This window comes from Astatotilapia calliptera, chromosome 22, assembly GCF_964374335.1.
Source record: "Astatotilapia calliptera chromosome 22, fAstCal68.1, whole genome shotgun sequence".
Taxonomy (NCBI): domain Eukaryota; kingdom Metazoa; phylum Chordata; class Actinopteri; order Cichliformes; family Cichlidae; genus Astatotilapia; species Astatotilapia calliptera.
This window is the reverse complement of record NC_137442.1, coordinates 37,497,467-37,569,555: the sequence shown is the minus strand read 5'-3', so window position 1 is coordinate 37,569,555 and position 72,089 is coordinate 37,497,467. Positions and strand designations below refer to the sequence as shown.

The 72,089-nt window shown below is 43.4% G+C and overlaps 1 protein-coding gene and 1 pseudogene across 6 annotated transcripts; one reads left to right on the top strand and one right to left on the bottom strand.

Moving 5' to 3' along the window:
* The first annotated feature begins 20,427 nt into the window (after positions 1–20,427).
* On the top strand, positions 20,428–49,312 carry LOC113008509 (rab3 GTPase-activating protein catalytic subunit-like; annotated as a pseudogene). Its single transcript, XR_013904471.1, has 16 exons — positions 20,428–20,467; positions 22,508–22,578; positions 23,407–23,474; positions 24,233–24,306; positions 25,146–25,234; positions 25,412–25,584; positions 31,491–31,545; positions 31,846–32,174; positions 33,371–33,401; positions 33,704–33,931; positions 34,676–34,766; positions 37,869–37,972; positions 38,802–38,917; positions 39,209–39,311; positions 44,131–44,154; positions 48,758–49,312. The product of XR_013904471.1 is annotated as a rab3 GTPase-activating protein catalytic subunit-like (transcript).
* A 707-nt stretch (positions 49,313–50,019) lies between these two features.
* Positions 50,020–65,437, bottom strand: LOC113014660 (uncharacterized). 5 transcript variants are annotated; one of them, XM_080296288.1, is made up of 7 exons: positions 64,970–65,435; positions 64,148–64,218; positions 62,801–63,145; positions 62,267–62,380; positions 61,391–61,732; positions 59,235–59,295; positions 50,020–52,498 (listed from the first exon to the last, which is right to left on the bottom strand). In XM_080296288.1, exons 3-7 carry the CDS (start codon positions 62,940–62,942, stop codon positions 52,435–52,437), a joined length of 723 nt encoding a protein of 240 aa, XP_080152414.1. In that variant the 5' UTR covers positions 62,943–63,145; positions 64,148–64,218; positions 64,970–65,435; the 3' UTR covers positions 50,020–52,434. The 5 variants fall into 5 exon arrangements, with proteins under 5 accessions (XP_080152414.1, XP_026012115.2, XP_080152415.1 ...); XM_026156330.2 differs by having other exon boundaries at positions 64,148–64,175; XM_080296289.1 differs by lacking the exon at positions 64,148–64,218 and having other exon boundaries at positions 50,020–52,174; positions 64,970–65,437.
* Positions 65,438–72,089: the final 6,652 nt, after the last annotated feature.

Below are 72,089 nucleotides of genomic sequence, written 5' to 3'. Positions count from 1 at the left end.
TCCAGCAAAGTAACAATATCAAATTTCACATTACATATTACTGATCAACAGTAGTCTAGCTACACCAACAGCAGAAATACTGAAGTCAATACTGTAAAGTTTAACAGCAGCACAAACTATAAACTCCAAAATAACCATACAGTTGATTCACCTCCGGTACTTTAACTGGGCTGACTCTTTGTTAGGTGTGTTTAATGGGCAGAATAATTCCCAATTATGTACAATTATAATATGTTAAAATGGACTTATGTACATAAGGCCATTAATAATTAACTGTACGTAGGTATTTGCTTTATGACTATCTAGACAGTGTGAAGAAGTGAAGTATTGAAATTATTTTATGTTGCATAATGACAACATGTTGCCCCTATACATTTAAGGACAAAGTTCAATGACCGCCACCTGCTGGATGGTGAGTGCAGAGGGGCGTGTAATTGTTGAGCTGGACAAAGAGAACACCTGTGCTGATGCAATGTCAGTCTTCTTTGGTTCATTCTATGTATTGAACCTGGAATACCAGGAGTCAGCGTGTGCAAGGTTTTTTGTAAGGATAAACCCTGAAGAGGGAACAAAATGTACCTCCAAGGTTGGGACAAGCAGGAAGACTGGGACCACTGTGAAGCGAAAGGTTGTTCACATTAACCCTCATGTCACAACTTTCCTCCAGTGGCTTACTGAATTTGAGTGGAGAACTTCAAATTAGGGAAATTAGTAAATTTCTTGTATAATTTAAGTGACCAATGTGTTGTTACCCATGTCTCCACAGATGATCCATGGCCCATGTGTTACACCCCGGCCTAGGCAAAGGCGGATGAAGGCTGGAGCGGCCCTCGGACCCTCCAGCGAAGACAGACGGCTGAAGCGGTCCCTCCCTCGGACCCTCCAGCGACGGCGGACGGCTGAAGCGGTCCCCGGGCCCTCCAGCGAAGACAGACGGAGGCTGAAGCGGCCCTCGGACCCTCCCCTCAGCGAAGGCAATCCCGGACGAGCCCCCATGAAAAAATGTTACGTTTCGGTGTTGTCAGTGTTTTGTTTTTGCGTGACTGTCATGTGTTTCCTGTTTTACTTTGAAGGTCTGTTGTTATCTTAGTGTGTTTAGTTTACATTTTCCCTGTCTCGTCAGTTCTAATTTGCCCCAGCTGTGTTTCCCTCTTGTTGTCCATTTTCCTGATTGCCCCTTCTATGTATTTAAGCCTTGTGTTTCAGTGTGTCATGGTCGCGATCTCCCCCGTGTTGTAAATAGTTGGGTGTTTTGTTGTCAAGAAATAGTTTGTTGTAAATAGCTGTAAATAGATTTGTCGATACTTTCGTTTTGGGATTTTGGTGGTGAGCTTTAGTGGGGGTTTTTTTGTGTGTTTTTCTTTCTTTATTTTTACTTTTTTCGTGTTGCACTCCGGTTGCCTAGGCCGGGGTGTAACACCATGCTTTCTGGACATTTACACAAGACGAGCAACAATGAAGACAAGCTCTCTCGCCATCTTGCAAGACGCTGTCTCTGTCCAATAGGTTTTTTTGAGTGCAACAGTTTTGATTTTTTTCCCTTCTTTTACCCATCCATCCATCCATTCACTTCCGCTTATCCTTTTTCAGGGTCGCGGGGGGCGCTGGAGCCTATCCCAGCTGTCATAGGGCGAGAGGCGGGGTACACCCTGGACAGGTCGCCAGTCTGTCGCAGGGCCAACACACAGGGACAGACAACCATTCACACTCACATTCACTCGCACATTCACACCTAGTGGCAATTTGTATTATCCAATTAACCTATCCCCACAAGCTGCATGTCTTTGGACGGTGGGAGGAAGCCGGAGTACCCGGAGAGAACCCACGCAAACACGGGGAGAACATGCAAACTCCACACAGAAAGACCTGATGGTGGAATTGAACTCAGGACCTTCTTGCTGTGTGGCAACAGTGCTAACCTTCTTTTACCCGTTTGTTAAAAATTATTTCAGCTACTTACACTTTAATTGTCACATGTATTGGCTCACCCTACAAATCAATGAACTCAGTCCACAAAGCAAGATCAGGGTTCAGTGCAGGTCAGTCAAGTTCCTTCACACCACACACGCTCATCCATGTCCTTGTGGACCCTGTTTTGTGCAATGATTTGGTCGTGTGAGCCAGTATTTTGGACAAAGTGTATATAAAGGCAGACGTGTGGGGCTTGATATTATATCCATTACAATTCAGTTTGTTTGTATGGTGCCAACAAAATGAATGCCAAGGCACTTCACATTGTAGGTTTGAGACCCTACAAAATATAAGTAAGGAAACCCAACACTTGAGCATGTGTTGTCTGCCATGATATGGATATGACATAATATTGTTATTGTTTGTACAACCATCTGAGAAAATAATGGATTACATGGTTTAGTAAAAACAAGTGCTTCCTCAATGAAAATATGTTTTCAGTTCTTTTCAGTTTTTGATTTTGGAAATGTGTATTTCAGCAGGGAAGAATCAGAATTGAAATAAAGTGGTGTAAAGCACATGAATTATATTTTGTGTGTGTGTGTGTGTGTGTGTGTGTGTGTGTGTGTGTGTGTGTGTGTGTGTGTGTGTCTATCCATCCAATTTTTTTGGAACCCTCCAGTCTCTTACAGTATGTTACTGTTAACTGAAATTACGGTAAATTACGACCTGTTAAAAGAGTAAATGACCGCCTGTTAGGACACGGTGTCCTCTAGCAGAGATGAATATTTTTGGTACTGATGATGCGTGATAACGGTAAGTTACTGGTTAATATATTGCAGTTCATTACCTTGCAGCGGGCTTACAGTGACATACCGTGAATAAACGGTAGTATACCAATTTATTAATCACAGTATGATGTTACTTTGTTGACGTAATTTACGACATAACGACATAACGGTATCTCACTGACATAACTGTCGCCAGTGAGATACCGTAAAAAAGGCTACGGTGCGTTACCATAATTTGTCCAAGAGTATTATACCACACCAGCAAAAAACGGTATCATCCTGCAGAAAGGTAAGCTACCGTAACACGGCGTCACGATATGACGCTGGCAGCAGTGACGCCAGTATGTTACCGTAAAGTGGCGATGAAAAGTCTAACGGTGCAGATACACGGAGTAATCAGAAAAGTTTAGCATGAATCTGGACATTAGATTTAAGATTTAAGTTTTAAGCTTATCAGATATCACTTGTTAGAAGCTCCTTACCGTTTGAATAAATCTCTTCTCAATCTGCTGTCCTCTTCTGCTTGCATCTTTTTTTTTTCATCTAACACTGACGTTATTTTTTCTCCGTGAAAAACACAGCAACTCATCTTATCCCGGGGTGCCAGGAAGTCGAGCTGCGGATCTCAGCAGAAAACTTTTCAAACTGATTGCAGGTTGATCCAGGTATACATTTGAAACAGGTTCTCCTCGGTGACGTGACAGTCGGAATGCATCTGCGTAACCATGGTTACAGGGGGACGCTTTGGAGCTCTGCTGCTCAGCAGCAAAATATTTCAGATCAATATGTAAATACTCCAACTCTAAAACCAAGTAAAATAAATATGCTGCATATGTGTATAGTGCGTTCATGTGTGTGTGCGCTGCGTGGTGACGTAGGCGCGTGCATGTGTGCCCCGGTCACAGCTCCTTTCAGCATGGCCGGAGGTAAGTCACTGCCACGTTGCTCTCAGCTAATTAAAGTTTGTTCAGATCCCAAGCTGCAATGTGAATACAGCCAAACCGCCGCGTTTTTGTTTGTCATTAAGAGACTCATTCGGGATAAGTTTTGTGGAGGGCGGAGTTCACTAATATACGCTTATGAGTTTTAGCCGAGAACGCAGCTAAAATGCTAGCATGCTAAGTTAGCCTGATTGCTAGCGGCTACTCGCGGCAGTCTTTTTTTAACAGCATGCACTCTTTTTTCCTTCGTCAGGAGAGGTGTACTGGCAGTCGCGTGACACACACAGATCAGACACATATTTCTGTGTTGCAGGTATGGAGATGTCCTTATGTTTTGGAGATGCTGTCTTTCAGTCATTGTTTTTATAAGTACAGTGTTGTACTGCCTGTTAGATGGCGGTTATTAATATAATTGTACTGAAGTATAATGTTTGAACTATAAGTACCAGAATATTGGGTCCTGGTTATTGAATTGTATTTATCTGACTGTTTATTTGTTTTTGAATTATTTTGTTTATTGTTCTTATAAGTTGTTTTTGATGTTTTTTCAGTGACATATTATTTATTTTGTGCTTTTTGTTTTTGAGAGCTTAAGTTAATGTTTTAAAACAATTTGTTGTATTTGATTCATTATATTATTGTAGTGTTAATGAAGCTGCAGACACAGCTGCTTTCAGCATGGCCGGAGGAGAGGTGTACTGGCAGTCGCGTGACACACACAGATCAGACACATGTTTCTGTGTTGCAGATGTGCAGTAAAGAGCCAAAGACCCAGTACTGTCTCCTGCCTCTTACTTTCACGCCAGAACACAACGCAAGAACAACAGGCGTAACACATGAACGGGTTACACATACTGAGGTGAGTTGTTGAGGATATGTCGAGCTGTCGATAAGCACGGCTGTTTCTGTGCTCTTATATACTGTTAGCCTGTTTTGCTGGCGTTAGTGAAGCTGTTTTCAACTGGATGTAACATTGTTGAACTCTGATGATTAATGAATAAACTCTCGATGTGACGACGTGAGCATGTAATTGTAACCCTGTGTTCATTTAGTCGTTTGATACCGTTTAATATCCAGTACATCTATTGGGTGTTTTATAACATGCCCTGGAATCATTTTAAGTTTTACAATGCCGGTGATTTACGACTCTTTCGCGACAGTCAACTGTGGCGTAAACTCTGGCGGGTCTCAGAGCTAGCTTATGTGAGCCAGCAGTGACATCTATACATGCAGTAGCCTTAAAATACTGATTATTTATTCTCCTGCTAGGTAAGAATTTGTGTTTTATACGTTTATTGTCACATTGTGCGCCATGTTATTGTTTCGGTGAAATGAATTTCTACAATGGCGGACTTAGACAAAATAGTGTTACTGTTAATTTGACTCTCTGCAGTGTTTAAATGCTTACATATACACACACAGTTACTGTCCCGCCACACGTAGGACTCAGTTCTGCTTCTATGCCCCATCTTTGTTTACTCTTTCCCACCCAACAAGTGCATAAATAAGATGTTAAAAACGTCATCATCATATCAAACATGATCGATTTGGGGGGAGTTTGTTTGGCACATGCTGACTGCATCTAATTATAATCAGAAGAGGAGGCGAGAGCAGAGAACGAGAGTGCAGCAGTTTGGTGAAAGGAACAGGTGAAGAAGAGGTGAGCATCCAAGAGACGAGCAAGAGGACAGTTTCAAAGCAGACATTATGGCACAATAAAAGCTGTAAGAGCAGAGATTCATTCATATCTTTACTATTTTTCTTTAGCTTCTACTCCCGCTGCTTACAATAAATCTGAGATAAAGAACAAACAAGAACAACTCACATGGCATTGATTGTTTAGTTCAGTGTCACTCTGTGATTGTTTGACATTTCATATAAATGTGACTCTAAAATATAGTCAATAATATTAAAAAGCTGCTGTTACTGAGTGAAACTTGAAGGATTATGATAAACTTCAGTTCTTACTGAATCTGTAACATTGCTTTTTTTAAAATTGTTAAATGACTTTTGTGTCACTGTGCACAGTGAAAAGCTCACCTGATGTAGTGGTGAGGCCATGTTCACCACTAGATGGAGACAACCTGGCACAGGTATTTTCTATACACTAAATTTCACACTGAAAAGCCTTGGTGGGAATTGTTGTTTCATAGAAAGTAAAGGAAAATGCTCATACTCTCTCCCGCACTCGATATATGATCCATTGTTGATCTGCACGCAGCTGTTGTCACAAATGTGGCACTCGCTTACGTCACTGTCATGAGACATTCTCGCAAAAAAAAAAATCATGGTTTCAGTAACGCAGTAACGCAGCGTTCCTACGGGAAAGTAACAGTAATCTAATTACCGTTTTTGCAATAGTAATCCCTTACTTTACTCGTTATTTGAAAAAAAGTAATCGGATTACAGTAACGCGTTACTGCCCATCTCTGGACGTCATCATCCCGTAAGCCAATTAGGTTGTCACTAGGGATGGGTATCGTTTAGGTTAGGTTAGCAGTGCTTAAACAATGGAAAAAACACAAACTTTGTCCAAAATCCTCTCATGTTTAGCTGTTTTCCACTTTTTCTTTTGTCATTTTAGCTTTTTTAGCCAGGATGAAGGGAGCATCTGCCATCAAACAAGAAGACAGCTGCATGTAACTACGACGGTGTTTGCTACTTCACCTTACATGCATTAATGTAATAACGTGGTTAGCCTACTCAACGTAAATTACACACGAACAACATTAAGCTCCTCGCCCAGAGAAGAACGGCTGCTGCTGCATCATCATCCTCATCATTTCCGCTACACTGGCAGGGCTAGGGGCCAGGACTCTCGTCTTCGGGTTCTTGGGGGATGTTGCTAACTCCGGGTCTGATAACAGGCACCACAGCCGCAGTAGATGTGCTTGGTGTGAGGTCTTGCAGCAAGCTATCAAATATGGTGCATTTCTCGGCTTTTAAAAAAACGCTATGCGTCGCCAGGTTCGTCGTCAGATTCGAGATGTTACCTCCTTTGCACAGTATCACCTTAAAGCACTTGTTGCTGCTGAGTTTGCATCTTTTGCTGTGAAATACAGCCAGACTTTGACCGCTTCGCCTTGGGCATTTTTAATCTGTAGCTCTGCTCTAAAAGAACGTACGTACCTGGGCCCGCCTACTATCCTCGGAAAGGTAAAATGATTGGCTAGAATCCAAAGTGTATGATATCTCAGGGGAAAAAAAGCACCGAAATAAAGCACCGAAATGTGCGCTGCTTTTCGGTCTGTTTACTACAGTTTATGTCAGAACCGGTACCCATCCCTAGTTGTCACATGACATTTGTGGACCCCGGTATTTTTTTAGTTGGACAATTTATCAGTAAAGTTTCAATCTCTGACATTACCCCTAGACTAGACCGGCTGCACCACACAGACACTGCAAACCTCATCTCTGAAAAAACCACAAGAACAACATCCAAAAGAAAGAAAACATACCTTAGAAACATGCCGGGTTAGAGGAGACGGCAGCACTGCAGAGGTGAGGACAGGCATCTGTTTGAAATAGACAAAACAGTAAACATAGTCATACAGACTCAGAGACGCTTTCCATCCAATCTGTCTGAGTTTGAGCTGTTTTACAGTGAAGAATGGGCAAATAATTCAGTCTCTAGATGTGCAAAGCTGGTAGAGACGTACTCCAAAAGACCTGCAGGTGTAACTGGAGCAAAATGTGGCTCTATGAAGAGCAGGGGGTGAATAGAAAAGAATGACACACTTTTCCAAATTTCATTTGCTTAGAATTTTGACAACCATGTATTATTTTCATGCCACTTCACAATTATGTGCTACTTTGTGTTAATCTACCATTGAAACTGTCAATAAAAACATTTTGTTTGTGGTTGTAAGGTGACAAAATGTGCACAAGTTCAAGGACTATGAATGCTTTTTCAAGGGACTGTAATGTTAAATCACCCCCCATGCACACATCAGTGCACATGCATGTACACATATGCAGAGTTACATTATCAAAGAAGCTAAAAAAACAAGCTCTGCTTTAACTTTTAACTAAAAAAAAAAAGACTGCAAACTTTAGGAACAATATGGAATGAGTGATAATGTCATCATTCCATGAATTGAAAAAATTTGTTTCACCTTAAATCTATTTTTCTTTTCTTAATTGCAAAAACTGTAAATTTGGCTCAAGGGGACCTGAAAGCCAGGAGACAATTTATTGACTTTGCCCACAATCTTATGGAGGAAAAGATTTCCATTAAATATTAATAGAGCAAAATCTCTCTCTCTTAAGTATTTGCACCTAACCACGTCCTAACCTAGCAGTCATATACAGCTATTAATTAATCCTGCATTTTTTTTGTCAAAGACATTTCTCACCATGAAATTACCCGATTCAAAACATGAACACTGTTAGCCTTTGCAGTAATTTCCATAGCTTAGTACTGCAAAATCAACAGTAAAAAACTCTAAAGGATGTTAGCAGTTTAGTACTGTAATTTGCATGTAATTGTGGGAAAATTCCATGAGATTACACTATTTTTACGGTAACTCACCGTACTCATGGAAACAGCTGTAAAATACAGCAAATGTAACAATTGGTGATGTTACTGAGATTATACTATTACACCATCTGGATTTCTGTTGTTTTCTACTGTAGATCTAAGAGTAATTACTTAAATCCTCATTCAGTTGTTTTTATTTGTTTGCTTCTTTTTTCTTGCTTTGTTTGTTGGGTTTTTTCCTTCCTGGTCTGAGGGATAGGGGTTCTAAGTGTTGTGGGTAGGGGATAAACTGCTGGAAGCAACTATAAGACATGTGAGTGTGTCATTAATCTGTATTCTGATATTTCAGTTTTAACAGTCACTGTGAAACTTGCTTGTTTGGCGTTTGACAATTCTGCGTGTATTTGCTTTTCTTTGTTGCTTCAACTCAATAAAAATATCTTTGAGAAAAAAAAATCCTCATTCAGAGTGTATTACTATAAAATGTGATTCACTGTGAAAGCAGTATAACATATAAACTACAATATACAGCATAATTTTTAACTTAAGGAGTAAGTTGCAGCCACACTAAAATTTAATTCCTTGAACTGAATGGAACCTCATATATTAATAAATGCATTTGTTTAGTCAAACAATGTGAAACATTAGTAATACTATTAATTAATAGTATACTTGTAAGGTTAGTATTGTGATAGAGTCGAGTATATTTTAATTATACTCTTGTAGACATTATGACATTATGCTAGTACAATTATGGTGAACAAAAAGTACATCTAAAAGTTAATTTCAAGAATACTGTTATGTACTAAAACGGGGGCCAATATAGTCCCAAGAAGCATTATTAGTATACGTACTAGGTAAGATATACTTGGGAAATATAATTGAAGTATACTTATTTTTGTATGGCCAGCAACAAAAACTAATGGCTACATTTAGAGTAATGTTTAAAAATGACTTCATTTAGCAGGATGTTGCTTTTTTCTCTTCTTATTCTTTCTTATACTGGACCTTCATTTGTTTTGTATAAGGTGGTACTTTTTAAGACACCTCTGCCTAACTACAGTGAACTGATTTAATAATATGCTCTGGTCGTCATTTTACACAAGGTGTCACATCCATGAAACCTACACCACTAACCAGCATCAGTCCTACAACTTCACTCTCAAAATTAATAAATTCTGGGACAAGCAGAAACTGTATTTTTAGCGGTGCATTTTGTTGCAGGCCAGACTGCTATTAAATGCTCTCCTAAAGAAATAATTCCTTTGTAGCACCACTTCGTCTTGGTTCAGAAGAGATGTCCTGATATACGTGATTGTTAGGTATTTTAGTACCATGGGAGCATTTACTGGATATTGTTTTATAGTGACATTATGCAGGAAAACTCTGTCATTCAATAAGGCCCCTTTGTTTTAGTTATTGTTCTCTTTGACCCAAGAATTGATGTGTGAGAATCACAGGCTGGTACAAGGTTGAAATACCACAGAGATCACTCCCTCAGCTACATTAGTTTCTTAATCTTTTAGGAGACGCCTGTTGAAGGCCAGATGGTTTGTTTCAGATTTCACTAATGAAAGAACTCTTTATTTCGTGCCTTGAAAATATGTCGCTGAGATAATCACAATTGTAGCTGAACTGATACACTATACAAAGGATGCTTCTTCACCCAAGGGCAGAAAGACGCTCCCTTATCTTGGTCTGTACTGGTTTAAACTGAGAATCTGCTGACTCATGAATTTGTCCCTCTATATAAACTGTTGTACTTGTGAATAAAGTTGAGTCAATTTGGGAAGACAACCTGAAGCAGTCTCTGTTTTCTTGTTCTCCCAAGCTGCTCCCGAGCTCGTACTAACACGCTGAATGGTATGCTTGAATATTACTTGAGAATATATTTGACTGTGTTACAGACTAAGGTACATTCTCTGCTGATAGACGTCCACGCCTCGGAGGAAGCCGATCCATGGATTAGGCCCTGGAAGCCGTTTCCTTCAATTTTGGTGTCAGAAGTGGGATCCTGACGAAGGTAGGCACTCGTCTTTTATTTTATAAGACTGTGTTATGCCTTTCTCAGTGATCCACATAGAAACGGGATACGCTGACGAGGCCTTCTTTAGTGGCCCACATAGAAACACAGGAAGTTGCCTGTTGTTTTGTAAATTAAAGCAGAAAGGACACAGGAAGTTGCCTGTTGTCATAAACTAAGAAGTTGCTCACCAGCAGAAAGGACACAGGAAGTTGCCTGGGGTCATAAAACGAGAAGTTGCTCGTTAAAAAGTGAGAAGTTGCTCACTAAAAAGATAAAATTGCTAGCAAAAAATCAAGTAACCTCAGGTGTGCCACAGCAAAATAAAAACTAACTTAAATCCTTCAAGCGTCTAAACCCCTCTGGAAATCACTGACCATGGGTCAGAATAATTCAAAGACCTTAGACGGGTCCGATAAAAAATCAAAATTAACTGTAAAACCAGATACCACCACTTGGGTGGGCCTGATTATAGATATATATTATGTCAACGAATTCCAGGTGTGACTGAATCTCAGCTTATTGAAGAAGTAGAGGAACTAGACCCTAAAGATGACCAAGCAGCCAACACCACCTCGTTTTTGTGGATAAACGATGACAAAATCACAGCCTTTTTTCAAAATCTAAAGAAATTTCTGCTCACAATGTCTAGAGATAAAATCAAACGTTTCACACACTGCTGGACTAATGAGGCATGCACGCCTGAAGGAGGAAATGATCAGATTTTCATAACAACATTCTTAAACAATATTCATCCAGAATGTTCACAACTATTGAAGCTGACTGCCACTGATAATCTCTATGACATGAAGATAAAGAACTTTATCACACTTGTCAAAACAAAAGCTGGTGCAGATCTTTTCCCCAACAGCACGAAGGCTAAAAGTGTTAAGATGATGTTGAATTTTGATGTTGAAGGCTCAGAGGAAAGTGAAAAAATGATGTATGCAGGGGCCCCGCCCCCTCAACAAGCGCAGCAGGGAGATTTCAGAAGGAGAGATAGGAGTGGAGACGCATGTTTTTATTGTGGAAAAATAGGACACTGGAGGAGGGAATGCAAATCAGCAGCACGTAGGTCTCAACCACAAAACACAGGACCAGCTCCTGCCACTAGGCGTCAGCAGAGCTCTTCCAGACAAGGTAACTGGCAACGCAGACAGGAATCACATCAAAATAATGGCCCTTTTGCACTTAGGCAGCAACCTTATAATCCACATTTTAATCCCCACCCATATGATAACGAAAGACTGGACCGACAATAGGGAGGCCCAGGTGAAGACGAGGGACAGTGTGAAGCACTACACACGATGCTGCATTTGCAATTGTCCCGTAACACAGAAAGCTTGCCCACGTTAGATATAGAAATAGGTGAAAAGATTTATTCCTTTTTAGTTGACAGTGGAGCCACTAAAAGTTCACTGTCTGGAAAATTCTATAGTGGGCCTGTTTCCTCTGTGTGCATCAACACCATGGGAATAAACGGAACTCTAGTGCAATGCCCCAAAACTCATTCTCTAAAAACACGCTGGGGCCCAAAACCAGACGAAATTACATATCATCCATTCATAATTATTCCAAACTCGCCTGTGAATCTATTAGGCAGAGATTTAATGGCAAAAATGAACTTGTGTATTTCATTTAACACAAAGGGTGAAATGTTTGCAGACACTGATAACAGCTATGTTTTCTCTGCCCTATGCACCGACACCATGGAGAAGGAACAGCCTCTGTGTCAGCTGGACGCCTCAGCAGAGAATGAACTCAATATCCATCTGACTGGTACCCCACGTCACACACTGTGCCAAACACGTGTACAGACACCACTACCAGGTAACCCCATGCCTGGAAGCCACATATTTGTTTCTCTCACACTGTTCAACAACATGATAACTGCTCACACCAGTGAAGGCCAAACAGTGGTTTTGTCGCATAACTCAGACATAGGCTATGACGTTACTGCACCATGTCGACACATAGATCTAACCTACCCCATACACTGTACTATCTTTGCTGTCACATTGCCAGCTGAATATCAAAACATGACATTATGGTCAAGAGGTGAGAATGATGTAGGATTTATCGACTGTACACCTTATCATGCTCAGCTGAAAAACAACAAGCCGGTATATGTCAAGCAATATCCCATTTCCGCTGAAAAAGCCGCAGCCTTAGACATCATCATAGGAGATTTATTGACAGCTGGAGTAATAAAGCCCACAGTATCTCCATATAACACTCCTGTCAATCCTGTGCCAAAGCCTAACAAACCTGGCGTATGGCGTTTCACACAAGACTTAAGGCAAATTAATGCAGTCATTATGCCTCTGCCACCTCTGGTTCCAGATGTTCCCAGCATACTGACATCTATTCCAGCAACAGCTACACATTTTACTGTGGTGGATTTGTGCTCCGCCTTTTTCTCAGTACCTGTGCATGAAGACACACAGCCGATATTTGCTTTTACACATAGAGATAAGCAGTACACATGGACTCGCTTACCCCAAGGCATGGTAGACAGCCCTGCGGCTTTCTCAATGGTAGTACGTGCTACCCTGGACGGCTTCACTCCTCCAGAGGGCTGTACCTTGATCCAGTACGTGGATGATCTCCTCCTCTGTGCTGAAAGTGAAAAACTATGTCAAACTGCCACACATATGCTTCTCCAGCACCTCCAACAGACTGGCCACAAAGCATCAGCAAAGAAAATGCAGTACTGTCAGACTTCTGTTCAATATTTGGGATTTACACTGTCTCACGGACAACGTTCCATGACTACAGACAGGGTCAAAGCTGTGACCTCTGTCCCTAAGCCCACTACACAGAAGGAAATGCTGTCTTTCCTAGGCATGGTGAACTATTGCAGACAGTGGATACCAGACTGTTCTTTTCATGACCACATTCTGCGTGAATGCTGCAAAAAAGACAAGCCTCCTCGAATACTGTGGTCAACAGAAATGACTGCCTCTTTCAATGCATTACAGGGAGCGCTGACCTCCGCCCCTTGTTTGGGTCTGCCTGACTACCACTTACCGTTCCACCTGTACGTCACAGAGAACGGCACAACCTGTGCAGGCGTATTGGCCCAAGAGCATGGCTGTGGCTACCGTCCAGTAGCCTTCTACTCAAAGGTGCTGCCAGCAGTAGTTCAGGGGATGCCGGCCTGCCTGAGAGCAGTAGCAGCTTGCTCTATCATGATAAGGGACTGCGAGAAGCTCACACTCTCACATGACACTATTCTACACACCAATCACCAGGTCACGACCATTCTAGCAAACATAACTACACAACATATGACCGCACAACGTCGCTCAGGTTATGAAGCTACACTGACTTCAACAGCAAATCTCACTATAAAAGCAAACAGCACACCCAATTCGCCAGCACACTTACTCATTCGTATGCTGTGTTCCTCTGACCGACAGGATGGTTCAGACGACCCTGACGATCATGATTGTATGACACGTATACAGGAATCCACAGCACCACGCCCAGACTTAGAGCAGACACCAATACCAGACTCAGTCATTGTTTATGTGGACGGGTCCTGTTCAAAACCAAATGACAACTCATTTCTTTGTGGCTATTCGGTGGTGACATTGCCTGACATCATACTAGAGGCTCACTCATTACCATTTCACTCAGCACAAAAAGCAGAGCTCATGGCTTTAATACGCGCCTGTGAGTTACATGTGGATAAGCGGGTAACAATTTACACTGATAGCCGTTATGCATTCGGTGTGGTGCATGACTTTGGCACATTGTGGAGACAGAGAGGCTTCACATCTGCTGATGGAAAATCGATCGCTAATTCTGATCTTGTTCAAAGACTTTTGCAGGCTATACAGCTGCCATCGGCAATTGCAGTTGTTAAAACAAAGGGGCACAGCACGGCTGACACAGACGAAGCAGTGGGAAATGCTCTTGCAGACGTAACCGCGAAAGCAGCTGCTGCCTCACAGCAACCACCCAGAAAGGAAGTATTATCTTTGCCTTTACAGCTGCCACTTGTCGCACTCCCAGACTATTTAGAAACAAATGTTGACCTAAAATTCATACAAGAGCAAGCCTCTGCCTTAGATTACACTTACTGGGAAAGTAATGATTGTACCTTAGATAACAGAGACGGCTTATACAAAAACCTTGAGGGTTTGATTGCCCTCCCATCTTCACTACTGCCAATCCTTGTCCGCCATTTTCACGGTGTGAGTCATGTCGGACAAAGAGGGGTAATAGGAGCAATAAAATCAAGATTTGTAATCAAGAAAACATCACACGCAGTAAAACGCATATTAGCAACCTGTCTAACATGTGCACGAACTAATGTAGGTAGCTCAAAAGCAAAACATCAGCATTTACCACAACCAGATTTCCCATTTCATACATTACAAATTGATTTTACACACATGCCAGCACAAGGAAGCATCAAGTACTTACTGGTAATAGTGGACCAATTTAGTAAATGGGTAGAAGCTTATCCAACATCAAAAGAAACTGCAGAAGTAGTCTGTCAAAAGTTGTGCAATGAAATAATACCCAGATTTGGAATACCTCACCAAATTAACAGTGATAGAGGACCTTCATTCACATCAGAAGTAATTCAAAAGTGTACTAAAACTCTAGCAATAGACTGGAAATATCATGTGCCATACCATCCTCAGAGTTCAGGAGTTGTAGAAAGAATGAATAGGACCATAAAAAATCGCCTGACTAAAGCAATGATAGAAACAGGAATGACCTGGATCAAACTACTTCCTCAAATCCTCTGCGAGATTAGAATGACTCCATCCGCAGCAACCAAATTATCTCCATTTGAAATAATCATGGGAAGACCGTTTCCAACACCATGGTCAGCCTCCAGAGGGGCACCGCTATTGGAAGGGGACATAGACACTGCATTGTCTGACTATGTTCATAACCTGGTAGAAACACTGAATAATAACTATCAGAAAGTTTGTCTCTCTCAGCCTCTCCCTTCCACAGATCCAACCCATCCGTGGAAACCAGGAGATGCGGTGTTGGTGAAGTCGCTAAAACCAAGGGCACTCAGGGAGGCCGCGTGTTCCAGCCCCCAGACTGTACTTGCAGTGACGAGAACCAGCATCCTAACAGACGGACAACCTCAGTGGATTCATGCCAGCAGGGTTAAGACCAGCCCCACCAAACCACCTAAGGCGTCGGATCAAGTAGATGACGACTCAGGCGAGCCAGCGCCCGGATTCAATACACCTACACACGCACAATCACTGATTAACACACAACACCTGAAAGAGCCAAGACTCAGAAAGCCCTTTGATCCCCCACCTGAACAACAACAAGGTACTCGAACATCCAGCAGGAACAGAAAGCCTAGAGTACCACACAATGTCTAACCTGATAAAGCTAGACTCGTTTCATCCTGATAATGGAAAAAATGAAATGCCCATTGTCATCACACGACGCTTAGGTCTCTCGAACCTGGGACCAGGCCAGGAGACGACTGAAGAACTGTGTTTTTTTATATATTTAGATTATTAATCATATCTACTGCATTAACCTTAGGATTTTTATTTACTATTTTGTATTGTAAACTGCAACCCTGTTCACATTTCTACAAGCCACATTTTTGCTGACAATACCTCATGCTCCACTTGGCAAGACACCCACCTAGTATAGCTACTTCAATGTATTTGCAATTAGCACAAATTGATCCTGAGGATGTGCCAGATGTTACCAATGATGATCCTGGTGTGTATATTGAACATTAGGCTGTGAACTATTACATTTTATGATTTGCTTTTTATATTATGTTATTACATTTGTGATTTTTCCTTTCTATTTGAGTTATTATTTTAAAAAAATAATAAAAGAGGGGAACTGTTAGGTATTTTAGTACCATGGGAGCATTTACTGGATATTGTTTTATAGTGACATTATGCAGGAAAACTCTGTCATTCAATAAGGCCCCTTTGTTTTAGTTATTTTTCTCTTTGACCCAAGAATTGATGTGTGAGAATCACAGGCTGGTACAAGGTTGAAATACCACAGAGATCACTCCCTCAGCTACATTAGTTTCTTAATCTTTTAGGAGACGCCTGTTGAAGGCCAGATGGTTTGTTTCAGAATTCACTAATGAAAGAACTCTTTATTTCGTGCCTTGAAAATATGTCGCTGAGATAATCACAATTGTAGCTGAACTGATACACTATACAAAGGATGCTTCTTCACCCAAGGGCAGGAAGACGCTCCCTTATCTTGGTCTGTACTGGTTTAAACTGAGAATCTGCTGACTCATGAATTTGTCCCTCTATATAAACTGTTGTACTTGTGAATAAAGTTGAGTCAATTTGGGAAGACAACCTGAAGCAGTCTCTGTTTTCTTGTTCTCCCAAGCTGCTCCCGAGCTCGTACTAACACGCTGAATGGCATGCTTGAATATTACTTGAGAATATATTTGACTGTGTTACAGACTAAGGTACATTCTCTGCTGATAGACGTCCACGCCTCGGAGGAAGCCGATCCACGGATTAGGCCCTGGAAGCCGTTTCCTTCAGTGATAATGTAACACATTATCACAGTTTAGCGCGTTGGGTTGTGTTGGATTGTTACGTTTTTAAAGCTTTGTAATGCGACAGGTGCGATAGCCGACACCACACCTTCACCTGACGTACAACGTGACGTATGACGCACACGTCGGGTATTCACTTTCAAAACAACACTGGGGATAGAAAATAGTGCTCGAGGTGGTTAATGCTCCTTTCGCTGGTTGCCAACCACCATTAAATAACAACAAGAAGAAAATATTGGTCTGCTTCTCTTAGTTTTGCACGTTTAAGCCGCAATTCAGACTCAAAAAAAGCTGCAAAGCAGGAGAACAACATGGCCATCAAATATTCTGTGCCACAGATACAGTTCGCTGCAGCACAGAGTGATGATGAGACCGTTAACATGTGCAACTTAGAAGTAGTCAGAGGTAACTGGATGTTCAATCGGGTTAAATGCAAGGTTGATTGGATTATATCTGAAGATCGTGCTATTCGTGGTAACTCTGCTAGACTCCAAATTGCTGCTCGTCCATGCGGGAGTATCTCAAAATTAAATGAAACCACTTAACACTTTTTCCCTAAAACGGACTGACATGGGACACATTAAAGTTGGATCGGAACCTGCTAATCAGTCTGAAGGTAAGTGTTTTTTTCACTTATTCGAGAGAAGTCCGAAATGCGTTCTTAGTACTGTTTGTTTTGACTTTTAAGCTACCCTACCAGGATATTTTCATTTAAAGACAAATTGTCAATATCTCTGAATGTGGAGACTCAAAAGACTAGTTAGGTAATTTGCCGATGGATTTATGAGACTTGATAGAAACTTGGACGTTTGCAACAGGTGAATCGGTGAACTACCGAGGTTGCGCCCAAATGCTTAAAGCTGTTAGCTGGTCAGTGTTTTCAGGTGTGCTTGTACTACCTGTACGGTGCGGAGTGCTGACTAAGTCATGTTAAACCCATTAAAGCGTCGAGCTCAAATATCTTTTCATTTTTGTGCACTGTTCTCTTGTTGGCACACATTTTCTGTTTATTGAAGCCTTTTGTGAATAATTTTGATCATGTAAAAACTGGGAATTGGTCCCTATTGACAATACTCTTATTTTTTGCATTGAATATGTCATTCAGGAAAGGTAATTGGTCACTGACGTTTTTGCAACTGTGTATTTCTAAATTTTGTGGCTTCAGTGCACACAAATTTATATTGTTCAGTTTGCATGTTAAAAGCCTGCCAAGCATCCCAAGGCTGATTATGCTTGGTAAGAAGTCATTTATGACATAGAGCTGATTAGACCATATTAAAATTTCTGTTTGGCACAGGAGCTTTTTGTGGACACAGGTATCCAGTCTCTGTTTTGTTAGCTCAAATTTCTGTAATTTCCTTTATAAACCAAGGTTGTTGGACATGTGTCTCAGTGAATCCAGCAAAGTAACAATATCAAATTTCACATTAACCCTCATGTCACAACTTTCCTCCAGTGGCTTACTGAATTTGAGTGGAGAACTTCAAATTAGGGAAATTAGTAAATTTCTTGTATAATTTAAGTGACCAATGTGTTGTTACCCATGTCTCCACAGATGATCCATGGCCCATGCTTTCTGGACATTTACACAAGACGAGCAACAATGAAGACAAGCTCTCTCGCCATCTTGCAAGACGCTGTCTCTGTCCAATAGGTTTTTTTGAGTGCAACAGTTTTGATTTTTTTTCCTTCTTTTACCCATCCATCCATCCATCCATTCGCTTCCGCTTATCCTTTTTCAGGGTCGCGGGGGGCGCTGGAGCCTATCCCAGCTGTCATAGGGCGAAAGGCGGGGTACACCCTGGACAGGTCGCCAGTCTGTCGCAGGGCCAACACACAGGGACAGACAACCATTCACACTCACATTCACTCGCACATTCACACCTAGTGGCAATTTGTATTATCCAATTAACCTATCCCCACAAGCTGCATGTCTTTGGACGGTGGGAGGAAGCCGGAGTACCCGGAGAGAACCCACGCAAACACGGGGAGAACATGCAAACTCCACACAGAAAGACCTGATGGTGGAATTGAACTCAGGACCTTCTTGCTGTGTGGCAACAGTGCTAACCTTCTTTTACCCGTTTGTTAAAAATTATTTCAGCTACTTACACTTTAATTGTCACATGTATTGGCTCACCCTACAAATCAATGAACTCAGTCCACAAAGCAAGATCAGGGTTCAGTGCAGGTCAGTCAAGTTCCTTCACACCACACACGCTCATCCATGTCCTTGTGGACCCTGTTTTGTGCAATGATTTGGTGGTGTGAGCCAGTATTTTGGACAAAGTGTATATAAAGGCAGACGTGTGGGGCTTGATATTATATCCATTACAATTCAGTTTGTTTGTATGGTGCCAACAAAATGAATGCCAAGGCACTTCACATTGTAGGTTTGAGACCCTACAAAATATAAGTAAGGAAACCCAACACTTGAGCATGTGTTGTCTGCCATGATATGGATATGACATAATATTGTTATTGTTTGTACAACCATCTGAGAAAATAATGGATTACATGGTTTAGTAAAAACAAGTGCTTCCTCAATGAAAATATGTTTTCAGTTCTTTTCAGTTTTTGATTTTTGAAATGTGTATTTCAGCAGGGAAGAATCAGAATTGAAATAAAGTGGTGTAAAGCACATGAATTATATTTTGTGTGTGTGTGTGTGTGTGTGTGTGTGTGTGTGTGTGTGTGTGTGTGTGTCTATCCATCCATCCAACTTTTTTGGAACCCTCCAGTCTCTTACAGTATGTTACTGTTAACTGAAATTACGGTAAATTACGACCTTTTAAAAGAGTAAATGACCGCCTGTTAGGACACGGTGTCCTCTAGCAGAGATGAATATTTTTGGTACTGATGATGCGTACCAACGGTAAGTTACTGGTTAATATATTGCAGTTCATTACCTTGCAGCGGGCTTACAGTGACATACCGTGAATAAACGGTAGTATACCAATTTATTAATCACAGTATGATGTTACTTTGTTGACGTAATTTACGACATAACGACATAACGGTATCTCACTGACATAACTGTCGCCAGTGAGATACCGTAAAAAAGGCTACGGTGCGTTACCATAATTTGTCCAAGAGTATTATACCACACCAGCAAAAAACGGTATCATCCTGCAGAAAGGTAAGCTACCGTAACACGGCGTCACGATATGACGCTGGCAGCAGTGACGCCAGTATGTTACCGTAAAGTGGCGATGAAAAGTCTAACGGTGCAGATACACGGAGTAATCAGAAAAGTTTAGCATGAATCTGGACATTAGATTTAAGATTTAAGTTTTAAGCTTATCAGATATCACTTGTTAGAAGCTCCTTACCGTTTGAATAAATCTCTTCTCAATCTGCTGTCCTCTTCTGCTTGCATCTTTTTTTTTTTCATCTAACACTGACGTTATTTTTTCTCCGTGAAAAACACAGCAACTCATCTTATCCCGGGGTGCCAGGAAGTCGAGCTGCGGATCTCAGCAGAAAACTTTTCAAACTGATTGCAGGTTGATCCAGGTATACATTTGAAACAGGTTCTCCTCGGTGACGTGACAGTCGGAAAGCATCTGCGTAACCATGGTTACAGGGGGACGCTTTGGAGCTCTGCTGTTCAGCAGCAAAATATTTCATATCAATATGTAAATACTCCAATTCTAAAACCAAGTAAAATAAATATGCTGCATATGTGTATAGTGCGTTCATGTGTGTGTGCGCTGCGTGGTGACGTAGGCGCGTGCATGTGTGCCCCGGTCACAGCTCCTTTCAGCATGGCCGGAGGTAAGTCACTGCCACGTCGCTCTCAGCTAATTAAAGTTTGTTCAGATCCCAAGCTGCAATGTGAATACAGCCAAACCGCCGCGTTTTTGTTTGTCATTAAGAGACTCATTCGGGATAAGTTTTGTGGAGGGCGGAGTTCACTAATATACGCTTATGAGTTTTAGCCGAGAACGCAGCTAAAATGCTAGCATGCTAAGTTAGCCTGATTGCTAGCGGCTACTCGCGGCAGTCTTTTTTTAACAGCATGCACTCTTTTTTCCTTCGTCAGGAGAGGTGTACTGGCAGTCGCGTGACACACACAGATCAGACACATATTTCTGTGTTGCAGGTATGGAGATGTTCTTATGTTTTGGAGATGCTGTCTTTCAGTCATTGTTTTTATAAGTACAGTGTTGTACTGCCTGTTAGATGGCGGTTATTAATATAATTGTACTGAAGTATAATGTTTGAACTATAAGTACCAGAATATTGGGTCCTGGTTATTGAATTGTATTTATCTGACTGTTTATTTGTTTTTGAATTATTTTGTTTATTGTTCTTATAAGTTGTTTTTGATGTTTTTTCAGTGACATATTATTTATTTTGTGCTTTTTGTTTTTGAGAGCTTAAGTTAATGTTTTAAAACAATTTGTTGTATTTGATTCATTATATTATTGTAGTGTTAATGAAGCTGCAGACACAGCTGCTTTCAGCATGGCCGGAGGAGAGGTGTACTGGCAGTCGCGTGACACACACAGATCAGACACATGTTTCTGTGTTGCAGATGTGCAGTAAAGAGCCAAAGACCCAGTACTGTCTCCTGCCTCTTACTTTCACGCCAGAACACAACGCAAGAACAACAGGCGTAACACATGAACGGGTTACACATACTGAGGTGAGTTGTTGAGGATATGTCGAGCTGTCGATAAGCACGGCTGTTTCTGTGCTCTTATATACTGTTAGCCTGTTTTGCTGGCGTTAGTGAAGCTGTTTTCAACTGGATGTAACATTGTTGAACTCTGATGATTAATGAATAAACTCTCGATGTGACGACGTGAGCATGTAATTGTAACCCTGTGTTCATTTAGTCGTTTGATACCGTTTAATATCCAGTACATCTATTGGGTGTTTTATAACATGCCCTGGAATCATTTTAAGTTTTACAATGCCGGTGATTTACGACTCTTTCGCGACAGTCAACTGTGGCGTAAACTCTGGCGGGTCTCAGAGCTAGCTTATGTGAGCAAGCAGTGACATCTATACATGCAGTAGCCTTAAAATACTGATTATTTATTCTCCTGCTAGGTAAGAATTTGTGTTTTATACGTTTATTGTCACATTGTGCGCCATGTTATTGTTTCGGTGAAATGAATTTCTACAATGGCGGACTTAGACAAAATAGTGTTACTGTTAATTTGACTCTCTGCAGTGTTTAAATGCTTACATATACACACACAGTTACTGTCCCGCCACACGTAGGACTCAGTTCTGCTTCTATGCCCCATCTTTGTTTACTCTTTCCCACCCAACAAGTGCATAAATAAGATGTTAAAAACGTCATCATCATATCAAACATGATCGATTTGGGGGGAGTTTGTTTGGCACATGCTGACTGCATCTAATTATAATCAGAAGAGGAGGCGAGAGCAGAGAACGAGAGTGCAGCAGTTTGGTGAAAGGAACAGGTGAAGAAGAGGTGAGCATCCAAGAGACGAGCAAGAGGACAGTTTCAAAGCAGACATTATGGCACAATAAAAGCTGTAAGAGCAGAGATTCATTCATATCTTTACTATTTTTCTTTAGCTTCTACTCCCGCTGCTTACAATAAATCTGAGATAAAGAACAAACAAGAACAACTCACATGGCATTGATTGTTTAGTTCAGTGTCACTCTGTGATTGTTTGACATTTCATATAAATGTGACTCTAAAATATAGCCAATAATAAAAAGCTGCTGTTACTGAATGAAACTTGAAGGATTATGATAAACTTCAGTTCTTACTGAATCTGTAACATTGCTTTTTTTAAAATTGTTAAATGACTTTTGTGTCACTGTGCACAGTGAAAAGCTCACCTGATGGTGGTGTAGTGGTGAGGCCATGTTCACCACTAGATGGAGACAACCTGGCACAGGTATTTTCTATACACTAAATTTCACACTGAAAAGCCTTGGTGGGAATTGTTGTTTCATAGAAAGTAAAGGAAAACATGTCTTGAGGTCTTTTTCCAGTGTTTTCAAAATTGTGTTTTTCACACACACATCAAAACTTCACACAGACAAACACACACACAAAACAACAAAATATGTCAAATTAGGGAGGGCAGAGAGCGCAGCCTTTACATTGTTTTATTGTAGAGTGACAGGAACTGCCTATGAGCTTCTAATCAAGCAGAAGTGTTGACGGAAAATCTATCAAAGGAAATACATTGATGAAAATCAAAGAAGAGCAAATGTATGTGATGTTCCATTTTCCTGAGAGCTGATTGGCTGTGATGACTCCTTCAAGTACTACATGCTACTTTGTCCTGCTAGTTAAGCCTGCTGTCTGTTCTCAGGCCTCCTCCTGTTTCACTGCCGTATATCCACCACCAGAGGGCTCCACTGACCTGCCTGCTGACATCAGAGCACACCCCTGTGTCATGTGACCTGGCAGGAGTAGCAAAGCTGGACTCAGACCTGGCCAGGCAAGTTCAAAGGCAGCTGTGGTAGAGAGAGTATATGGGCTCAAATTGTGGTCATAAATATTTTGTACTTGTAAATCAGGATTTGTGTGTGTATGGGATCAGAACGATGCCACCTTGAAATGAAACCGAAAAAAATATTGAAACTGAAAAAAATATTGAAACTGAAATAAATGTACAGCGCGGCTGCAGTCACGGACAAACTTGCATGTGTCTGTTCGGGAATGGCAGATGCTGAGAGGTCCAGCGTTTACATTACCGGCTATTTCAAAGTGACAGCCTGAGGTGTTCTTCAGTAAATTGGACTACCAGACAGGAGGACCTGAGGCCCCACCGTATTCTTTTCGGTAAGTTAAATGTGTGTGTAAGCTAATCCGTAACTTAGGTCCTTAGGTGAGCACTCGGCTGTCGGGGAAACTTGTTTTGTAAAGTTCGTTTAGCTAACCCGTGCAGGTGAATGAATTTACCCTGACTAAAGAAATCAAGAGAAACGCACCGGGCTGCTCAGTGACTAACCACGGTTACTGTACTTTTATTATGAGTATTATACTGTAAGAGCAACAGGCTGGACTCTGCTTCTGCTCCTGTGCAGAGCTGATTATTAATAAGAAGCTCTGTATACAGACAAGGATAACACAGTACCCGGGCTAGAAAGACAACTCCAGTTTGAGGCGCATGTCCTCCTGACATTTGGTGTTTGTGTTAACGATCCAATGGAAAAGCTTTGATGGGAGTGAGCTGTTCACTTGCACTATAGCACACAAAACGCTGCGCTGAGCACTGAGTGTTGCATCCGTGTACACACTGCATTGCTTCATATTTCACTCGTAAAGTAGGAAATGGGTGGAGCAGTTTATTAAAAGGGTAAACGTACATGGGTTTGATTGTAAGGCCCAAACAGAGCTGGCACAGGTCTAACAAGCTTGTGCATGAAGGGACAAACTGAGTGTGACATAAGGAAATGCTTACATGTGTAATTATCTTGATTACTGGTGAAGGACTACGTCACATGTAATCAAACATGACTCATTACTTATAAAAACCCTTTAACTAAAAGTGTATCAGAAACTCTCCTCTACTGTTTACTCTGTTTATCACCCAACAGTGACCTCGACCCTCTTCAAGCTCCTCACTGGTCAGTTCGAGTCAGGACGGCTGAAAATCCTCAGTGTTTACTGGGTAAGTTAAACTGATCAGTGGGACACTCAGGAACGGAGACCATGATGCTTTGGGGCTGACCACAGAGGTTTTACTAGTCAGTACAGATTTCAAACACACCGCTACATACTACATTAAGGTCAGTGCATTAAGTGCACTGACCTTAATGTTGTATTTTTCCGGTTGCTAATACACTTGGATCCATTACAAACATACACATTGTTGTGTGATGTGTGAAGACTTTTTATGGCTTTGTTTTTTGTCCGAACAGCACAGAGGAAACTATTTCTAAGCCAAGAGGCTAAAATTCATGCACCAAATGATACGCAGCAGATAAGATGGATGTAATCAAGCTACCGATAGAAAGAACATAATCAAGGACAAATAAAGTGTCTTTTTTTCCTCATTGTTCTCTGTGTGGGCCTCCTACTTCCTCCGTCTGGTAGTTTGACTCGTACTGATGTGGCTCCTCTGCTTCTTTTCACAAACAGTTTTTCCTTCCTGGTTACTGTTGAGCCCGTCACACTCAGCAGCTCGAGCTAAGACAGCCTTGAATCTTAAAACTACAGCCGTAATTGCATTTATGTCTTAGAGTGCTGGCCACAGATATTGATCCCATCTGACAGCAGCTCAGTAAAGCACAAGAGTGTCATCTTAAACAGGATATCAGGCAGCGTTCTTATTTTTATTGTCTACTTCTGGTCACATCCTGCTTTTGCCACTGAGCGATCAGCATCCTGTGTTTTATCATGAAGTGATGACTACGTGAGCTCCACTTGTTTAATTCTTCTAACATCTATAAAACAACAGAGTTTCTAAATGACAGACTTATTTATTTGTGTTTGTGTCTCTGTTTCCAGATGCTGCTGTGGAGAAGTCTGACTGTAAGAATAACACTCAGCTGTCCAACTCCAGTGGGACATCGGAGCAAGAGAAAACCTCTGATTATGTATGTTTGCCTCTTCACCACTCGCACACTCAAGGTTACACTCAGGTCAGGTCCAATATAAGTTTCAGAGTGAAGACGGGCTCAGTGCTGTCAGTACTTTGTCAGGATTTTTATTAGAATGTATTAAATTTGGTGTCCTGCTGTTTGATTTCATGCTGGTCTTTTCCCTCGTTGTAGAAGCTTTTCCACCAGCTGAAGTCAGCCCCCAGTGACAGTCTGACCTACCGTCTGGCTCTGTGTGTGTGTCTGGTCAACTATTACTACGGTGGGCTGCGGGCTGTTGGACACCTCTGGCAGGAGTTTGTCCTTGAGTTGCGTTAGCGGTGGGAAAATAACCATCTTATTTGTGGGTGGGTACCTCACAGGCTCGTGCTGCTTTGATTTTAAAGATGTCACACATATTAACATTTTCATTTTATAGCAGGTAAAATAAGTATTGAACACGTCAGCAGTTCTCTAAGCAAATATATTTCTAAAGGTGCTTTGATGTGAAATTATCACCAGATGTCGGTAACACAGGGACATTAAACACACAGACATTTATTTATTACTTTATACAAATGTTGGTGATGACAGTTCATGGCAGCTTCTGTATGGAGAAACCAGTCCCATCATTGCTCATGACTTTGACCCACTCACCACACAAACAGTCTATAAATCCCGAATGCTCCGTGGATCCTTCCCACAGATTCAGCTCAGGTGATTGGCTGGGCCGTTCCAGCAGCTTTACTTGATTCCTCTGAAACCAACAGTTTCCATTGGCTGTGTTTGTGATCATGGTCTTGCTGAAACATCCATCCTTGTTTCATCTTCATCATCCTGGTAGATGGCAGCAGATTTTAATCAACAATGTCTCCATTCATCCTTCCTGGAGTTAGATTTAATGGCTCAGTCCCTTTTGCAGCTTGTTATAAAGTTTTTATGCATAACTTTTCTAAGCAATCACACATTTTTTTGGGAACATCAAAATCATAATGCTCCCACCTCCAGACTTCAGTGTTGCTGTGGTGTTTTTGGGATGCAGCCACCCAAACACGGTGTGTTTACAGCATTCAAAGAGTTTTGCTCTTAACAAAGGCAGTCGCACTTTTCTCCTCTCCCTTAGCTTCCCTGCTTAGCCTCTTGTGTCCTTGTCTAGTCTCGTGTTTTTTGTATTACTTTTCCCTGGAACACTCTCTCACAGTCTGTTCTCTAAAACCTAAAAGAGGAATTATGGATTTGATCAACTGGTCCCTGAATGCAATTGACACCCCTTTCTCAACGAGAAGTCTGGGCTTGGGTGAGCCTGAGTGCTGAAGAGATCTACCTGTTCGGAACCATGGTAACAGGGTTCTGGCTGATCGGAGCTGGCTTGGTTCTGACTTATCGAAGAATTAAGAAAGCGGAACCGGCTGTTCAAACCCCCACAAGGCTGCCCGCTGGGATTCAAACGATGGGAAGAGGCGTGAGTTTCTCAAAATGAGCTCATTGAGTGCAGCACGGATAAGATCTTGGAGAGGCTTACGGCTGCTGTGAATACTCAGAATAAGACTTCTGAGTGCAAATTGGATCACATCTTGGAGAAGCTCACAGCGGTCGTTGTTAACTTGTTATTTTCTGTTATACTGCGAGAGTACTGTTTCAAATATATTTATTGAGAGCAAGTATCATGATTGTAGTTTTTACAAATTGACATAACATAGCTTATGCTCCTTTTTTTCTCTAAACTAACAAGGCAAATAATTAAACAACACCAACAACAACAAAACAAAACAAAAAAAAAAAACAAAAAAAAAAAAACCCGCAGTCACCCATAAGGGGTCCCAATACCCCGGCTGTTGACAAAAGGGAAGAGAAACAAGTAAACAAAGTTTTATATTTTCCCAAGGTATATAAGTAAAGGGTGCCAGATTAATTCAAAATCTTTTACATTGTCATTCATACTATATCTTATTTTTTCAAGGTGAAGAGTGTTTATAAGTTCAGTAAGCCACATTTTTAATACAGGAGTCTCATTGCCTTTCCAAAGCTGCAGGATCAATTTCTTTGCAATAATCAAAGCATATGCCATAAACCTTTTTTGAGAGTGTTGTAAATTTTGTGTTTCGTTGGAAATCCCAAAAATGATTACTGTCGGATTTGGTTCAATCTTACTTTTAAAAATATTAGACATATAAGTAAAAATATCATACCAAAAACCCTGAAGCCTTGGACATAGTGCAAAACAATGTAACAGATTTCCATAGTATATCTTGCATTTTTCACAGAGGGGGGAACACTCTGGATACATTTTGTGAAGTTTTTCCCTTGAATAGTGTAGTCTGTGTATAATTTTGTACTGAATTAAACAGTGACGGGAATTAATAAAAGGCGTATTTATGTTGTGTAAGGCCTCCTGCCAGAAATCTTCTGATAGGAGAGTCCCAAAATCTTTTTCCCACTCCTCTTTGATTGAAGTAGTTGAAGGTATATTCATCTCCTGTATTGAATTATAAAATAATGAAATTCTCTGTTCAAACCCCCTTCCATCACTAAGACATCTGTCCAAAGGATCGGACGATATGTTTTCAAATTGTGGCAGGTATGTACGGATATTGCGAGAGTACTGTTGCCCGCGAAGGGTTGTTGTTGGTGTGGAGAAAAATGGCGTAACAAATAAAGCGCTTGGAGTGAGACTACGACGTCGTATCTTTGAGTTCTCAGAATCGGCTCTCTGAGCACAAGAATGACAACATCACGGAGCGCAAGTTTGATAACATCATGGAGAAGCTCACGGCTCTCCAACGGGAGATTGAGAGACCAGTGTCGGAGTGTTAGAACAGCTTTGAAATTCATATGAGCTGTTCGCACTAAAGTAAAAAAACCTCCATCACTTATGCGGATACCCCTTCGGCCCCAGCCGTGGGCTCAAGGCTGGAGCCGAACAATAACTCCCTGATAACGACTGTGTTTAGACTGTTCTTCCCACTCCATGCAAGGCCACCTGGGTTGGCTGGAAGACTGTTTACTTAGCCTGGCAGGGAGGAGGACACTGTCTCAGCTGAACTCTGGACACGCACACGCTTACACAGACATATATACACATGCAGATGTACACTCCTCCCCCCTCCAAACGCCTTCGACGCTTATTCCCCTCCGATGCTGACGGTGGATCAAGGAGACCAGCGCACGCAGGCCTGGATGTACTGTCTACACTGGCTGTCTCTCACCCTTTACCCATCCCTGTTGCTTGTCATGTGTTTCTTTCGTGTATTAAGAGTTTTTTCATGTGCAGAGGTGTTTTTTTTCTGTTCTCAAACTGATCTCCCTGTTGGAGCTCAGTCTGGGGGGAGTTATTTTTTTCTCCTTATCTTTCCTCATGTGGTGCATTTTCCATTGTTATGCCTCTCTGACCTGTCTTCCCCATGTGATGTTTGTGTCATGTATGTATGGTCAGAAGGGTAAGATGGCGCTGGCAAAGGTCGGCAGCCTTAACCCAATTTCCATTGGGGTCAGCCTTCAGGATCAATAAAGTTTTATTGAATTGAATTAAGTGACCAAACTATAAAGTTAAAGCGTATTGTTGTACCTATGCATTACACTGGAGCAGAGCTTACATACATTCTTACCTGCTTACACTCATCATTCATTCGTCAAACTGAATAAAATAGCAATAAAATAGGGTGGCTGCAGCTCAGGCGGTAGAGCGGGTCGTCTACTGATCGGAAGGTTGGTGGTTCAATTCCTGGCTTCCCCCAGTCTGCATGCCAAATATCCTTGGGCAAGATACTAACCCCAAATTGCTCTCCGATGCGTTCATCGGAGTGTGCGCGTGTGTGTGTGTGAGAGAGAGAATGTTACTTAGAAAGCACCTAGAAAAATGTGCTTGTGTGAATGGGTGAATGCACAAGTTGTGTAAAGCACTTTGAGTGCTCAGAAGAGTAGAAAAGCGCTATATAAGAACCAGTCCATTTACCATTTAACCAGAGGAGTATTGCACTGGTTGGATGGCAGCAGCCATGGAGGGAGGGTGTAATTGTCCCGTGTTATGCTGGTGTTTTGTATTAGATGTAAGCTTACATTTGGCAGCATTAGTGAACATTATACTGAATGTTACACAGGACTGTCTCAGGTAGGAGGGAGGCTCACTCGGTCCGTTCACTGAGCTTAGTGTTCAGTGATCGATGGTCCAGGGGAAAAGCTGTTTTCTTAGCCTGGCTGTCCTGTTTCTTGAACAGGTGCTGTCCAGGATGAGATGAGATTTGATTGGCTCTCCTGAGACAGCGAGTGCTGACCATGTCCTCCAGGGAAGGAAAGGGACAGGCACTATTCTTCTGTGCTGTCTTAATGACCCACCGAGCAGTTAGCATACCAAGCTGTTAGCAGTAGGTGGGGACACACTATGGTGCTGTGGTAAAAAAGCCACCAAGACTTTCTTCTCCAGATGGTGGTTCCTCCTCCTCAGCATCCTGAGGTGGAGTCTTTGACTTTGGACCATGAGAGGTCCTCAGCTACGTGAGTCCCCAGGAACGAGGACACTCGCTGAACACAGTCTGCTTGATGTGGAGAGGAACGTGTTTCCCTCTGCTGAGGTCACATCTCCTTAGTTTTGATGGCACTGAGCAGACGCTTCTGTTCATTGCAGCAGCCTGTCAGGTTTTTAACCTCCTGCCTGTTCGCCGTCTTCTCCACTGATGATTGTCGCATCATCAGCAAATGTAACGATGGTGTTAGAGGGGCAGGTAGGTGTGAACTCATGAGTGTACAGGAGAGCAGGCAAAGACGCCTGTGGATACTTTATGAATGCAGATGATAATATTCTGCCAGCGTTTCACAGACTTGTTCAGCAAACTTTAAACACACTTCACGCTTCTCTTTTTTTCTGTGGCTCTTGCGCACATATTGTTTTCTTTGAAGCAGTCGTACCTGCTGATTCCAGGCCTTTCTGTGGCTCTTCATAACTGGGCCTTGACTCTTCTGATAATTCTTTTCACTGGTCTGTGTGAAATCTTGTGGGAAGCACCTGGTCGTGGCCCATTTATGGTGAAATAATATTCTTTCCACTTTACCAAAAGTGCGCTGGAACCTTCAGTAGTTCTACTGTGACCACTGCCACCAGCATGTTTTGCAAAAGTCTTGAGAGAGCTCGTTGTTTTTACCCGTCATGAGACGTTTCTTGTGTGAAACCTGAATAATGAGACCATCAGTTGGGACTGAACCAGCTGATATTTGATTTGATATTAATTGACGAGGTCTGTGACGAGTTACATGACTCTTTGGTGGCAGGACTCCTGGGCTGGAGGTGCGAGTCCCACTGAGTCTGTGGATGTTGTTGGACTGTCCTGGTTTCCCACCTCGGGATAAGCAGACTACAGTAGCGGTTTCCCTTTCTAAGAAGTGGGACTAGGGGCTGAGCTTGAACTTGGGAATGATACTCCAAAGCCTCCCTGGAAGTCTGTGACTGGGTCAGTTCGTTAGTTGAACCTGAGGTTGAGGATATATTTTCAGCCCTGGAGCTCCTCTGTCAGATGGTGACTGCATACAAAGTATCTGGTACCACTGTCCTCTGTGTGCTGCTGTTGGTCCATCAGCTGTGGAGAGAGTGAAGAATAAGTGATAATGAAAAGTTGTTGTTCTCGTTGAACTCTGTTATTGCTGCTTTATTCGTGGCCAACACTCAGCAGATATTGACACCAGCCGATTTCAGTCAGGATCTCAAAGGACTTCGTGGAAGAGCAGAACCTATTTGCAGACATTTGTGGGACCTCGTTAGACTGTTGACTTGGACACAGACAGAAGACAGAAACACATTTTGAGACCAGAGGAGATGGATCTGTCAGAGTGGGGGCCCCCAGGCTGTGGAGTGCTTTGCCTCCATCATTATGTTGCTTTGATTGCATTTATTTTTATAAACAGCAGCTTGAGACTCATTTATTTAGCCTGGCTTTGAACTAGATTTGTGCTGTTTCATATTATTGTGAAGCACTCTGTGGTTCTTATCCTGTGCCATATAAATAAAGTCAAATGCTGGATGTCTGTACTTTGTCCAGCTGAGCCGACACTTTAGAATCAGGCTTTGGTCTTGTTGTCAGTCATGTTGGATCTCCGTCCGTCTCTAATAACAGACAAATGACCAAAATGTAAAAATCCAAGTACATAATACCAGGCACAAAAGCCCCTGCAGTGTTTGTGCCGTGCTCTAACTAAAACTTTGCTTGAAATTGTTTAAGCAGTATTTGTTTCTCTGTTAACACACTGGTGTTCACTCATATCCATCTCTGTGCTTCCTAATCTGCAGGCTGGCAGGTGGAGCTCCTGATCTTCGCTGTTGTCTTTTGCATCAGAAGTTCCAGGTAGCCACACAGTGCACAAAGTGCAAGGACTAATCGAACGATTTAAAAGACAAAAAACAACATCATGCACATTTGTAGACTTGCAACTTTAATTCCAGTGGTTTATCAAAAGTGTTGTGTTAACTTTGATAATTGGAATGATGTTTAGGTGATAAAGAGAAAAATGAATTCTGAGAGCTGATGCTCAGTGTGATACAGCATCTTCAAACTCCCAAACACCTGTTTATGTCGTGTTGTCTGTTGAACACAAGTAGCAGTGTTATGTTTCCATGTGTGAAAAGAGTTTTTGTTCCTGGACAGATGCTGAATTGTTGTATCGAAAGGAAGAAGGCCAGAGATGAATCTCACAAGGTACCCGAGGGGAAAGAAAAGGAACACAGGGTCTCAGGTGCCTGCCAGAAGAGCCGCCAAGGACCAGAGTGTGCAACCAGTGCTTCCAGTTCAACAAGAGAGATGTCTCAAGGAAAATCCTGGGACTCGTGGAGTGACAGCGAGGAGGAATTCTTCGAGTGCCTGAGTGACCAGGGCGAGACTGAGGCGACACAAGCTGAGGGCAGAGCTGAGGGCAGGCTGCACCCCTACAACAACATGACTCTGCTCAACTCTGCAGAGCCTCTCTATGTTCACAGGTCAGAGTCACTGCCTCACTGTGCAAACACATCATATGCTGTTATTTATTCCAAATACAGCATGTTGAAAATAATAGTCGGGGTCACACGGGGTGGAGCCTATCCCATACCATAGGGCGAGAGGCGGGGTTCACCCTGGACAGGTCGCCAGTTGCAGGGCGAACACAGAGAGACAGACAAACATTTAACCCAGGGGTGGGCAACTCCAGGCCTCGAGGGCCGGCGTCCTGCAGATCTCACCCTGTGTCAACACACCTGAATCAGATGGTTAGTTCAGCCTCTGGAGAACTTCCACGATAAGGATAAGCTTTATTTGTTGGTTGCCTGCAACTGAGATGACCTAATCGACCATAGATACAATGTACAAACTTAACATTGGGGATACAGGTCAGGCTAACTAGCAACAAAGGATAGCCCTAACCCAAGACACGTTGAGGAGGTCATTTAGCCATTTAAATCAGCTGTGTTGGATCAAGGACGCATCTAAAACCTGCAGGACACCGGCCCTCGAGGCCTGGAGTTGGACACCTCTGATTTATGCTCTCATTCACACCTGTGGGCAGTTTAGAGTCAGAGTTAACCCAACCCCACTCGCTCCATGTTCAAAGACCTGCAGTTAATAATTAGAACTAAAAGAAAGCGGTTGTAACAGTACAGAGGTGGCCTTTGTGTGACAAAACCATGAAAGCAGATCTCATATAAGTGGTTCACAGAAATGTCATTAACCTCAGCTGAAGCTGACTGAGTCTGATATCTGTGCATCAGGTTTCATTTTCAGGAACCGTCTTCTCTGTGCAGTTAATGAATGGGATATTAATGAATTAATAATAAATGTCATGTAGGCTTTTACAAGTAAACTAGTGTGGAATAAGAGGACTGTTGATCAGCCTACGCTGTGGAAAGCTGTGACTCTGTCACTGACACGTGTGGCATGATGGATGCAGTCATGCTGGGAGAAGCTACGTGAGTGCAGAAACCTCTGATCACCAGACGATCACGTGGTCGTCAGTTTTCAAACAGCTCATTGCAGTTTTATAAATCATCTTCAGAGGTTATTTGAACCTTGTCTTTGCAGAGACCTGCAGATCTGAGGCAGTAATGCAGTGATAATGACCAGCACACAGTGTAAGTCATGCTGCAGCTGCCCTGAATCTACAGTGTTGGTTATTCCCACCATGTCTCTGTTTCTGATCCAGTGTGGACGAGCTCTTTATTCAGTCTGAACTGGTTTTAATACTAAAATACAATTGATTTGTTATTCATAGATTTTCAGATTTACTCTTACACAAAAAAGTAAAACATTTTTGTTGCCAGATCACACGTATTTACTTCCAGTCCTGAACAGAAGGAAATCGTTTTGATGCCTAAATGACATTTTATGTTCAGTGACAGCCTGGTGTGCTTGGGTCCATGAATGCAGTGGTGTCGTGAGTGGGCCCTGCTCGAGTCGTCAGTGCCAGTATGAGGTGTCAGTGAATATATTTACACATTACTTCATTTAAAGTACGAGTTTGTGTCTCTGTCCACAGGCAGCCAACCCCGGCTGTGTCCTGGAGGATTTTGTGCGCTGGTATTCACCTCGGGATTACGTAGAAGAGGAAGTGGTTGATGAGAAGGTCAACACAATGGTGATGGGGACACTCAGTCCCAGGATGAAGATCCCAGGCAACATGTGGGTGGAGGCTTGGGAGACTGCCAGGGTCACACCTGCACGACGCCAAAAAAGACTTTTTGATGACACCAAGGAGGCCGAGAAGGTCTGAAGCAGGTCGTTCGTTTTGCCACATGCGTGTTTTAAGCCAAACGTGTTTACTAAGTGGATCACAAAGTGTTTTCATGAATGTTTCTGCTGATTTTCAGGATCAGCTTCTGCCATGGGACCGTTTTGGCTCATGTATGTTGAAGAAGTCAGTTTAACACAGATCTGTGCTCACAGACATGTTGAAGCATTTTCACATGTTGATGAAAAAGGATCTGATGCTGTCACACACGATGTTTAACTGACACACAGCAGCTTTCTGTGGTGTGATGGTGTTAAATGAAGAACAACTTTAAACCAGCTTCTATTAATGATCCGGTCGGCTTTATGGGAAAGGGACAAACAGTAACTGGGGTTAGTTGTTTCCTCACCCAAAGAGGGTCCTGGATTTGGACCCGGGCAGGTCCCTGCCAAGCGTTTGCATGTTCTTCCTGCACATATGAAAGCAGAGCTCGGAGCTCCAGTTTGCACCGTCACTGAAAATGTTGCCTGTCTTTTAAAGACATTGTTTATCCAAAAAGAGAAAGTTAAAAATAATGCTCACTGATAGTCTTATGACAGATTTAAAGATCTGGGTATGACTGGTCCCTCTGTGAATAACCATCATAGAGAAAGGTCACCGTTTATCTGGAGTCTTCTTCAGAGGCAGCCTGTTGGCTGTGCAAAAATATTCTGTTGATCTGAAAGAGCAAAAGGAAAACAGAAGCCAGGCAAACTAAACTTTTTGGGGGTTTGTCTTTAGGTTCTGCACTACATGGCGATGCAGAAACCTGCAGACCTGGCCCGTCACCTCCTGCCCTGTATACTTCATGCAACTATTCTGAAGGAAGAAGGTAAGTCCTCACCGTTTGGTTGAAAAACACGTTTATATGAAATAAAATCAGGGAAAATAACTCTAAGCCCACAGCAGGTAAATTACAGTAAGACCGAAATACAAAAAACTAAAGATATTAAAATAAGTACTAAGAAAATGAAATGCAACCTGAGATGTTAATGGAGAAAAAAAAACAGAAGCTGCATGAATAAAAAAGTAGAAATCTTGGACGCTGCCAGCATAATGCACAGCCTTTTGACGGGGCTCGCACACAAACACAAAGCAGAGGATGAAGCATCACCAAATATGTTTCCAAGCCAAAGAAGATAAGATGAAGCATACCTGCGCAGCGGTGGGTGATGAGGAGAGGCCGCAGCGTGTCTGTCTTAAAGTGCAAGTTTGTGACAGTTTAAAGCTTAACAAGCTAAGACGCCAAACATCCAGAGCACAAAGACAAGTCAGAGGGCTTTTTCAGACACACACTTCTAAACCGTCGTGCTCAACAGTGTCTCTGCTAAAACTGCGTCTGTGCTCTGCTCCTGTAAAGTTGCCTATCGAGTGCTTAATGATAAGGTGCATGGTAGCTGCTTTCCTCTGCAGGTGGACAAAGGAATGACTTCTCTGCAGACAGGCTCCTGGCAGAGCCACTGCAGAGGAACTCTTTACAATCACTGACTGTGAAACGTGAGGACTGTGTGGGGATGTGCAGACGGGGGCGCGACGGCTGGGAAACGAGGAGGGCTGCAAGTGGATGCACTGTATGATACACGCTGGCGTCTACACAGCTCAGTCCTGAGCTGAGTGATGTAATGACTGATTGCATCGACACAGTCATTACATCAAAATACAACCCCTTTTTTTCGGCACTGAAGCGAAACAGGCTCCGCCCACACAGCCGTTCTGTATCACAGCTGTGATGCAAAAAGATTTGGGCACCACTGGTATAGAGTGAATGGAACCCAGAACCTGGAAGTGTCCAGTGATGTGAGGGTAAAGGACGTCTCACTGTGTACTTTGGTGCACAGATGAGTTTGTGGTCGGTTCAGTGAATGCAGCCCATGAGCTGCAGAAAAAGCCCAAATCCTGAGCCCCCCAAGATTTGGGCTCAAGATGTGTTCTGCACTGCAGGCCCTTGGACTCCATCAGGGTTTGGGCCAGTTTTGAGCTCTTATAAGTATCAGAGATGGACACGTGATGTTTTCAGGGCTGCGTAGGCATGATGGGTAGAACATGACCCTGGTGTTAAAATGCAGGTAAATGTGATTTAGTTTGTTTACTCTAACTAGCTACCCAACCCTCACTGTGAAAGGAGCCTGGAAAGTTTCCCCAACATGAATTTCTTTCAGTCAAGTTTTCTCCAGTAATGATCAGAAATCAGATAAAACCCACTCTTTATTTTATTCTACACACAATAAATTGATAATTATTCCAGGATACAGAAAAGTCTAGATTTCGTCTTCAGACTGTCACATCTGGAGCAGGGCATAATTTGATTTGGTTTTTAGAAGAAGCTAAAGATCTTTCAGTCGTGTTGCTGTTGTTCCCTGACACCGGGCGATCGTGGCTCAAGAGTTGGGAGTTCGCCTTGTAATCGGAAGGTTGCCGGTTCGAGCCCCGGCTTGGACAGTCTCGGTCGTTGTGTCCTTGGGCAAGACACTTCACCCGTTGCCTACTGGTGGTGGTCAGAGGGCCCGGTGGCGCCAGTGTCCGGCAGCCTCGCCTCTGTCAGTGCGCCCCAGGGTGGCTGTGGCTACAATGTAGCTTGCCATCACCAGTGTGTGAATGTGTGTGTGAATGGGTGGATGACTGGATATGTAAAGCGCTTTGGGGTCCTTAGGGACTAGTAAAAGCGCTATATAAATACAGGCCATTTACCATTTACCATTACCTGCAGTGCAACCATTAATTTAGCTAATGAGAGTTCACGTATAATTATAACAGGTCTTAGTTTCTGGATCGTCTCTAAGTTGACGGTATACTGCTAAGACCAGTTCTGAGTCTAGAGACAGCCAATGGTAAGGACTAGTAAGGACATCACTGAGGAGAGTTTTCTAGTACTTTGGAGAAACCTCAATCAGCTAACGTCCTGCTGTGATACTCAGACCTTTTCTCTAATTAAACCAGAAAGCTAGTTTTCATTTATTCTGTAATATCCCAGAATGTTTCAGCAGGTCAGAAATGCTTTGGTGCATATCCAGGTTGTATGCAAATTAATTCTGATTAAGTCTGGACTACAAAATACAAAACATAGCAACAATAATGTCCTCGTTTCACTTCTTTAAAAAATGTATTTTGATCTTATGACACTTACTAAAAGTTTTACTTCCAGAGGTTGACAGAGACGCTCCGTGCTGATAACACGTGAATGTGTGAAGGTTTGGATCATATCTATCTAATAGACTCCAGTTTGTGCATGTAAATGGAGAGTCCTCTTCACACACTGAGGTTAGTTATGGAGTTCCACAGGGTTCAGTGCTAGGACCAATTCTGTTTACATTATACATGCTTCCCTTAGGCAGCATCATTAGAAGACATAGCATACATTTACACTGCTATGCTGATGACACCCAGCTCTATCTGTCCATGAAGCCAGATAACACACACCAATGAGTTAAACTGCAGGAATGTCTTAAAGACATAAAGACCTGGATGGCCGCTAACTTTCTGCTTCTTAATTCAGATCAAACTGAGGTTATTGTACTCGGTTATTGTAGATGGCCCCGCCCCTCCCTGAGCCTGGCTCTGCTGAAGGCTTCTTCCTGTTTAAAGGGAGTTTTTCCTTGTGCCAAAGCACATGTGGGTATATTCCTGGACAAAAGGCTTAGTTTCTATTTGCAGATGTGTTCTGTGATCCTCTGAAATAGCTGGATTAATTAACTCCAATAATAATCCATCAAGACTTTGTGGATATGTTTTAATCTCTGTAAAGATTATTATAAAATGTTGTGAAGGTTTTGTTTATTTCAAAAGGATCTGTATTAGTAAGATAATAGTTTGCAGGTTTACTCAATTTTAGGCTTTTTCTCATGTTAACAGTAATTGAGGTTACAAACGTGGCAGGTCTTTCTTTTAATCACAGCTTTCTGTCACTCTGGAAACACTGTCATTTCTTCTCTTTCAGAGTCTGCTGAAGATATTCCATCAGTGCAAAAAACCATTCAGCAAGCTACAGTTCAAGCGAGCAAGCTCCTGCAGTCCCCCAACCAGGACTACAAGAAGTTAGAGGTCAGTGAAAACTCGACCGGACTTTCCACAAATGATTCAGTTTAAAAGAAAGTATCATTAGATTCACCCAAAAAAGTTTTGTTTTTAAATAAATTATTGATTGATTGTTAACTGTGTTTTTGTTGTAGTTGAGTATGTGCTGTACATGAGGTGTACGTAGACTGGACAGTGTGCACCATGGCTGAGAACTTGGCTGATAATTATTATGGCCATTGATGGTTGAACCATGAAAACAGGGGTGTGGTGCAGTGGGATTGTAGTGGGAGCTGGAGTAACAAACTCCAGTGCTTCCTCAGTGATGGCTAACTTTTTTCTAAACCTAGGTAATTCCTTCGGCTGTTCCCACCTGGGCTCAAAGCTTTTATACTCTGCTGATATCGGATGTGTTTATCAGTGATCGAAAACAGAGACTGAGATTGTTATTATTGAGTTTGATCACACGTTAGGTGCATTAAACATATGCTTTAATACTGTCCTAAAGTCTGAGAACAATCATCACTTCTTCACATATAAAAATGTTCTTCTCACTAGCACTCAGTATCCATACAGCCCCTTTTCTTTGAATAACACTGTACAGCTGCACAGCTAAACCCCACCATGTTAGTTCGGCTTGACTGGACAGTCTTGTTGTGTAAAAGCATTCTTGGCTTTCTCAAAGTACATTTAAGTATGCCATGTATCCACTGTGACTCCAAACACGCCTTTTACACCCCGAGACTCAGCCTATAACGTTCCACGTAGGAAAAACCACGTATGTGTATAAATGTGACAGTCTTGGGGTCTCATGCTGTCAGGATTGAGCAGACAGTTGTTCTTGTCCTGTGTGCAGGATTTCATTAACCAGCTGCTGAGCATGGAGACAGTCATCACTCAAGCTCGCTCGCTCAAGGCCAAGTTCTCCGTTCCTGAGGACGACAGCGGAGAGGCTGCTGATGAACTGAAGAAGTGAGTCGCAGAGTTTGAGCTGCGCTCACTGACAGCTTTGTTTGTGCTGTTGGTAACATGTAGCCGTCTTCACCGTCACTATAGATAGTTAGTCAGTAACAGGTTGTCACGATGAATCTGTTTCACAAAGACGGCGTCTGAAGGATCACAGTCAGTTCACACGTTTCTTTCTCGCTCATGTTGGTGGTCTTATTTTATAGTTTTGGTGTCTTCAGGTTTTACATGTTCTTATTTAAGTGTTTTGTTTTGTGGGAATATTGTAACATTTTCCACATTGTGTGTTGTCTCTAGGTTTGTGAGCTCCCTGCTGGAGGAACCAGAGGTGGTAGTGACAGGAGCAGGCCAGGGCCTGGCTGGCAGTATAATCCACGGACTCTTCATCAGTGCTCAGAGGGTAACTCTCACTCTGCCTCCGTGTCCTTCCCACGTCTTGCTGTCAGTTTCATGTATACAGTCATGTATTTGTCATCTATAGAGACATCTTTAGAGGTACACACACACACCAGTCAACCACTTATTCAATATCAGCATCAAGAATAGGTCGGTGTCCCGGTCCTAGAACAAGACATGAAGTCAGCGCTGTTTTATTTTGTTGTGGGCAGTCTGAGGCACACCTGTGCACTACTCATGATGTCAGATCAGCATCCTGATGTGGCACACCTGTGAGGTGGGATGGATTATCTCAATATAGCAGATGTGCCCACTACCACACATTTGGACTGATTTGTGACCACTGTTTGGGAGGGATGGTTATATTGTGTATCTGGAATGAATTTTAGGTCTCTACGTCCATCCCATGGGGAATGGGAGCAGTAACAAAGGTGTTGTGTTTATATTTTTGTTGAGTGTATATACTTCATGTAGATGAAACTGGAAGGACGTGGTCAGCACTGATGTAAAGATGCGGTGTTTTCTGTCAGTGTCAGGAGAGTCTGCTCTATTGTAACGTTGTTTCTTCCTGAAACACACAATTGCTGCTGCTGTGCTGTGAAGCACGTTCAGAGTAGAGATGGACCGATCCGATATTACGTATCGGTATCGGTCCGATACTGACCTAAATTACTGGATCGGATATCGGAGAAAAATAAAAAATGTAATCCGATCCATTAAATATCACGAAAGCACCTCACAAAACTTGCAACACACCGTAACTCACCTCAGGTTAGCACGTCGGAGCAGTATGCATCACGTGATAGAGCGGCTGTGGCATGCGGGACCTGTCGGTGGTCTGGATAGCATTTGGAGCTTCGCTAGCAACCCGGCATTTCATCTCCGACAAAGTTATCCCGAGAGAAGTAAAGCAAGTGTGTAAGTCCATCTCTGAATGTTTGTAAAGCATTCCTGCGTTAAGCTTAACGAGCGACTGCCTCTTCTTGCTGCTACTTCAATCATGAAACTGCTTAACGATCAGCTGATCGGCTTTTCTGTCGCGAGTCCGTGTCTCTTGTTTGCTTTTGGCCCACTTTGCACCAGAAAGAGGAAACCAGCGGCTGAACAACAGCAGCACGTTTAAGCTTGATCAGCTATTGTTAGAATGTATTTAATCTTACTTTCTACTCGAGGATCTTTTTCTACGTAGCTGACGGCTGGTAACTGTGCAGGGGCGGATCTAGCAAAGTTTAGCCAGGGGGGCCGATAGGGCATTAACTGGGAAAAGGGGGCACAAAGACATACTTTTCTTTCTTATTCTCATTTAAAATGTCGAGCTTTTAATAAATAATTATCTGACAGCCAAAGTTTTAATTTGATGCAAAATGAATAGAAGTCCATTATTGTATATAGTGACTGTTAAGTCTAATATATATATACCCTAGTAAGCTATAGTACTTTTTACTTTGGGAAGGTACCATCTGTGCAGTCTGCAATTTTGTTGAAGAAAGATGTTGAATCTATTTAATATTTCTTGAAAAATAATTGATTTCTGTGCATTTTTTTCACACTGCATCAAATTAAGGTTGATTACGGCGATTAAGCATCATGAGGTGGAGCGTGAGGGGTGGTTCCCTATTTTTTATTTATTTATTTTTGTTGTTGCTGGGAGTTGGAACCCTATTAGTTAGGTTGCTTAATATTTATGCTAAGTACTCTTTAAAATACCAGAATAGGGAGGATGGTGTAGGTTTAAGTTTATTAGATTGATCAGTATTGCTGTACTATGAAATATTTTTTTTTGCATACAGGTGTAACAGAATAGCTTTAGTGTAGTTGTTGTTTTAAACTTGAGTATGAACTTATACAAAATGCAGCAAGATATTTAAAAAACAGTTTTGTTGATTAAAAAACACTATATCGGATTCATATCGGTATCGGCAGATATCCAAATTTATGATATCGGTATCGGACATAAAAAAGTGGTATCGTGCCATCTCTAGTTCAGAGCTATAAGAACCAGTCTGTTTAACTATCAATGAAAAATGAAGAATTATCAGTTTGACTGTGTGACAATTCTGCAGGAACAAAGTTGTGCAGCTCTCTCCACAGTGGAGCAGATCTCCTTCCTGTCTTTGACGCTTCTTTTTCTCTTTCTGCAGTAACAACTATTAATGTGCATTTGTATATGTTTACAGTGTTAGCAGAAACAAAGCTTTGGTGGCCGTGACTCCAGAGATGGAGCCGAGTATCTAATCGAATCATCGGTTTGTTCTTTAAGCCTTAAAAGTGTCCATGTGCTCCACACTGGATCCCAGATTGACTCTGATGCATCAACTGGAACATGAATCCAAAATCCTGCTCCTCACATACAAGGTCTTAAATAATCAGGCCCCATCTTATCTTAATGACCTTGTAGTACCATATCACCCTATTAGAGCACTTCGCTCTCGCTCTGCAGGCCTACTTGTTGTTCCTAGAGTATTTAAAAGTACAATGGGAGGCAGAGCCTTCAGTTTTCAGGCCCCTCTTCTGTGGAACCAGCTTCCAGTTTGGATTCAGGTGACAGACAAAACTTTCCTCTTTGATAAAGCACATAGTTAGGGTTGGATCAGCAACCTTAATTAGTCTGCAATAGACCCTGTGCACGAGAAAATGCTAACTTCCTGTTTTAAGATCAGATGCAGGGTTGTACATTTCCGGTAGCTTTACTTTGCGGTCAATTGCTGCTGCAAAGATGGACTCCAAAATCATGTCCAAAATATGAAAACAGAAAGATGGCGTTAAGTTACAAAGAGCAGAAGGTGGGAACACTCACCACTGCTGTGTCATAAAAAAATCAAATGATCAGTTTTGAGGTTTGAAGCGTGCAGATCGATTGGTGGTTTACATCACTCAACACAAGCAGAACTGCATTACAGAATCAGAAGCACATCTCTGTATTGATTGATTGATTGGTAATTTATTTCAACATGTGAACAATATACAAGTACATTTAGAAAAGAAATAAGAGAGAAAAAAATACTATACAAATTACATACAAAAAAAACCATTCTGATTAATTTACATGTATAGTGACAGTTCTTATGATTTAAACAGGCAGATGTTCAGCATTCAAACTACAGGTGAACAATAGTCAAAGGTTTCCCTGCTAGTCAAGTACACACCTACACAGCATGTCAACAAACCGTGGTAAGGGTCTCTATGCATGAGTATTTACGAAGGGTATGTTGTGACGTACCTTCAAAATTACCGCGGTCCCTCGCTATAACGCGGCCTCGCTGTTTCGTACATTTTTTTTGTGCAAGTTTGCATGCTTTTTTTTTTTTTGCGCACAGCGCTTTGTGTTCTGCGTCCTGATTGGCTGCAGACTATTGTTGATCTCCTCCGTGCCGTCTCTCCTGTACAGTACAGAATCGCTGATTCATTGATTCATTAATGATTCATTGATGTTGAATTATCTCTCAGCTGCTCTGTTCTCATGTGCTGGACCTGAAAACACGGTTTGATCTTTGGTTTCTGTAATACTGGACTTATTTGTCTACGAAGGTTTGAACTTTGAGAGCTTAAACAGGAGAGAAACGTGTGAAAATGTTCATGTCTGTCTGAGTGTATAAAGTGTGTAGTGAGGGGTTTTACCTTAAAACATCTATAATAGTTGTAAAAAATAAAGTTGGCTACTTCAGATTTCACCAATCGCATTTTATTTTTAGAACGTAACTCCCGCGATAAACGAGGGAGCGCTGTATACAAATACTGAGAAGTATAAAATTTGAATCCTGTCTCTCTCTGAGGCGCGGGGGGAAAAAATATCGACAAGTCGATCAACATCATCTACAGATACATTCGACATCTCGAGAAATGTAAATCGCCACTGGATTCGTCCATTTGGTTGAAAAACCCGACCGTGAACAAGGAGCGAATATCACACCGGAAACTAAGCGCTATGCCCTGGAAGTAGCATATGCTAAGGCGCACACAGGTCTAAGTTATAGGTCTAAGTTCCCCATAATGCACTGGGTGTTTCTTCTTCACTCAACATGTGTTAGTAGACCTCTCTGCATTCAGTCCGTCTGCCCCTCATCTATCGATGGATGTTTGTTAGAGGCTTTGGTTCCCACTGTCGCTCACAGACGGTCACCTAATGTTTCCTGTGTAACTGCAGGGTCTTTGCCTTATAACATAGAAGCAGCTTGAGGTAACTGTTGTTGTGATGCTGTGTGTGTGTAATAAAGCTCCCTTACTGACAGTGGGTCACCACAGCTTGTAGCTCCATGTATTTGATGTGGCACGTTTGCCCTCGCTGACACAACCTTAAAGGGATTTGTGTGTATGAATAAAGTTTATTGTTCATACAGTTCATTGCCGTATGTCTGTGAAAGGCTGAATGAGGGTTGTAGCTCCCTCAGCAGCTGTGGAGCGATGGCTCGTGGTCACCTGATTCAGCCCTGGAGATGTGGTTGGTTAGACACGCTGCTTTAGTTTACACTACAAACCACACTCACCTGTTTACACTCCTTTTGTGTTACAACCACCTTGTTACACTCAAACACCAGATGATGCATCTGAGCCAACTAAGGATTCACTGAGACTGAAGAAGCTCGAGATCATAAGAATTTGAGGCTCAGCTGATACAGTATCATAGGAGAATCCAACCATTGTATGTCAAGAGACTATAGGCAGTGAAAGCTCCATCTGGAGGAGGAACGACGTGGTTCAGAGCGTTGCCTCCTGCAGCTGGTGACATGTTCAGATTTCAGCTCTGTCGGTTAGAAAGTCTGTTTTTGTTTTTCATCTGTGTGTTGCTCTTTCATCCTTTTCTTCTTCCTGTTTCTTGCATCAAGCTGGCTGACTTCACCACTGATGAGGTAACCATGAGCAGTAAGCCTCGTGTCGCTCACAGTTACATTTAACATAGTGCGATAAACACACTCAGTCATTATAAGGTACATCCTCTAAAGGTTCACATAACAGACAAACAGGATAATAAAAATGATCTGGTTCTTTGCAGCGTCCTGAGATGAACAACACACGACATTATTACACGTCTCAGTATTTGTTACACTGAACACAAATATAAACACAACACTTTTGTTTCCATGAGCTGAACCGGATCCTGACTGGTTTTGCGACATGTGTGTCATTGTGCTACACATGTACGGCATATTTCAGAGTGGCCTTTTATTGTGGGCAGTCTCAGACACACCTGTGCAATATTCATGCTGTCTAATCAGCACCTTGACATGCCACACCTGTGAGGTGGGATGGATTATCTCAGCTAATGAGAAGTTCTCACTAACACACATTTAGACAGATTTGTGAGCAGTGTTTGCGAGCAGTGTCCCCTGTAATGTTTCACGTGTCTGAACACACAAACTCCCTGAGCGTCCCTTGGACCACTGTGAGCAACAGCAGACGTGTGCACTGTGGTCACACCAGCATCCAAGAATACTTTTACACAACAAGACTTCTTCAAAAAAGTAACTGAGTTTTGCAAACAGAGTTTTTTGCAGCTGTTTACCTAAAAATGCAGCCGAGGTGTTTTTTAAATAAACATTTCAAACTATTTGCAGAACAATCAGCTGTTCTGCATCAAATCTGATGCCACACAAATTATTTGTGCCGCTGCAAAAAATAATTTCTGTCCACTATGAGATGAAGGAGAACAACAGCCTGATACCTGCAGGCCTGACAGCAGCAGATGTATCACTGCTGTAACACCTGTAACACTCAGCAGTCGCCTCATTGTTCTGACACACAACAAAACTATTGACTATACTACACACTAACTACACACTAACTACACTCTAACTACACACTAACTACACTCTAACTACACAAGATTTGTGCTAAACTTGGCAATCGCATCTCAAACACGCCGTCACTCCTAAAACTTCCCCCTTCCTCAACAACTAAATGTCATGTTGCCATATCATTTTTTGATTGGTCGACATGGTGCATTTTTCCACCAATAGGAAAGGCTGGTGGGGGTTTGTTTTGGTGTTTTTGCTCACAGGCTTTCGAGCGTTTTCCTTATAAAACGGCGTTTTTACCGTTTCTTCCTGCAGTAAATATAAACAACGACAGTATTCAGGAAGAAAACCAAACATTGCAGATATTTTATCATAACTCTGGTTTTACGCGGCCGATCAACACAATTCAAAAACTGGTATAAAGTCCACACTTTGTCCGTCAGTTGTTCCGTCTGTCCTGCTCACATCTCCAATGGTTGTACACGTTGTCATTAACGTGGCTTCACTCCACATCAGCCGCTTTGCTAAAACACCGGTGTCGCACATAAGGACGCTGTCATAGCCTGTCAGCCACGTTGATCAGCTGCGTATATACGAATGTGAATCGCGTGATTGGCTGGACTACGGGATAAGGTGGCCTCGTTCTGATCCCATACGGGAGCAGCCAGTCACTGACTAACACTGCAATCAGAATCGTTAAAGTTTTCATTTTAATTTCAATTCAGGTGATTTTTCTTTCTTTTTTCTTTTTTGTGCGCAACGCAGATTTTCTGTGCAGAGACCGTGCCAGCAGTGCGCAATTGTGCCAGCAGTGCGCAATTGTGCACGCGCGCAGCTTAGAGGGAACATTGCTTGCGAGTGTCGGGTCTTTTGTGTTTGTAGAAAATGTTTCATATCTTTGAGTTGAGCTCATGGAAAACAGGAGCAAAAACAAAAGTGTTGCGTTTATATTTTTGTTCAGTGTAAATGATAAAACATCAGGTTTGACCCAGAATACAGTTTGATCCACATGATGGCGCTGTGAAAAGTGCGCGCTGTACTGGTGGCACCAGTGTCCCCAGCCCACAGACCAGTGCTGCCACTAATCGAGATTCATTAGCAGCATCTAAATGCTGTTTAAAGGTGGACTTCATCTGTCACACAGGAGCAGTTTGGCTTCGCTTTGCTTAAATAATGACCTGGTGTATTTCTGTATACACACCTGCTAAGGATCAGGTGACTCTTATAATAAAAGGTTAATACGTAAAACCTTAAAAATAAAAAGGGCTGTTTTTAGCAGTATTTAGGCTGCAGTCTGTGTATTATGTCCATGATATTCTACAGTGGGGCAAAAAAGTATTTAGTCAGCCACCGATTGTGCAAGTTCCCCCACCTAAAATGATGACAGAGGTCAGTAATTTGCACCAGAGGTACACTTCAACTGTGAGAGACAGAATGTGAAAAAAAAATCCATGAATCCACATGGTAGGATTTGTAAAGAATTTATTCGTAAATCAGGGTGGAAAATAAGTATTTGGTCACCTCAAACAAGGAAAATCTCTGGCTATCACAGACCTGTAACGCCTTCTGTAAGACGCTTTTCTGTCCCCCACTCGTTACCTGTATGAATGGCACCTGTTTGAACTCATCATCTGTATAAAAGACACCTGTCCACAGCCTCAAACAGTCAGACTCCAAACTCCGCCATGGCCAAGACCAAAGAGCTTTCGAAGGACACCAGGAAAAGTATTGTAGACCTGCACCAGACTGGGAAGAGTGAATCTACAATAGGCAAGCAGCTTGGTGTGAAAAAATCAACTGTGGGAGCAATCATCAGAAAATGGAAGACATACAAGACCACTGATAATCTCCCTCGATCTGGGGCTCCACGCAAGATCTCATCCCGTGGGGTCAAAATGATCATGAGAACGGTGAGCAAAGATCCCAGAACCACACGGGGGGACCTGGTGAATGACCTGCAGAGAGCTGGGACCAAAGTAACAAAGGTCACCATCAGTAACACACTACAACGGCAGGGAATCAAATCCCGCAGTGCCAGACGTGTTCCGCTGCTGAAGCCAGTGCATGTCCAGGCCCGTCTGAAGTTTGCCAGAGAGCACATGGATGATACAGCAGAGGATTGGGAGAATGTCATGTGGTCAGATGAAACCAAAGTAGAACTTTTTGGTATAAACTCAACTCGTCGTGTTTGGAGGACGAAGAATACTGAGTTGCATCCCAAGAACACCATACCTACTGTGAAGCATGGGGGTGGAAACATCATGCTATGGGGCTGTTTTTCTGCCAAGGGGACAGGACGACTGATCCGTGTTAAGGACAGAATGAATGGGGCCATGTATCGTGAGATTTTGAGCCAAAACCTCCTTCCATCAGTGAGAACTTTGAAGATGAAACGAGGCTGGGTCTTCCAACATGACAATGATCCAAAACACACCGCCCGGGCAACAAAGGAGTGGCTCCGTAAGAAGCATTTGAAAGTCCTGGAGTGGCCTAGCCAGTCTCCAGACCTCAACCCCATAGAAAATCTGTGGCGGGAGTTGAAAGTCCGTGTTGCTCGGCGACAGCCCCAAAACATCACTGCTCTCGAGAAGATCTGCATGGAGGAATGGGCCAAAATACCAGCTACTGTGTGTGCAAACCTGGTAAAGACCTATAGTAAACGTTTGACCTCTGTTATTGCCAACAAAGGTTATGTTACAAAGTATTGAGTTGTATTTTGTTATTGACCAAATACTTATTTTCCACCCTGATTTACGAATAAATTCTTTACAAATCCTACCATGTGAATTCATGGATTTTTTTTTCACATTCTGTCTCTCACAGTTGAAGTGTACCTCTGGTGCAAATTACTGACCTCTGTCATCATTTTAGGTGGGGGAACTTGCACAATCGGTGGCTGACTAAATACTTTTTTGCCCCACTGTACATTACAGTAAAAACAGTAATTATATAAAGAACAGATGGATCAGGATCCTGTCTGTGTCTTTACTATGATCTCAGCTGATAATGAGGCTTGAAAGAGACATGTTTGAACTTTTGCATTGATCAGACAAATAAGCCTGCATGTTTGCATGAGCTTTAACTGTAAAACATGAAGCCTTTATTATTAAAAAAACAAAACCCTTTTGGTGTCATACAGGTAAGAAAGCAGCGAAGCGTTTTTCTCTCTAACAGATGTTTCATCTGTTTTCTCTGCCGTTGCTCTGATGGGACCTGCAGGGTGTTTTTGGTGACGTGGAGGTTTGCACAGTTGCTGCCTGTGGTGTGTGTAGAAATGTTCATGTTCTAGCCCCACTGTGAAGCACATAGATGTGTCCTGACTTCCTGTCTGTCCCACACTCTGTCTCTGTTTGTTGCTGCCAACAGTACAAGTCATCTTTGCAGATTTTACTGAATTAACAAAAACATATTTACTGAAAGACTTATTCAGTAAACATGTTTGTTACACTGAGACTGAAACAGAGATCCCTGTTTACGCTCATAGAAAACGAGCCTCTGTTTTACTTTATTGAAATCAATTCTAATCACAGACAGGATCAGCAGCGTGCAGCTGCAGTGAGGTGTTGGTAGAGGAGCTGTGTTTGTGAGCTGTAGTCTGGATCAGGTCTCTGTGGGAGACTCGGTTACAGTACTTCTGAATATCCACGTGTCCACCTCACACAGCACATTTCTTCAGAATCGGTTGCTGTTTGCTAACATTTGACCTTTGCCCTTTTAGGCTGCCCTTCTGGCGCCCGTCGATGAGGACTTGGGATCTGACAAGAAGCAAACTGGGGGAAGCAGCAGAGTACCAGACTTCCCTCCTCCAGCAGGCCGGGAGATCTTGTTGCGCACCTGTGTGCCGCGACCAGCAGCGTACTCCAAGGCGCTACCTCAGCGGCTCTTCTGTGTCCTGATGAGGGAGGAGTTTAGGTTGACCGGAGGCTTTTCCACAGACACGTCCTCCTTTTAAGTCCTGTGAACAATTCACACCTGGGATAAAGATAAGTGAAGGACACAGGATGGAGACTTTCACATGTATGAATGTGGCCATGGAGTAAGATCATAGAAATACATTTCTTCATTTGTTTGCTTTATTTGTAAGAACGGTGCAATATTTCAGCATCTACGGCTCGCCCAAGCTTAAAAGCAGGAAGCAGTATATTACTGGCATTGATTAAGAAGCATTTATGGCTTTGTCTGGAAATATGTGAAACTACATCCTTCTGTGTATTCATAAATCTGCAGCTGTGATAAAACAGTTTCACACTAAAACCTTCATTTTACCTTCAAAGCTTCTCTTGATGCCTTTTTAAGGAAATGAAATTTGTCGTTAGGATGGAGTTCCCCATCCTGCACTCACCACACGCTAACACAACCTTCTCAACTCTGATATTTAGTAGATTATATTTCAGTTGCAGGGATTGGTCCTGATGGTAAACATGAGAGCCGGTGAGGACTTCATGGGTCGTTTCAGCTGAGCTCCATCCTCCAGCATGTCCTGCTGCTGGATTAACACACAGCTGTTTGTTTGCATCCAACCAGAACCAGACCGTGCAGTTCTTATTCCTGTTCATAAGCTGATTGTTCAAACATGAAGCTCTTTGACGTTGTATAAAAACTGAAACGACACTTTACAGCTGACTGTGATGTTTTAAATGGAGCTGGTTCCTCGAGGCGCGTCCGACAGCATGAGGGGAAACTTGGTTTTGTCATATTTTCTTTGTTTTGTTAAGGGTGTATCCATCCCATGATACAGACACATACAGTTTAAACGATGTTTAATGTTAATCAAAACTTCTAAGATCCAGGTTGAATAAAACAGCATTAGGTGTGTGATTTCACTCTGCTCCACACACCTGCGTGCTCCAATCAGAGACACCAGAGGAACAGGTGATGAATGTGATGGGGAATGATAGGTTTGTAGCATAAACCTATTCGCTGGAACGTTAAGGACAATCTGCTACGCAGCAAAAAGCAAGACTCAAGGCACCAAAGTTCTCTGGTTCACTCATGCATGAGGGAGATCTGGCTGGAGCCAAGTGTCGTCCCACCACTTGACCTCCGTCAGACTCTCAGCCAGACTCCCCAGAGCACTCCTTTTATTGTGGTGACATGAATATGCATTGGGTCATTAACATATAACATCTTACATAGGTATACATGTGAACAAAGAATACTGTGTGTGTGAGGTCAAGATGTGACCCTGTGAAGACTCCCCAAAGCTGGTGCCAGGAGTCTAACAGGTCCATCTAAACAAAAGGCTCTTACACTCAAACAGATATACATGTGTTTGCTATACCATATATCAAGAAAAGATAAAACCTCTCCTAGGGGGTGTGATCTATGCCAGAACACACTCTGTAGAGGAGTGAACGCACTCCCCTCTTCATGCTACACAGAGTTGTTACAGACCTCCTAGGATGAGACATTCTTTCAATCTACAATTGATTATACACTTCTAAGCATATATGAGTAAATGTTTCTAAGCATAAATGACAATCAACAATACAAAACCTAACATTCCCCCCTTTATTGACCTTTATGCTAGAAAAGTTTCCAGTTATGAATACCTCATGTCTGACAGTTTCAATGCCAACATTGTTATACTCAGCATACGTCAAATCACCCTAAATCACTGTAAAAGTACAGCGTTTAACAAAGGTATTAGCGGATATCCCATTCCCCATTGATCTCATCTCATGGCAAACTGCATCCTACAAACAAACAAAGAAATTGTTAATTTAATAGTGAAAATAAGAAGATAACATTTTCAAAAACATCCCATCTTGGTGATGCTTCCTCCGGGTGTGCAATCACATGTCTCTCTGCAGAGTGGTTTGAGTTCTGCAGGGTGTCATAAATGTCTCTTCCAGTTGTTTCCATCACTGTCCATAGGACCAGAGTCCAAATGTATGTAGAATAGACATTCAAACATACCAGTTAGTTTTGTTGTTTGTCAACATGGGTCTCAGCTATTTCCAAAGCTGCAGACCTCATAGGAAACTGCTGTTATCACCACCATAGCTTCTGGTTCCTGTGCTTTTCACAGAATCATGATGTCATCCTTAGACTCCTTCCAACGCTGCTGAAGGTTTAAGGCAGAGCACGTCGTACACCTTAGTTGTCTTCCTCAGCGTCAACATTGAATCTTTCATTGTATTTAAAATCTTGCTGTGGGAAGTCTCCTCTTGATCTCCTGGAAGCTCAGTAGCACAGCTCTCTGTGTGATGTCTGCTGTGCTGAAGATGATCTCTGATCCTCCTGAAGTCTCTCTCCTGGCCTCAGCTCCCATCTTGTGGACGATCCTCTCAGGCACTCCTTTTCGTCATGGATAGTCCTGATTTTGGGCCTGCTGGATCTGTCTCAAAACATTCAGGGCGTCAGTCATGTTTGATGAATGTGCGTCTTCTTTATGTAAATGCAGCATGTGTTGTTGAAGAGGACACAAAGTCCCCTTTCTCTGCTAATATCATAGAGTAGTTCTTCCCTGAGAGTTGGTCCAGGAACATATATAGTGTGGGGTATGTTGCCGTGCTGGGTAGATGGGAACAGACATAATAGTCTGTATTTGCCGATTCTGCCTTTGTTCTGTCGTGGATATAACGGTACCAGGCATTATTCATCCATGGAGGGATGTGGTCTTGCATCATGTCTCTTAGGTGAGAGTTGTCATGTGTCCATCCTCTCTGCCTTCCTCCTGGTTCAGCTGATTCCGGCACCAGCTGGGGTCCTGTAAAGGTGAGCGTCGTAGTCAAGGTAACCAAGAGGGTCCACCTTCCCATGGTTGCACACAGGTGCGTCACGCCTCGCACTTGGTTGCCCTAGAGTTGATCAGAGGCTGGAGGTTGAAGTGCGAGCTTACCCTACGGGGGCTCAATCAGCACTCCCCCCTCACCACTGAAACAACCAAGTGTGAGATTTCTCTATTGTGCTGTCTTGGGGGTGCCGGGGTTTCCTGGGACCTCGACCTCTTTGCAGTGGCTCTGATAAATCCAGGAGGGTCTCTCGCTATTTTGCAGGCAGTTGAAATGGTCCTTGCTGTGGCTCCAAGGTCTGATCTCATGATGGGCCCCAACCAGCTTGACCTTTGACCTCAACCACTGCCTGGGCTGTCCGCTATGCCTGGAATGTTTCTCGCGTCTCACTGCTGCACCTGTATTTCAGAAAAACTTCTATTTGGAGAGCATGTCAACAATCATCAAACCACATTCTTTAGTTCAGTGAACTTCACTTATAGGCCATCAAAGCCTCATCTGAACATGTAAATAAACGGTTAATCACACAACTCACTGCAACAATAATAGTAAACATTGTTTAGTGTTAATTCTGGACCCCACCACTTGACGCATGGACACTCTCATGCGTCAACTCATCAAACTCAGATTCCTGTCTGAAAGAAAAAGGGTAGCCAGATCATGTCCCAGGCAACAGCAGGGCATCTCCTCCCCTGGAGCAGCACCACCCTGGACCTATAATCCTGCAATAAAAATGTTAGTGTGTTTTGCATATTAAAAGTCACAAGGGGAAATCAAATAAGGAACAATACACAAAAAGACATGAATACTAAGACTGCTGGGCCAACATGGCCCAGGATCATGACATCACCCCCCCCCCCCCCCCCCCGGCTCCCGACAGCCCAAACCCGAGAACCAAAACACAAGACAAACAGAACAACCCACCCAGGGCGGGAGGCGGGGGACCCGGACGGAGGGAACAAAACCAAACAAAGACGAGGAGCATGAACCAAAACTGAGCCCACAAAGACACAAAAACAGTTCAAAACAGGGAGGCAAATGTCCAAAGAGGTCAGAAGGTCAACCTGGGGGGCGACAGCACAAAAGTTCACAATTCAGCTGTTCCGGGGCCGGAAAAAGTGGCAGTGGCCGGCAGAACAGATCCGGAGGCCGGCCGCGTGGAAGACAGCGGCGGCTACAGAGTGGGTCCGGAGGCCGGCCGCGTGGAAGACGGCGGCAGCTACATAGCGGGTCCGGAGGCCGGCCGCGTGGAAGACGGCAGCGGCTACAGAGCGGGTCCGGAGGCCGGCCGCGTGGAAGGCAACGGCGGCAATGACGTAGAGACAGGTCAGGGGGCCGACCGTGCGGAAGGCAACGGCGGCGACTCAGGCGAAGGCGGTCTTGGGGCCGACCACGACGGCGATGACGTCTGGCTAGAGGCCCAGAAACTGGCCGACGATGCCGAGGTACCGGATGTACTTTGGACGGGGGTGTAACAACCAGGCGTGGAGGATGAAGGCTCGGAGGCCGGACCAGGCGTTGCAGAAGCAGAGGCTGCGGCTGGACCAGACGACGCAGAAGTAGATGGTGGCTGGACGGGCTCCCCGGGCCCTCCAGCTGACGTGGCTCGAGGCTGAACGGGCCCCTCGGACCCTCCAGCGGAGACAGGAGGCTGAATGGGCCCCTCGGACCCTCCAGCGGAGACAGGAGGCTGAACGGGCCCCTCGGACCCTCCAGCCGACGTGGCGTGAGGCTGAACGGGCCCCTCGGACCCTCCAGCGGAGACAGGAGGCTGAACGGGCCCCTCGGACCCTCCAGCTGACGTGGCGTGAGGCTGAACGGGCCCCTCGGACCCTCCAGCGGAGACAGGAGGCTGAACGGGCCCCTCGGACCCTCCAGCTGACGTGGCGTGAGGCTGGACGGGACCCTCGGACCCTCCAGCTGATGTGGCGTGAAGTGGTGTGCCTGCTGCAGGGTGCTGAAGTGGCACACCCAGGCATTCAGCTACAGATGCAGGATGAGCAGTTATGGAGACCCCTGGCAAAACAGAGAGCTGAGCAGGGGGCTGAGCCGTTACCCTGGCAGAAGAAAGATGCCGCTGACTCTCTGGGGAATTTAATGTAACATCACACGGTTCATTTCCCACCAGATCACCCCTGAAAACATTATTCATTTGGTCACCGTCTGGTTCAGAACCCAGAACAGACATGTCCATGGCAGTCTGGGAGAAAGTGGTGTCGCAGCCAAGTACTAGGTGTGTGTTCCTTTCAGAGGTCTGCCTGTCATTGTCCAAATTCATATTCTCGTTTTCCTTCACAAACATAAAGTCAGAGTCTTTATTCTCAGTATTTGGTTCTTTTAACTCAGAAGCAGAAAAACACAAACTCAGATTGGCTGCCTCACCCTCACCAGAATTACATTGATTAATCTTGAACACACAGGCAGCATCTACCCCCATAATATTGCCCAGAGTCAGTAACAGTCTCTGCACCATCTCTAGCGGAAATCTCGCCATTCCTAGCAAGCAAGTTAACTGTTATGGACAAACACTGTTCGAAAAGTGGACCCCCAAGGCTCTCAGCACAGTTTATTTCCTCTGTCACAGGAAGACAACGTGACGTTTCTTCAGTGTCCACCTGTGACAGGGTTTCAGTCACCAAAGGGGCTAGTTCGACCACATGAGCTGCATTTATAACTGAACCGTTCCTAGAAACATGATTAATCAGTTCACGGCTAGGTTCCTGGACATCCATTAAGTCGGCACAACTGGTCAAAGAAGACACATACACGCTCATTTTGCAGTCATGTGGTGGACTTGTAACCTCATCGGTGTCTGTGCTTACACACACAGTAGTTACACTTCCTTCTGATGGGATGGCTGGCATTAGGTTAACGGCAAGAGTCTGAATAAACTCTTCTGTGATTGGTTTGACAGAGCCATTAGCTTTAGCAGTGACCACATTAGTCACAAACAAATCAAAAGTGATGCTGTCAGAGGGGATTGAAGCCTCATTATGCTCTGACTGACAGGAATCATGCGGCTCGGCCTGGTATTTCGCAGTCTCAGGCCTGCATTCCCCAGCTAGCCCCCCCACCAGAAGCTGACTTAGACAGAGACTCTGAGTCATCTATGAATGGAGGTGCCGCTAACACAGTGTCTAATAGAGCTGTGGCTGCCAGTGGTGGTGCAGACTGTGAGCTTACTATATCAGTAGTACTCCCAACCAACACCCCATCCTGAAATGATTTAGAAGAATCAAAAGAACATGGTTCCAAATTTACGCAAACTGACGGTAAAACATGACCATTAGAGACAGTATCGGAGGCCCAGATCTCAGCTTCAGCATTCCCTGCACCCTGAGGGGTGCTGGAGCTACATGGTTCAGACATGTGTGCCCCATCTTCTTCCGGGGGGCACAATTCACTCTTAGAGTTCAGAGCATAGACCACATTGCCATTACTGTTCTCTTGACCTGGAACACAAAACTCAGGTGAATTGTGCTTGTTGAGTACAGGAGTGAGAGCATCACTCAGAGATCGCTTTGAATTGTTCTCCTCTGGTTTACACAATTCATAACAAGTAGATGAGTCACAAGATGGATGAGCTAAGGAACAGTCAAGTTGATCACCGGGTACAGACAGGGTGTCATTATTAAAGTCACACCGCTCATGACCAGAGGTTATATCACCACCCTTCACACCAAACATGAGTTCGAGATCAATACTTTCATCGTTTAGCAAGAGAATGGGTGGTGTTGAGGAGCACTGGGTCGCTATCGCTCCTCCAGCACATGTAGAAATTGTCTTTATCTCTGGAGCGTCTGCGAACCCTTCATGACAGTCACATTCCAGCAACTCAGGAAGACTTTGAGGCGAAAGATTGTCACTAACCTCTATTATTAACGGAGTCCGAGAGGAAACGAGAGTTCCACCAACCTCCAGCTGCTGCATGGTGATGCGGCGACGTGGATGTCGCCTCTTCCTTGAGGAAACCACTGAGGCTGAAGCATTGGCTGTTGGGGAAGTGAGGGGTGGCAGACCCTGGCAGCTCCGAGGGCCCCCGAGAGCCAGGCGTGTTCCCCGAAAGATGTGCTGACAATCGGGGGTGAGCCACGGCATTCCCCGGAGCTCCTCCTCTACGTGGGTGCAAGCTGCTTGCTGCCGCTCACAGAGGCCGGCCTCCATGATTTCCGTAGTAGGTCTTTCTGAACAACTAAACACAGTTCTGTCGGCTTTGGAGCACAATTCCGCTATAGTTTCCGGCCCCGGCAAATCAATGCTCATCTCCCTCTTCTCCATAGAAGGATCGTGAGGCACAAAAACACAGTCACTCACTGGAGTTAGCGCGGTGCAACAGCGGCGCCGGCGCCGCTTCTTTCTGGTAGCTGGTGCCATGGACGCTGATGCCACCAAAGCAGAGGGTGACGTAGCGGCAATCTCATCCTCTGCCCATATCCTCGCTAAAGGCGAGGCAGGGGAAGTGAAGTCCGAGCGGGGTGGAGAGGGCGAGCGGCTGGTAGGCGATGCAACAGGTGTGAGTTCCTCCTCCAGAATGAGCCAGGGCTTCCACCGGAGCTCGTCCTCCCGATAAGCCCGTAACACCTGCTGCCGCTCTTCCTCACCAAAGTCTATGGCCTCCGTCATCTCCATGCGCTGCGCCGTGTGGCCAGACCGCGGTGAAGACCCGGAAGCCGATGAGGCGCGAGCGGATGGTGTGACGGTGGTGAGCCTCACCGTTCCGACCCTAACTGCGTCTGGCTCGCGAAGCAGCGGGGAAACAGGACAACAGCAGGGCTCTGGCGGCGCAGCCCGCACACTGGGCAGCTGCGGCTGCGGACGGAGTTGGAGAGCGGTGACGAGAAAGTCAACGATCAGCGGGTGTAGTGCCTCCCATAACCAGGGAAATACAGACGCGCATACTCCCACTTGGCGGGCTAACTCCTCCCGTTCCTCCACTCCGGAACACTGCAGCCATTTGCTACATAGCGACTCCACCGTCTGGATGATCCCACTCTCTTGTGTCGCTGGGTCCGGCATGGTCGCGTCGTACTGTCACGGTCGCAGTGGCAGACCGTGTGGAGAGTGTGTTGAGGACCCAGGTGCGAACACAAGTGAGGATACGGGAGTGCACTTAAACAAAAGCGAGCCTTTTATTGTGGCTGATGATCACGAAAGAAACAAACAAGAATGAGGGCAGCACAAGAGCAGGAACTAAACAAACCTAAACTGGGAACAATCTATGCTATGGCTGGGGATACAAAAGACTGGGCATGGAAACACGGAGGGTGGGAACACAGACGACGCGACACAGACTACATGAAACACAGAGACTAAATACACAAGAGGGATGATCAGGGGAAGTGGCCACCCATGGGAGCACAGCTGACACAGATAAACATAACAAGACATGGCAGGAGTAAACAACACTGACGGGAGACTGTCAAAGTAAAACAGGAAGTACACAGAGGTGCAGACCGGAGGAGAGAGAGAGCACGGGCATAGTGGGCTGGGGAAACATGGAATGAAACACAAGGAGGGGAGACGAGGGCTCTCAGATACATAGAGGGGCACACAGGGGATAAAAGTCACAAGGGGAAATCAAATAAGGAACAATACACAAAAAGACATGAATACTAAGACTGCTGGGCCAACATGGCCCAGGATCATGACAATATTAAGCCCGCAGGTTCCCCTCAGGATCCTTTTCCTCCACAATTTTTAAAATAATTTTTCCTAGTATAGAGCAGTATGTCCTTGACATTATTAACAGCAGTCTGACTTCTGGTGTGGTTCCTGCAAATTTCAAAACCTGGCCTTGATCACACAGTTTTAGCTAATTATAGGCTTGTTTCCAAGCTGCCTTTACTTTCCAAGGTTTTAGAGAAATTGTTTTTAGTCAACTGAAAGATTTTCTAGATGATAATGGCATCTTTGAGGTTTTTCAGTCAGGTTTTAAAACCCTTCATAGCACAGAATCTGCATTATTAAGGGTTTGTGGGGTGGCTGTAGCTCAGGCGGTAGAGCAGGTCATCTACTGATTGGAAGGTTGGTGATTCAATTCCTGGCTTCTTCTAGTCTGCATGCCAAATATCCTTGGGCAAGATACTAACCCCAAATTGCAGCATCCCACAGGGCTCAATTTTAGGGCCACTGCTCTATTTACTGTATTTATTGCCTCTGGGTTCCATCTTTAGAAGGCATGGGATCTCATTTCATTGTTATGCCAAATTTATTTGCCACTCAAGCAGATGGATGGCATCTCCGTAAAACCTCTCATGACATTCCTAGATGACATTAAAACTTGGTTGGCTCTGAACATTTTTAAATTTTAATGACAAGAAAACAGAAGTGATGGTGTTTGGACCCAGTGGTCCCTGTGAGTCGTCCTCTGTGATTTGGGACGCCTGGAAGTCTATTTTAAACCTGTTGTTTGGTTTTACCACCATTCACCAGTGTGTGAATGGGTGGATGACTGGATGTGTAAAGCGCTTTGGGGTCCTTAGGGACTAGTAAAGTGCTATACAAATACAGGCCATTTACCATTTGCCATTTAAGTTGGACAGTTATTTTAAATTGGACGACCAAATTTGCTTTGCTTAGGCTGCTTCCCCCGCGACCCAGCCTCGGATAAAGCGGATGAAGATGGATGGATGGATGGACAACCAAATTAGAGCAGTGGTGAAGTCTAGTTTTTATTATTTAAGGCAACTGGCAGCAGTAAAATCTTTTCTTTCTAGGAAGCACTTTGAAACAGTGATCCATGCTTTTATTTCTTCCCGCCTGGACGACTGTAACTCACTCTATGTGGGGGTCAGTCAGTTGTTGCTCTTGGGTCTGCAGCAGGTTCAAAATGCGGCTGCACGACTCCTAACAGGAACTTGTAAAAGAGAGCATATAAGCCCTGTCTTAGCCTCACTGCACTGGCTGCCTGTGTCTTTTAGAGTTCATTTTAAAATTCTCATGTTTGTTTTTAAATGCTTTTACAATCTTGCCCCGCCTTACCTCTCTGAGCTTCTTCATCCCCACATACCCTGTCGGTCTCTCAGGTCAGCTGACCAGCTGCTCCTGGAGGTACCGAGATCCAGGAGGAAGCTCAGAGGGGACAGGGCCTTCTCTATCGTGGTTTCAAAATTATGGAATAATTTGCCCTGCACGTTAGAGAAGCCTCTTAACTGTCCACTTTTAAATCACGTCTTAAAACCACTTTTATTCTTTGGCTTTTAAACTCAGTGAGACTTAGTTTCTCTAATGAATTATTTTACTTTGTATTTTATTTGGCTTTTATTTATATCTTATGTCATTTTGTTATTTAGTTCCAATGTACAGAACTTTGTGTCAGCTGTGATTGTTTCAAAGTGTTTTTTAAGTAAATATGATGATGATGATGTGAACATGTGTCCACAGAGGGGAAGGAGTCAAACATCATGACTGTGAGAATCATTCATGACAAACCTTCAGATAAACTCACTGAACACTTACTTTTCTTCAGTGTCGAGGGTTCTCCTCTCAGACAAGCCTGTGATGATTTTCCACCAGGTCTCTGCAGAGGACAAACACAGCAGTGACATCATCAACATGAGAGTGATGAAGAACAGCTGAGGTCAGATCCATAATCTCAGGTGGAAACACACACTTCGGCTGTGTCCCAATTCAGGGTCTGCAGCCTTAAAGGCCACATTTTAAGGCCGATTACATCAGAAACGCGACGAAGGCTGTCCCAATTCAAAGGCTGCTCGAAATGCGTCCTTCATTGCCCTGAATTTTAAGGATGGGTCTGTGTATCCTTCGTTGCCCACCATAGCCCAGACTTCATAGCGCGGCGGTGGGTGTGGATAATTTTGCCGGAAAAAAAACGTGCATGGCTGAAGCAGGGCGGCCGAAGAGTAAACTTTCAAAAGTAAGTACTGAATATTATGTCACTTATTTATGTGCAAATGTTTAATAATGAAGAACATTAAAACATTGCTGTTGGCCACATGTCGGCAAAGTTATGTGACATTAGTGATGTTTGTGGGGCAACCGTAGCTCAGGGGGTTGGGAAGCGTATCTGTAACCGGAAGGTCGCCGGTTCGATCCCCGGGCTCTCTGTCCTGGTCGTTGTGTCCTTGGGCAAGACACTTTACCCTACCGCCTACTGGTGCTGGCCAGAGGGGCCGATGGCGCGATATGGCAGCCTCGCTTCTGTCAGTCTGCCCCAGGGCAGCTGTGGCTACAACCGTAGCTGCCTCCACCAGTGTGTGAATGCGAGAGTGAATGAATAGTGGCTTTGGGTGCCTTGAAAAGCGCTATATAAATCCAATCCATTATTATTATTTGTACTAACTTGGTTTTAAAGCCTTTACTTTAAAATATACGCCGTTCAATAGTCGACCTTAATCTTACAGAGAATGTGATGATTTTGTGGATAATTAAAGTCATATATCCACAAACACATCAAGCTGAAAGTGTGGAGCCTGTGGAGACGGCTTATGGTTGAGAAATGAACATTCAATGCACGGGCGACAGATCTGGTTGACATTCCTGCTGTCAGCATGCCAATTGCACGCTCCCTCATTGCTTGTGGCATCTGTGGCATTTTGCTGTGAGACAAAACTGCACATTCCAGGGTGGCCTTTTGTTGTGGGCAGTCTGAGGTACACCTGTGCACTACTCATGATGTCAGATCAGCATCCTGATGTGGCACACCTGTGAGGTGGGATGGATTATCTCAATATAGCAGATGTGCCCACTACCACACATTTGGACTGATTTGTGACCACTGTTTGGGAGGGATGGTTATATTGTGTATCTGGAATGAATTTTAGGTCTCTATGTCCATCCCATGGGGAATGGGAGCAGTAACAAAGGTGCTGCGTTTATATTTTTGTTGAGTGTATATTATAATAATCTGACAATAACTATAATATTGGCCAAATTATATTTACATTACCAAAGTGAAATGACTTTAGTCTCATGAACAACATTAACTAATTGTTATTTACTAGCTTAAACTGACTGTTCAGTACAGAAATGAAGCCCAACTATCATGTTTTACAGTCCCGTGGTCTCAGCCACAGATATTCAACTGATCAAAGTGATGTCATTAAAAAAATGAATGAACAAAAAATATTTTTTCTCCTTCATTTCTTTCAAACAATGCTGTATGAAACGTTTCTCGTGGTTAGTATCATGGTTGCTAGGCAACCTGAGCAGCATGATGAAGGCCAGACCGTCCCATTTCACAAGCCTCTCACTTCCGGCTTTAGCGGTCTTTGAGTACGTGGCCCTTGTGACCCGTTAGGGCTGCGTACTCTAAGGCTGCAGACCCTGAATTGGGACACAGCCGTCCTCCTTCATCTTACCCAGCATCCTTCACTCACTCACTCTGATCCGTTTTCTGTGTACCTCTCCACTTCCTGTGTTTCCTTCACAATAAATGCAGCAACCAAACAGATTCTAAAGTGTTTCTGTGAATGTCAGTGACTGATCAGAGTCTGTGAGAAGTTCGGCATAATATTAATAATAGTACTAATATCACAGGTGCGTGCAGGTTAATGTGGATGAGCAGTGTTATGACGGTGACTGTGTGTGACTGCAGTGACACTTCATTTTCTGTTTGTCTCAGCTCAGTCTACCTCACAGTCTGTCATACTGACCTTTGACCCACAGCACCACTACTGTCATTTTAATGGCTTTTCCATCCTGGCCGTAGACGACAAACAAGTAAACACCTCCATCATCACAGCGAGGCTTCATCAGAGTCAGGGTGAAGTCTCCTTCAGTCAGCTGATCCATCTGTACACGACCTTTATAAACAGGACCAGACTCGAGCTTCCACTGACCCGTCTGATCCTTCACACACTCACAGATCTCTCCATGTTCGGGTTGTTCACGTGTCCACTTCACTCTGACAGCAGCAGGCGGAACTTCACTCTTATTCCAGAGCAGTTTGATATACTCCGCCCCCTCTGTCACCTTCTCTGCTTTCAGCATGGAGACTGAGAGAAGAGAGCAGAGCTGTGACACTGAACATGAGCTCACTTGTTACAGTACCTGTGTGAGCCTGAAACAATGAGCTGATACATTCACCTCCATCATGTAAAAAGGCTGTTACCATGACAACACCTCAGCTGTCTCTATGGATTACACACTGACAGCTGCCATCCATCAGCGTAACAGTCTGTGACTAAAGGTCACACAGACTACATATTTTAACAGAAAGTTCACATTTAGTTTAAAATGAGCTCTTATTTTGTTATTTTTCTTTGTGTTCTGTGTTTTTTATTTTATTTTGAAAGCTTCCTGTGTTCTTCCACACACCTCTGCGCTTAACATAGTTCAGAGGTGTGTGGACAGCTGATGGAACATCCTCAGCATCATCAGTTATTAGTTTCAGGGATGTTTGGAACCTGCTGCTGTTTGTGGCTGATTCCAGATCAGCAGTTTAAGGACGTGTGAGGTAAAAGGTTGCAGACATCAGCATTAACATACTGGAGGTGAAGGTCAGTGAAGTTACTGTGTCACACACTAACCTGCTCTGTTCTTTACTTTATTATTTGCATGGTACACGAGGGCACCAAAGATAACAGCCAGGAGGAGCACAGGAACCACGAATGCCACAACTATGGGCCAGCGGGGAGGAGGTTCTGTAACACAAACACAAGATCATCCAACATGTTCAATGACATGATTACATGAATCTGTTATTAATATTTTACCTGTGTTACTCAGAGCATCATCAGGTTACTCTGTGGTAAGAACTGAACCACAGGCCGCAGGGTTCAGACACTGTAAAACTCTCTGAGTTTAAACTCTGAGGTTTCGGCCTCACAGAGTGATGTTAGTTTAAAGTTAATGAGGTTCAGTCTGAGCACAAACACACATAAAAGACTAAAGGTCTGTGAAACCAGATGACCTCAGAGCACACACCTTATTATTAGAGCAGATAGGAACCTCTGTGACAGAAACACTCACATCTCACTTTACTTTAACTGAACATGTTCATGCATGAAGTCTGTGTGGACCTCAGGACCTCTGCAGTTGACCTCTGACCTTTGTCCACTCACCTGAGACCTTCAGCTGCACATGGATCTCCTTCAGATTGTCTCCAGTCTTGCGGGCGGTGCAGGTATAGGTTCCACTGTCAGAGACTGTGGGGTTCCTCAGAGGGAGGCTGAGGTCTCCAGTCTGCAGAGCGGTGGCTCTCATTGATGTTCAACCGAGGTAACGAAGGTTTTGGTTTGTAAGATCGTCACTGCTCTGCACACGCTTGTGGACCATTGGGATCGTGAACTCATCACGGTTCCACACCACAGCTGTGGAGTCACTGGAAACATCAGCTGGTACCTGACAGGGCAGCAGGACAAACTCCGCCCCCTCATACACCTGCACCCTAGATGCATGCTGGGAAACTGAGGAGAGAAAGAAACAGCTTTCAGCAGTTATGTGAGCTTTGTGTTGGACATGAACACAGAACCAGCAGAGTGGCCTTTTTAACCTGTTTGGACTCAAACCTGAACACTCAGTCAAACAACACTCAGACCACGTTACATGAAACACACTGATGATGATGATGTTCCTTGAAGCAGAATCTGTGAGCTCCATTAAGCCCACACATTTTAGTCATATGATGCAGTCATGTGACCAATTAAACTAAGATAGTGGAGGGCATTATACAGCAGTTGTTTTGTTTGACAGCCCTGTTAAAGATTAATATTAGTCTGTACGTGCTCCAGAGAGCTTTTCTTCAAATTCTTTAATTCTCACTCACTTTTGCAACTTTGTACTTTTGTGTTACTTGCAGAAACAACTCCACCTCATTGTTAGTCCATTTAAAAAACTCGGTGCTTTTCAAAGAGACTTTTCAACAGTCGCAAAGTAAATAAACGGCAGACAGAAATGAGGCAGGCCTAATCTTCTTGCGTTTCACGCATGCGCAGTACTGGAACATAAGCGCTTTCAATGTGGACGCGCAACTCTGTGAAAACGACTGAAAACGCTAGTGTGGATGCAGAGCGTTTTCAGACGAAAACGCTGTTTTCAAATCTATCCGGGCTAGTGTGGACGTAGCCTTAGTCTAAGGAGCGTGGAAAGAAAAGTGGCTGGACTTCTTTACGTTTCTTGTGACCGACATCTGTTTGACCTCGGCTTGTTTGATTAGGTAGAGGATCATTAGGGGGTCCATGTCCCTCTTGGGGGGACACTCCCCTAGGGCTTAAATCTGGGACCCTCGACCAATTGATCGTAGAACTGAAGAAGCTTCTTGGATGACAGGTGAAATGTCTTCAAGCAACTTAAAGAAGTCCAGTCTCTCCCAAGCTCCTTAGATTCAGTGGGCTGGTTTCAGTCATTATGCCAATCCACTGTTTATAAGGTTGGGGAAATCTGCAGTCAGCTGAGACCGAAGACGTCACCTGGATCAGTGATGAAATGTTTCTCCCACTGAAAAGATCCAGATGAACAGAATCAACCTTTTGGGATTTACCTACATGGATCATTGAGAATAAGAACAAGACAAATTTGTTATTAATAATTACTGACTGATTTAAAATGTCCTTAAATTATTTTCCAGTATATTTCTAAACCCTGAACAATCCATTCATTCAGCTAACCTGCATTCATATTTAAACTAATTTGGTTCTGTACTTCAGATTTATAGTAACTATTTAAAACAACCATAACTTCACTAAACCATAAATGCAGTAAACCACTGTAAAAACTAAAATTTGAGATTCTCCAAACTTGTTTCTGTTTCTTGTCAGTGTGGCTCAGCTTACAGTCCTGTTACCAAACAAGTTTTATTGACAGTCCTGATCTGTGGATTCTTGTCACGCATCACTGACAGACAGACACGCGGAAGCATCCTGCCCTCAGCATGCGCACTAACTTTGTCAAAAACTGCATCAATCTTAGTAATAATATGATCTATTTTACGGCAAAATACGGAAGTTTGTTCAAATTTAATGTTTACGGCACAGCAGAGTCTCAGCTGCTCGTTATTCGAGGTTTGTGTGTCGAGTGTCAGCGCGATTACGTTCAGACACGTCAAAATGAAAGTAAACTTAAGATGACTCCATTGAATCCATTTCCCTGTCTCACCTTTACCCGTGTGCCTACATTTACTCTACACTGTCACGCTGACTTTCAAAGACACTGCAGTAAAGTACACAGTGTAAAACTCCCCACATCTCTCCCCGCAACCAGCAGGTTTATTCACATAGGTACGCGCAGCTTACCTGTACAGTCCAGATGTCGCAACAAACAGAAGAGAAACACAGAGAACGGTGATTTTAACATCCTCTCCTTCTCTTCTGCGACACTTTAACTGTTTTAGTTTCCTGATCAAACTTTCTTTGCTGATAAAGGACATCAGCAGCTATTTAGAGCTGGTACGTTCACCTCAGAGTTTTCTTAGTGGCACTCCCTCCACCTGTAAAAGGTGCTGTGCAGAAGTCGTTGCAGGAAAACCTTTTGCAGCGGATGAACTCGCTCTACCTGTCAGTTTAGTTTAACCGGATTTCTGTGATTGTTCAGAATGTGTGTTGGGTTACACCTAAATAATAACACAGATTGTCTTATATATATATATTTATATGAGACAGTGATTCAGAACATCATTGTACTGGTAACCAGCTGTTTTTAACAGTCATGGTATTAGATTATTAGATTATTGTTAGATAATCATTAGAGAATCACACGTGATCAGCTTATCACGACCAAAGTAACTGACTTTAAATGTTAGTATTATAAAAGCTGTCGGCATTAAAAATAGACATAACAGTGATATTGTGAATAGCAGCGTATCAACAGCAGTATATCAGCGTATCTTTTATTTTGATAACTAAATATAATCATAAAAAAGTTTATGATGTGTTTAAATGTTCAAAAATGCACAATAATGGTTCAAATACAGAGAGAAACTATTTAAAATGTGTTCACATATTCGAAGTTGTATTGTTTACGCTTTAAGTGGAAGAGGTTGTATTCATACAAATGCGTGTAATGCACAGCTGGAGTGGCCAACGGACATAATGGGCATTTGCGTGGTGGGCTGGTGTTTTTTTTTTTTTAATGGTATAAACGATGCTGGATTGGCCAATTGGTCCCAATCGACTCTGGGCTGGACCCATTACAGCCGAGGAGGTGTTCCACCTTTGGGCAACAGCTTTGAAAGCAATCTTATCGCAGACAAACAGAAGAAAGGGAATCGTCCTGCATTCAGAGAAAATATTACACATTTCGTATTGAGCTGAAAAGAAATACAGTTTGTCCCGTCCTTCAGCTAGAATGGAAAAAGACACAAAGGTGGAGTTATTCTGGTTCTTTACGCTGCGGCTGCCTCTCCTTCTCTCATTCTCTCCCCTTCCCTCTCCTGTTGCTACTTCAATCATGAAACTGATCAATGATCAGCTGATCGGCTTTTCTCTCTTGTTTGTTTATCGCCCACTTTGCACCAGAAAGAGGAAACCAGCGGATGGCCAGGATTACTGAAATTGGAGACTCGGCTTCGCACCCTTCATTCACCTGTAGCTAGCCAGGCCCCTGTAGCTGGTGCAGCCAAAGATAGCGTAGGCCCCGCTAGCTGTTCCCCGGCAGACCCCAAGCAGCTGGGGAAAGAGGGCGGCTAGGGGGATGGTGAGGAGGAAGCATAGTCCTAAACAGAAGCCCCACCAACCTGTTCATGTGTCTAACCATTTTTCACCAATCGGTGACACACCCGCCGGGGGTCAAACTCTGGTAATTGGTGATTCTGTTCTCAGACATGTGAAACTAGAGACATAGTCAATTGTCTTCCAGGGGCCAGAGCAGGCGACATTGAAGGAAATTTAAAACTGCTGGCTAAGGGTAAACGTAAATACAGTAAAATCATAATTCACGTCGGCAGTAATGACACCCGGTTACGCCAATCGGAGGTCACTAAAATCAATATTGAATCGGTGTGCAACTTTGCCAAAACAATGTCGGACTCTGTAGTTTTCTCTGGTCCCCTCCCCAATCAGACCAGGAGTGACATGTTTAGCTGCATGTTCTCCTTAAATTGCTGGCTGTCTGAGTGGTGTCCCAGAAACGATGTGGGCTTCATAGATAATTGGCAAACCTTCTGATGGAAACCTGGTCTTGTTAGGAGAGACGGCATCCATCACACTTTGGATGGAGCAGCTCTCATTTCTAGAAATATGGACAAATTTATTAAACCCCCAAAATATGACTATCCAGAGTTGGGACCAGGAAGCAGAGTTGCAGTCTTACACGCCTCTCTGCAGCTTCTCTCCTCCTGCTACCCCCCCAAAAACCCATCTCCATAGAGACTGTGTCAGCTTCCAAAAAGACGAAAAACAAACTAAAAACCAGCAACAAACAACTTAAACATAAACAATTACAAAGAAAGAACAATACAGTATCCACATCTGAACCAAAGAGTAAAACAGTGAAATGTGGATTATTAAATATTAGGTCTCTCTCCTCCAAGTCTGTTAGTACATGACTGAATAATTGATCAACAAATCGATTTACTCTGCCGTACAGAAACCTGGTTGCAGCAGGATGATTATGTTAGTTTAAATGAATCAACACCCCTGAGTCAGTCTTAGTTTGACATTGTTGCACATTCTTGTCTCATATACGCTGAGTGAACTGTGGAGCACAACACTAACTAATAGTGCTGTCAATTCTGTCAATAAAAGCGTTGTTTTCCATGCATACTCTTCACCCCTGTGTGCTGTCTCCATCTGAGTCCATACGTCTTAGCCGTGACAGTGATGTGTGTGGTTTAGACTCACAGCCTTCTTATTGATATTTTGAAGTGCCCTTCATTATTTTCTTTAATTGGCATGTACTAAAGCTCTGGTGGCTCCAGCCATAGTTTTATGCCTCTATCCTGCATGTTTACCTTTAGGAGTTTGTTTTATTGGAGCTCTCAAAGCAATAGTTGATGATTTTACCTCAGCGTTTGTCCACAATCAGCCAACCTAGTTGATAGGATAACTAATCTCTTTATTTTTGTGAGACCGTTAGATTTCCAGAGACATAAGAGTTTGTTAGCACCGTTAGTTTCCATCCTTCTATTTACTTCACCAGAGACACTGGTTTAGGTTTTCAGATCGAGAGCGTTTATCCCAAATGTGATGTTTCTGTATTGTATGTACGGTCGGCAAGGTCAGTCTCTTAATTGCCCCTTGGGGATAAATAAAGTCTTCTGAATCTGAATTGCTATACCGTCTCTTTTTTATTCTTTGTTTAGCCTGTTTTAATGTGCATGGGGTAATCCTGGATCACCACTGCGCCTAGTCCCTGACTAGCCTCTCAATCGAACAAGGTCCTGCACCCACAAAATGGAGAGAAAGATCTGACACCGTTACTTGTTATGCTGTTATTAACACATTGACTATGTGTTAATAGACCTCTCTGCACTGTACGAACAACCTGCCACTGAACATAACAGAGACACTGATGATGCTTCAAACACTCCAACACACATGCACATCTGTACAAAATCAGTCGTAGAGACTTTGTGTTATAAATCAGACACAGACACACAGTTTCTGTGTGCCTGTGTCTGCCTTTTATGTTGATATTAACAGAATATCTTGTGTATGACAGCCAGCTTTCAGGTTAGAAGCTGTAAAACGACATAATCCAGCTACTTTTTGTTCAGCAGCTTTACCAAAGAGATTTCTGATGAAGATACACTCATGCTAGCAAAGGTGAGCTCAGCTAATGACTCTACAAGAAGCTGAAGGCAGAAAAACCCTTTAAGATGTTTGATTGCTCATACACAGCCCAGCAGAGGTTGGAGTCATTTAAAGAATTCACCTTCAGCAGCTACACATCAAAGTTATGAACACATGAATCCAGGAACACTCAAGAACATCCACCATGAAAGCAAACACAACTTCATCGTAAAACAGCCTCTGCAGCTCAGAAGGCATGCTCAGTGGTGATAATAGCAGTAACATCATCACACTTTTCATCCAATTGCTGCAAACGTTGACCTCCATCACGCTGGGTCATCTCCATGGAAACAGGTTGTTTGTTCCGTGTCTTCCTGCTACAGCAGATGGACAGCAGCAGACCAGTGGAGATGCAGTACAGACAGAAGACCACTAGATGGCAGAAGAGTCTAAGCACAGACTCAGAAAAAAGAAGTGGAGGACCTAAAGGAGAAAGACATAGAGGAAGAGTCAAGAGACTCAAAGCCTTGACTTATGTTTCTAATGTCAAATTAATTTACAAAATTCATTACTTTTTCAAGAAATGTGTACATCTGGGATGTGTTACAGATTGTTTATCTGAATCTATCCATCCATCACCGATTCTGTTCATAATTTTCTAAGGACAGGATTTCTAGGTGCAGCCAAGTGGCGGAGGGATTTCAGTTACGTGGCTTTAGAATCTCATCTCTGCCCCAAGTGGAGGAGTTTAAGCATCTCGGAGTCTTGTTCACGAGTGATGGGAGAAGGGAGCCGGAGATCGACAGACGGATTGGTGCTGTGGCCGCAGTGATGCAGACACTGCACAGGTCCGTCGTGGTGAAGAGAGAACTGAGCGAAAAAGCAAAGCTCTCAATTTACTGGTCAATCTACGTCTCTACCCTCACCTATGGCCACGAGCTGTGGGTAGTGACCAAAAGAACGAGATCGCGGATACAAGCGGCAGAAATGAGCTTCCTCCGAAGGGTGGCTGGCCTCTCCCTTAGAGATAGGGTGAGAAGTTCAGCCATCCGGGAGGGGCTCAGAGTAGAGCAGCTGCTGCTCCACATCGAAAGGAGCCAGCTGAGGTGGTTCGGGCATCTGACAAGCATGCCTCCTGGGCGCCACCTGGGTGAGGTGTTCTGGGCATGTCCCACCAGGAGGAGGCCCGAGGCAGACCCAGGACACGCTGGAGAGATTATATCTCTCGGCTGGCCTGGGAACGCCTTGGTGAAGATGGAACTTCTTTTCTTTCCAAGCTCCTTACACCACAATGAACTGGATGACTGAGAACCGTCACAGACACATAACCAGAAAAATAATTGAATGTTTTTACTGTCACTCACCTATAGAAAAAATAAAAAAAAACCTCACCAGCAGCACACACACACCTGCAACAGAAGGACAGGGGTCACTAAAGGTGAGAGATCACTAAAGTTCACCAAAGGTCAGAGGTCATGATGAGGACAGACAGGTGTAGGAATATCAGCTCACCTGCAGCAGTCAGCAGAAACAGGCCTGAAAACAAAGAACATACTGATCAGAGATCAAATTTTCACATGACCAAAGAGAACCATTCATACTGCAGTGATTGGTTACTGTTCCCACACATCAATAATCCACAGCGCCCTCCAGTGGTGGAAACACAGATGATACGTGAAGAAACATGAACGAGACTCACAGAAGAGGGAGACGCTCCGTCTCAGACAGCCGTCACCACCACACCTCCACAGGTCTTCTCCCCGAGCTCCTACATTACACAGAGTCTCATCAGCACAGGAGGAGTTCCTAATAAATTAACTAATAATTTATGGCAAAAGGGTGGGATTAAATAGGTGTCTACTTCTTCCCACTCCCGTTCAACATGTAAATGAATCAGAACGGTAGCAATATTGAAATGTATTGACTTTTGTATAGAATTTTTTCACCCTCTTATTTTCTTTACTAAATGTACCTGAATATTTTTTTTTACATGTTTGAAATAAATTAACAAACAAACAAACAATCATCATCTTCATCAGCACAGGAGGAGCTCTCCACTGACGTTAATTAAACCACCGCAAAAGCACCAAAGGAGGAAACAACTCACTGAGGATTATTAAACATTAGGTCTCTCTCCTCCAAGTCTCTGTTAGTACATGATTTTATAAATGATCAACAAATCGATTTACTCTGCCTTACAGAAACCTGGTCACAGCAGGATGATTATGTTAGTTTAAATGAAGCAGCTGAGTCATTCTAACTACCAGAAACCTCGATTTCTCAAAATGTAAAAGAACCATGTTAATGACAGACCAACTCTTGTTCTTACATATATCATAAAAACTGAGCAGTATTCCCTAAAAAACCTCTTTTTTCTTATCATTATCTGGCCTTATTTTCATACACTAAATTATATAAAGGTGCTGTGTTCCGTTGGAGGTTTCTTCCTGGGAGTTTTTCCTCCCACTGGGAGTCAAATGATTGTTGGGATTTCACTGTATGTATTATTGTAGGGTCTACCTTACAATATAAAGCACCTTCAGGAGACAGTTGTTGGGATTTGATGCTGTGGAAATAAAACTGAATTGAATCAAATTGTTTAATTCAAATATACAGTTCATTCTAAATGAATTTTTTAAAGTGACAGGACTTTTACTTCTGTCCAGGTTTATCACCTTTTATTTCCCTGCAGAAGAACAGAACTCCACCCACAACTAGAATCAGGAGAACCACAGAGACGAGACTTGCTACAACTGTGACCAGGAGAGACGGGGGGGGGGGGGGGGGGGGGGGGGGAGGCTGGGTGGTGAATGGAAAGAGTAAAAAAAAGAGGAGAGTTTACAGGAGGAGAGGAGGGAGATGGTGTTTGAGGAAGATGAGGATCTGCAGGAGAGATGATGAAGATGATCCAGTCACTTTATTATCAGCTCAGCAGATTAATTCATGGCTTTAAACAGGAAGTGATGTCAGTGATCTGACCTCTGACCCTCAGAAAGCTCTGAGGAGACTTTCCACCGTCATCAGTAGAGCACCAGTAGAGGCCTTCATCAGACTGCTGGATGTTAGTGATGCTGTGCTCTCGTTTAGGACCAACAGAAGTTCCTTTGATGGAGAAATAACCCTGAACTGTGCCACCATTCCTTTGTCTGCAGCGCAGTGTGACATCACTTCCTGTCCTCACAGGAAGTGCAGGAACCTCAAGGATAAGATGTTTTTCTGACCAATGGAGACAAACAGAGTTAATGAGAGTAGAGTCATATCCAGATGCTGTACCAGCAGATGGAGCAGTGAGTTTGTGTACCAGTTACAGTGATGTTGATCTGATCACTCCTCTGTCCAGAACTGGTTTCACACCAGTAACTTGCAGAGTCTGGCTCGGAGATGTCTGAGAGGATGCAGTTGTAACTTTTAAACTCCCCAAAGCCTGCAGCTGCTCCACAGTCCTCAGTAAGTCCTCCTCTGGTCCTCTTCACTGTCCATCCATAAACTATCTGTCCATCATCAACACAAGTCAGATACACTGAAGAAGGTCCACTGAAGAACTGCTGAAGGTTTGGGCTGACAGACAGAGACACTGGAGGACACACACACACACACACACACACACACACACACACACACACACACACACACACACACACACACACACAGAATAAATGTATTCGTGTTGTTGTTGGAGTCTCAC

Bases quoted from the DNA above. Each gene is read 5' to 3' on its own strand.
- LOC113014660 (XM_080296287.1), bottom strand. From the start codon at position 62,942: ATGAGAGCCACCGCTCTGCAGACTGGAGACCTCAGCCTCCCTCTGAGG. The intron at 61,733-62,266 runs GTTAGTGTGTGA...CTCTTCTCTCAG, and splicing joins TAAAGTAAAGAACAGAGCAG to TCTCCATGCTGAAAGCAGAG. The intron at 59,296-61,390 runs GTCAGTATGACA...TGTCCTCTGCAG, and splicing joins AGTGGTGCTGTGGGTCAAAG to AGACCTGGTGGAAAATCATC.